Source organism: Sapajus apella, unplaced genomic scaffold, assembly GCF_009761245.1.
Source record: "Sapajus apella isolate SASKATOON/1434 unplaced genomic scaffold, GSC_monkey_1.0 scaffold54, whole genome shotgun sequence".
Taxonomy (NCBI): domain Eukaryota; kingdom Metazoa; phylum Chordata; class Mammalia; order Primates; family Cebidae; genus Sapajus; species Sapajus apella.
In genome coordinates, this window is record NW_022436994.1 from 10,722,544 (window position 1) to 10,783,491 (window position 60,948).

At 39.9% G+C, this 60,948-nt stretch overlaps 1 protein-coding gene and 4 long non-coding RNA genes across 5 annotated transcripts; 2 read left to right on the forward strand and 3 right to left on the reverse strand.

The window, feature by feature from the left end:
* The first annotated feature begins 5,351 nt into the window (after positions 1-5,351).
* On the forward strand, positions 5,352-6,124 carry LOC116527395. The gene is made up of 2 exons (XR_004258527.1): positions 5,352-5,745; positions 5,776-6,124. It is a non-coding gene; the product is annotated as an uncharacterized LOC116527395 (long non-coding RNA).
* Positions 6,125-11,716: 5,592 nt separating this feature from the next.
* Positions 11,717-57,366, reverse strand: STK17A (serine/threonine kinase 17a). The gene is made up of 7 exons (XM_032244413.1): positions 56,913-57,366; positions 43,765-43,977; positions 28,546-28,690; positions 17,307-17,433; positions 13,485-13,533; positions 13,218-13,397; positions 11,717-12,358 (listed from the first exon to the last, which is right to left on the reverse strand). Exons 1-7 carry the CDS (start codon positions 57,119-57,121, stop codon positions 12,037-12,039), a joined length of 1,245 nt encoding a protein of 414 aa, XP_032100304.1. The 5' UTR covers positions 57,122-57,366; the 3' UTR covers positions 11,717-12,036.
* On the reverse strand, positions 17,983-23,207 carry LOC116527394. The gene is made up of 2 exons (XR_004258526.1): positions 22,108-23,207; positions 17,983-21,862 (listed from the first exon to the last, which is right to left on the reverse strand). It is a non-coding gene; the product is annotated as an uncharacterized LOC116527394 (long non-coding RNA).
* Positions 44,752-45,693, forward strand: LOC116527397. The gene is made up of 2 exons (XR_004258529.1): positions 44,752-44,862; positions 44,909-45,693. It is a non-coding gene; the product is annotated as an uncharacterized LOC116527397 (long non-coding RNA).
* Positions 48,053-53,185, reverse strand: LOC116527396. Its single transcript, XR_004258528.1, has 3 exons — positions 53,175-53,185; positions 51,242-51,246; positions 48,053-48,953 (listed from the first exon to the last, which is right to left on the reverse strand). It is a non-coding gene; the product is annotated as an uncharacterized LOC116527396 (long non-coding RNA).
* Positions 57,367-60,948: the final 3,582 nt, after the last annotated feature.

The window sequence follows — 60,948 nt, forward strand, 5'->3', positions numbered from 1 at the left end:
CTGGCTAGCAGTCTGTTTCGTTGATCTTTTCAAAAAACCAGCTCCTGGATTCATTGATTTTTTTTTTTTTTTTTTTTTAGGGTTTTTTTTTTTTGTCTCTGCCTCCTTCAGTTCTGCTCTGATCTTTATTTCTTGTCTTCTGCTGGCTTTTGAATTTGTTTGCTCTTCTTTCTCTAGTTCTTTTAATTGTGATGTTAGGGTGTCGATATTAGATCTTTCCTGCTTTCTCTTGTGGGCATTTAGTGCTATAAATTTCCCTCTACACACTGCTTTAAATGTGTTCCAGAGATTCTGGAATGTTGTGTCTTTGTTATCATTGGTTTCAAAGAACATCTTTGTTTCTGCCTTAATTTCATTATTAACCCAGTAATATACACCCAATACAGGAGAGCCCAGATTTGTAAAGCAACTTCTGCTTTTTGTTTTTGTTTTTTTTGCTTTCCACTTGCTTGGTAAATATCCTTCCATCCCTTTATTTTGAGCCTATGTTTGTCTTTGCATGTGAGATGGGTCTCCTGAATACAGCACATTGGTGGGTCTTGGCTCTTTATCCAATTTGCCAGACTGTGTCTTTTAATTGGGGCATTTACCTCATTAACATTAAAGTTAATATTGTTCTGTGTCAATTTGATCCTGTCATTATGATGGTAGCTGGTTATTTTGGCCATTAACTGATGCAGCTTCTTCCTGCCGTTGATGGTCTCTACACTTTGGTATGTTTTTGCAGTGGCTGGTACCAGTTGTTTCTTTCCATGTTTAGTGCTTCCTTTAGGAGCTCTTGTAAGGCAGGCCTGGTGGTGACAAAATCTCTAAGCATTTGCTTGTCTGTAAAGGATTTTATTTCTCCTTTGCTTATGAAGCTTAGTTTGGCTGGATATGAAATTCTGGGTTGAAAATTCTTTAAGAATGTTGAATATTGGCCCCCACTCTCTTCTGACTTTTGTAGGGTTTCCACAGAGAGATTTGCTGTTAGTCTGATGGGCTTTCCTTTGTGGGTAACCCGACCTTTCTCTCTGGCTGCCCTTAACATTTTTTCCTTTATTTCAACCTTAGTGAATCTGATGATTATGTGTCTTGGGGTTGCTATTCTTAAGCAATATCTTTGTGGTAGTCTCTGAATTTCCTGAATTTGAATGTTGGCCTGCCTTGCTAGGTTGGGGAAGTTCTCCTGGATAGTATCCTGGATAATATCCTGAAGAGTGTTTTCCAACTTGGTTCCATTCTCCCCATCACTTTCAGGTACACTGATCAAAGGTAGATTTGTTCCTTTCACATAGTTCCATATTTCTTGGAGGCTTTGCTCGTTTCTTTTCACTCTTTTTTCTATCATCTTGTATTCTCCCTTTATTTCATTGAGTTGATCTTCAGTCTCTGATATCCTTTCCTTCACTTGATTGATTCAGCTGTTGATACCCGCATATGCTTCACGAAGTTCTCGTGCTATTTTTCAGCTCCATCAGGTCATTTATGTTCTTCCCTAAACTGGTTATTCTAATTAGCAGCTCCTTTTAATCTTTTTAGCTTCCTTGCGTTGGATAAGAATATGCTCCTGTAGCTTATAGGAGTTTGTTATTACCCACCTGCTGAAGTCTACTTCTGTCAATTCGTCAAACCCATTCCGTGTTCAGTTTTGCTCCTTTGCTGGCAAGGAGTTGTGATCCTTTGGAGAAGAGGTGTTCTGGTTGTTGGAATTTTCAGCCTTTTTTGCGCTGGTGTCTCCCCATCTTCATGGATTTATCTGCTTTTGGTCTTTGATATTAGTGATCTTTGGATGGGGTCTCTGAGTGGACCTCCTTTTTGTTGATGTTGATGCTATTCCTTTGTTTGTTAATTTTGCTTCTAACAGTCTGGCCCCTCTGCTGCAGGTGTGCTGGAGGTCCACTCCAGACCCTGTTTGCCTGGGAATCACCAGCGGAGGCTGCAGAACAGCAAAGATTGCTACCTGTTCCTTTGGAAGCTTCGTCCCAGAGGGGCACCTGCCAGATGCTAGCCAGAGCTCTCCTGTATGAGGTAACTGTTGGCCCCTACTGGGAGGTGTTTCCCAGTCAGGATATACAGGAGTCAGGGACCCACTGGAGGAGACAGTCTGTCCCTTATCAGAGCTTGAATGCTGTGCTGGGAGAGCTTACCTCTGCTGAAGCTATGCTCACAGTCACCCCTTCCCCCAGGTACTCTGTCCCAGGGAGATGAGGGTTTTATCAGTAAGCCCATGACTGGGGTTGCTGCCTTTTTTTCAGAGATGCCATGCTCACAGAGGAGGAATCTAGACAGGCAGTTTGGCCGCAGAGGCCTTGCTGAGCTGCAGTGGGCTCCACCCAGTTCAAACTTCCCTGCAGGTTTGTTTACACTGTGAGGGGAAAACCACCTACTCAAGCCTCAGCAGTGGTGGACGCCCCTCCCCCCACCAAGCTCAGTCTTCCCAGGTTGACCTCAGACTGCTGTGCTAGCAGCAGGAATTTCAAGCCAGTGGATCTTAGCTTGCTGGGTTCCGTGAGAGTGGGACCCACCAAGCCAGACCACTTATCCCCTTGGCTTCAGTCCCCCTTCCAGGGAAGTGAAGGGTTTTACCTCGCTGGCATTCCAGATACCACTGGGGTATGAAAAAAAAAAAAAACTCCTGCCACTAGCTCGGTGTCTGCCCAAATTGCTGCCCAGTTTTGTGACTGAAACTCAGGGCCTTGGTGGCGTGGGCACCAGAGGGCATCTCCTGGTCTGTTGGTTGCGAAGACTGGGAAAAGCACAGTATCTGCGCTGGAATGCAACGTTCTTCCTGGTACAGTCTCTCATGGCTTCCCTTGGCTAGGGGAGAAAAATCCCCTGACTCCAAATTTTCTCCTGCAGCTTCCTCATCTCTCACATTTAGATGCCATTGTGGGGTTATTAATTGGCCTAATTTCAGTACTGTTGTGTGTCAGGAAATAGGAAGGCCAGAAAAGTAGGGGAGAGAGAAGGGAATGGCCGATCAGTGGAGCAGTTGGAAGACACACATTTGTCAATTATGTTTACCCCAGGTGGTGAAGGGGCCAAGTGGTGGGGTGAAGGTTCAGGCTCACCACTGAGCCCCCTTTGAACATAGGCAGGGGGTGGGGTGGCTTCCCACTAGAACACATGGGCCCCACTGATACCATAGGAGTGGGGGGAGTTGTTTCTCCTGGATCAGGGTGAAAGTCTAGGCTCCCAATATAGCCTCCAGTGACACCATGGGAGTGGCCCTCATCACCATCTTGCAGGGATAGAAGTCCCACACTCCCTACTGGGCTAGCTTTGACATGGCTCCAGCAGGGGATGGGGAGGCCTCATTACAACAGGCAAAGGAAAAGGTCTAGGCTCCCCACTTGGCCTTTGCTGATGAGGCTGTGGGGTTTGGGCCATGGGTTTTCCATGGTGTTTGCATAGAGTAGGGCAGTTACTGTCTGAGAGCTCTCCATCTTTCTAGGTTGCCCTGTCCTGATCCTTTGGCTAGAGATACCAGGCTTTGCTTAGCTGTCGGCTCCTATTGGTGTTTCTGGGGTACCAATTTCTCCAGCGCTCAATCTGAGCTATATGAGGCAAAAGAAAACCCAGGTAAGTCAATGCTGTGTTATTCCTTGGGTACTGAAGTTCCTAGCCAGTCAGTCTTCTCATCTTTCATAGTTGTCTCATGTTTGTTTTATGTAAGTCCAGGCTGCACTTAGTGGGAGGAATAGGGATAAGTGTGTCTACTCCTTGTCTCTTCGACTTTGTTTTGAATAGTGAATTTTCTAAAAATGTCCTAGAAAGTCAAACTATGGCTTGGTGCAGTGGCTCATGCCTGTAATCCCAGCACTTGGGGAGGCTAAGGTGGGTGGATCGCTTGAGGCCAGGAGTTCGAGACCAGCCTAGGCAACATGGTGAAACCCTGTCTGAAAAAAACAAAGCCCAAAATATTGCTACTCATTAACAATGCACCTGGTTACCCAAGAACTCGGATGGAGATGTACAAGGAGATGAATATTTTCATGCCTGCTAACATAGTATCTATTCTGCAGCCCATGGATCAAGGTGTACTTTTGATTTTCAAGACTTATTATTTAAGAAATACATTTTATGATTCTCCTGATGGTTCTGGGCAAAGTCAGTTGAAAACCTTTTGGAAAGGATTCACCATTTTAGATGCCATTAAGAGCATTTGATTCATGGGAGGAGGTCAAAATATCAACATTAATAGGAGCTTGGAAGAATAAGAGGGTTTCAAGACTTAAGAGGAGGAAGGAACTGCAGATAGGGTGAAAATAGCAAGAGAATTAGAAGTGGAGGATCCTGGAGATGTGACTGAATTGCTGTAATCCCAGGATCAAACTTGTGTGGATCAACAGTTGCTTCTCATGGACGAACAAAGAGAATGATTTCTTGAGATGGAATCTACTCCTGGTGAAGATGCTGTGAACATTGTTGAAATGACAACAAAAGATTTAGAATATTCCATAAACTTACCATTGGCAGGGTTCGAGAGGATCGACTCCTAATTTTGAAAAGTTCTACTGTGGGTAAATGCTGTCAAACAGCATCATATGCTACAGAGGAATCTTTCATGAAAGAAGAGTTAATCCATGCAGCAAACTCCACTGTTGTCTTAAGAAATTGCCACATTTACACCAGGCTTCAGCAACCACCACCCTGATCAGTCAGCAGCCATCAACATTGAGGCAAGACTGTCCACCAGCAAAAAGATTATGACTCAAAGAATGGTTGTTAGAATTTCTTAGCAGTAAGGTATTTAAAAATTATCTTTTCCTACCCTCCTCTGACATGTAAAAGTATTTTTAAATTAATATGTGTACATTATTTTTTAGGCATAATACTATTGCTCACTTAAAAAAACTATAGTGTAAACCATTTTATATGCACTGAAAAAGCAAAAAATTCATGTGACTTGCTTTCTTGTGGTATTTGGTTTATTGCAGTGGTCTGGAACTGAACCCATAATATTTCTGAGGTATGCCTGTATTCAAAAAGCTGAGTGAAACCCCAATAAATCCGTGATAGGACAGACTTCTGAAAACTAAAGACAAAGAAAAAAGCGTGAAAGTGTCAAGAAAGAAATGACATCTTACCTATAGGGAAAAGTAACACAAATGACAGATTTCTCTTTGTAAACCATGGAGGCAAGAAGGAAGTGGGACCAATTATTTTAGAGTGCTAAAAGAACTGTCAGCTGGTGGCTGAGCACAGTGGTGCACGCCTGTAATCCTAGCACTTTGGGAGGCCAAGGTGAGTGGATCACTTCAATTCAGGAGTTTGAGACCAGCCTGGTTAACATGGCAAAATTCTGTCTCTACTAAAAATAAAAAAAATTAGCTAGGCATGGTGGCCTGTGCCTGTAATCTCAGCTACTTGGGAGGCTAAGGCATGAGAATTGCTTGAAAGCAGGAGGTGGAGGTTGCAGTGAGCCAAGATCCTGCCACCGCACTCCAGCCTGGGCAACAGAGTGAGACTGCCTCAAAACAAAACTGTCAACTCCAAATTCTGTATCTGGTGAAATGTTCCTTCAGGAATGAAGGGGTAAGACGTTCTTGGATGATGAAAAACTAACATAATATGTTGAATGGGTCTACCCTGTAGACCTTGAATAAACCTACCCTAATGGAAGGTCTTGAACCAGAAACGTTTAAAAAAAAAAAGTCTTGGAATGTCAGGAAGAATGACAGAAACAGCAAAAAATGGGTAAATACAATAGACTTTTTCCTTCTTGTGTTTTCTAAATTACTTGGTAGTGAAAGCAAAATTGTCTGATGTGGATCTCAATGTACATAGCAGATATATTTAAGACAATTATCAATAGAGTGGGGAGGGGATGGACAAGAGAGTTAAGTTTTCTACATTTCACTCAAATTGGTAAAATGCTGACATCAACAGATCTTTATATGGCAGTGAAGCAGTTCTGTATCTCAACTGTCTTGGTAGGGTTACAGGAAGATAAGATGGCATAAAATGATATATGCTGTGCAAAAATCAATTTCCTGTAGTTATGTAAGATGAATCTGTACTGTCTTTTCAATTCCCTGTAAGTCTATAACTAGTGCAGAATCAAAAGCTTTAAAAAGTGTAGGATGACAGTGTTGAATATGCTGCTTTAAAAGGGACACACAGTTATAGTGGCTTAGATTAAAAAGGGAGGACAAGGATGAGATGATAATCCTCTCCCCTGACCAATTCCAGTTGAGGATTAAACATCTCTCTTCCCAAATATTTTCATTTATCTTCTAGGTATACTTCTCTTACAATTTATTAGAAAGCTAGTTACTTAATAACAGAGATAACTAAAGAGATACTAATTTTCATGGAAACTCATCACAGTGTATTGAAACTGATACTTTTGTGCTACTAACATTTAGTAAAAATAGTTTTAGTAAATAAAATCTCCACTTATTTCAGTGAAAATGGCAAGGAGAAAATGTAATCAAGTCATAAGATTATCCTGCTATGTGAAATACGCTGCTCCCCAAAGGACTGTGGCAAGATTGATTTTAAATAGAAAATATCTCCGATTTTAAATATATTTAGATTATAATTGCCTGGGAATTGGCAAACTTTCTCATTTCCATAAAGGGCCAGATACTAAATACCTTAGGCTGTACAGGCTTTCAGATATCTCTGTCACAACTATTCACCCGTGCAGTGTAGCGTGAAGGCATCCACAAACAAAACAAACACATAGGTGTGGCTGTTCCAATAAAACCTCACCAAACAGGCAGCACAGGCCACACACAGTATGCTGCCCCCTGCACTAGCTCATCTCAGGTTACCTGTCCTCTAGTTAGTAAAAAAGAAATCCAAAATTAAATTACACAAAAGTCATTCTTAAAAATTACTGTGTTTTGGACATTAAAATGGGGCCAAAGGTAGAATCCACTGAGATCAAAGTTCTTGACAAGCAGTCAGGAAACCTGAATGATTCTGTCCTTTGTGCTGCCAGTAACTAGCTGTGAGCTCTTGGGCAAATCACATATTCTCTCAGCTTCCATTACAGCATCTCTAATTTGAAAAAGTAGAGGAGGGATTCCTTCCAATTTTGCTATTATAAATTTCAGTTCAGCAAGCTTACTCCCACTGTTACCAATAAAAGTTTCAAAAGACTCATTTAAATAATTTACAACATAGTTCTGGTTAGACATGATGAGCTAAAAATGAGAGTTGGAGTATTAAAAGCAAAAAAAAAAAAAAAAAAAAAAAAAGTATCCAAAAAACATGAAATACCCAGGGATAAAGTTAATGGATATACAGGATCTCTGCATTGAAATCTGTAAAACACTGCTGAGAAAAAATGAAGTAAATGGAAAAACATGTTTAATGGATTGGGTGACTTAATGTTGTTAAAGTATTAAGTCGATTTATAGATTCAGTGAATCCTAGTCAAAATGCACAAATCTTTTTCTGGGAGTAGTGTTAGAGATTGACAGACTTTATTTGGAAATGCAAAAGACCTAGAATAAACAAAGCTATTTGCAGAAAAAGAAATTAGAATGTCTGTTTTACCTGAGCTCAAGACTTACCAAGTTTTCACAAAAAGATAAACAGAATGGAACAGAAAACTAGATCCACAGATATATGGTCAAATTTTTTCACGCAAGGGCACCAAAACAATTTAATGGTGGAAGGAGAATCTTTGACAAGTGGTGCTGGAACCACTAAACATTCAGTAGAATGTTCAAAGGTACTTAATGCCTACCTACTTCATGGCATATAAAAATACTAATTCAAGGTGAATAACAAACTTGAATATTTGCTACAACTATTATACTCCTAAGAAAAATAAAACAGTATTTTCATTAGCTTGGGGTACGTAACGACTTCTTAAAGAGCACACAGAAAGCATTAACTGTAAAACAAAAACTGATAAAAGTGGATTTCACTAAAACTAAACCCTTCTCAACAGGTATATGGAAAAAACAAGCCATAGAGTGGGAAAAGATATTTGTGATACATCAATCTGACAATCCTTTATGTCCAGAATGCACAAAGGAATCTTACCCAATTAAAAGGAAAAAAACACATGAAAAGTACTCTCTATTAGTCATCAGGCAAATGCAAATTAAACCACCATGAGATACCACCACATACCCTGGAGCATGGTTAAAATGAAAAAGAGGGACAATACCAAATGTCAGCAGGGATGTAAAAAACAACCAGAGTACAATGTGCTGGCAGGAATGGAAAATAGCAGTGGTTTTAGAAAACCGTTGGGCAGTTTCTTAAAAAGTTAAATATACAGCTACCATAAGACCTAGCAGTTCTACCCCTAGCTTTTTAACCCAAGAGAAATGAAAACATGTCCACAAATATCCCTGCACAAGAATTTTTGTATTTAGAATAGCTCCAAAGTGAAACAGCTCAGGGGTACATGAACAGAAGGATAGCTACGTAAACTATCATGCATTCAAATAGCACAAAACAATAAAAAGGAACAAACCAGGCTGAGCATGCTGGCTCACACCTCACAGCACTTTGGGAGGTCAAAGTGGGTGTATCACTTGAGGTCAGGAGTTCAAGACCAGCCTGACTAACATGGCAAAACCCTGTCTCTAATTAGCCGGGTGTGATGGTGCATACCTTTAATACCAGCTACTTGGGAGGCTGAGGCAGGAGAATTGTTTGAACCCAGGAGGTGGAGGTTGCAGTGAGCCGAGATTGTGTCATTGCACTCCAGCCTGGGCAACAAGAGTGAAACTCCCATCTCAAAAAAAACCAAAAAAGGAACGAACTGCTGATACAAGCACCGACACAGATGAATCTTAAAGACATCATGCTGAGTTACATGAGGCAAATGGTGCATGCTGTATGATTCCAGCTGTATGAGTTTGGGGATAAGGAAAACGAATCTGCAACAGAACAGGAGTGTGGTTAAAGGAGTGGACGTTTGTCAAGCTTGATTAGACTGTATGCATTTAGATCTCTACATTTCATATGTAAATTATATCCCTCTTCTCTCCAAGACACAACAATAGTGATTAAAACTCTTGAGGTTAAGATTAAGGTGTTCAATCTAGCTTTTTAAATTCTGTAACAAATCAAATGTACAAGGTGGCCAATCTTGGACAATAAATACAATACATGGCTATTTTTCATTTTTATCAATTCAAATTGAGGTATGAGTTTAAAATGTATTTTTGATTAGTTTGCTGATGCTAGTCATCTTTCCCCATCTATGTTGGTTCCATGGATTGGTACTTATTTCTTCTAAACATGCGTAGGCCTCTATGGACTGAGCCACGTACCATCCCCATTACTGAGAACTATAATTCACAGTCTGACATTCTCTAAGTGATCTTTATAACCCTTTAATACATTTCTCTTCTAAACTGAGGTTAGCTGGAAAAGTTTGAGATTCAACAATGAGCATCTGCCCTTCATCTACACCACTACTAGAGAAAGGTATTAATTACCTCTTAGTTTTCATGTGAAAACAATAAAACATAAGATCAAATGTGATTTCCCAACTAAAACTACTTGTAAATTTTGCATATTTCATAAACACCTCATCACACCAAAATATTGAATTATAGTTAAAACTGGATTTCTAAACCATGAATAAAACCCAAAAGTACTATTTAGTCCTTCATAAATTTGATAGAAAAAAATGAATGTTAACAGCTTTAGATAAGTGTAGTGCTAGCTGGCAGTCATTAATAGATTGTTTGGCCTAATATTATGAAGGCTTTTCATGCTCTGTTTAACACATAAACCAAAAAATGCCAATTTACCTTTACAAGTATATTCTGAAGGGCTTTTTTAAAAAGCATCCTATGACTCTACTTAGGGCACAACAGCAGCTAAGGATATGCAGCAAACTTAAGTGGCCGCTAAAAACATTTTTCACAAATACAGCAATTAAATATTTTGAATATAAAATGGTTTTGAAAAAGCCCAAATGATTCTGATTTTAAAACCTGATGACAGATTCATCTCATCAAGTACAAACATGTCGTTCAACGGTGGGTATTTTTTCCTGGTCACCTCCTCCCTATTTTCTCGGAGAGATACTTATACAAATTATACTGTGTTTTACTTCTTCCAAGACTTACCTGAGGCTCAACACTGTGTCCATGGGTATTCATTAAAAACTCTTATCACTGTGGTACCATTTCTTCTGCTTTTTAGAGCTTGTTTAGAATGCTAGATTCCAAGAAACTGTATAAATAAAGCCAATTTAGTGAGAAAACAGTGAAACCTGGCTGTCTGAACTGCCTGAATTTCACCTAATGGTGGAATGAGCACTCCCAGGTGCTTTGACCGGTTTACACAGCAGGCCTGGGTGAGATTACTGACTTTGTAAATGTCTGACATTTACACATATTTGTGCATTTACTGCACATACTTTAAAATAGGGGTTAAGTGCTGTCATTTTCATGATTTTGACAGCTGAGAAACTATGCTAGGGAGAGAGCTTTGTATGACACCCTAATCAGACCATGAAGGGACAGGTCTGAGTTGTTCATAGTGCAGAGCAAGGCATGGCTACAGGTGACAGGCAAATATTTAATGCACTGAGCCTAATAAAAGATAAATAAGGACTCTCAGACTTGTGTGTGTGAAAGGATAGTTACGTTACGGTGTTTGGCATACACTTTTACATTTTTTAATAGGACTTTACTGGTCACTGTGGGGCCTAGATACAACTGAACTGTTCAATCCTAATCAAATGAAACTATTAGTACATTCTTATAAATCTTTTTGGGACAAAGTGCTTCCCTTACAAAATCCAGTGTAAATATTTTTTGGGCAAAGTAAATGTTTATAAATATTGGCATTTTATAACTTTCCTAGCATAGCTTGAGGACTGATAAGAAACTCAACAGAAACGGAGGCCCAATGGTTGGCATGAAGACTCTCTCTCTGCCCTAGGAGATTTTACTCACTTTGGGACAAAAAACAATATAGTAGCATCTTTTCACTGACCAAGGTAACCAGAGTGTTGATCAGATCACACTGATACCTACAGTGGCCAAAATTAAATGAGAAGCACGGTGCGTGTGTGCAAGGAAGTGGCAGGGGTACAGCATGTTAGAGCAGATGCATGTGAGTGTGCTGTGATGAAGGAAGCAGCCGAACAGCTGACAATTAAACCCAGAATAATTTCAGAGGTAAAAAATTACCACCTCTCTTACTAGTGTCATTGAAAAAAAAAATTAGGGTTTTCCACTGATAGGTTACACACATTGAGGCAAAAACACACAGAAGCCAAATCAAGTCAACATAAAGCAGTAAGAAAATATAAAAATAGCCGGGCGCGGTGGCTCAAGCCTGTAATCCCAGCACTTTGGGAGGCCGAGGCGGGTGGATCACGAGGTCAAGAGATCGAGACCATCCTGGTCAACATGGTGAAACCCCGTCTCTACTAAAAATACAAAACATTAGCTGGGCATGGTGGCATGTGCCTGTAATCCCAGCTACTCAGGAGGTTGAGGCAGGAGAATTGCCTGAACCCAGGAGGCGGAGGTTGCAATGAGCCGAGATCGCGCCATTGCACTCCAGCCTGGGTAACTAGCGAAACTCCGTCTCAAAAAAAAAAAAGAAAATATAAAAATAAGACATTATCAAACTTTAGTAAATGTTATTCTAGGTCTCGAAAATATAGATGTCTATAGATAAAGATTTGTTTTTGGGAAAACAAATCTAAAGTAAAAATATCAATTTTAGAAAAGATACTAACATATGCAGATATAGATAACACATAAATAATGCAAGAGATTTACAGAAATGTAGTTTTGGCACTTTTACTTGGATTTTTTGAAGAAAGTGAATACAAATATCATTGTACACAAATTCTCATTCTGAAGAAACAGGATGTAGAATTAAAAGGTGCAAACATCTCCCTTCTTAAAAATAACATTGAACGGATAACTGTACCTGTTAAATCTCCTGGTTGGCAACTTTTAAAATCTGGCTTCCACCTAACTCCACAAATTTGACAGTTATTTTTGTTTGTGTAAGTGATACTGGTTATCCACTTCCAGTATACCATTCGGCCTGAGGTCCATAAATAATATTTTCAGTGTAGAAATCTTGAAATACTACTGCTCAGTAGATAAATTCTCCTGGAATTTCTTGTAGTAAAGGTTCCTCAAATTTAAATCGTTTGGAAATGGCCTTTTGCTCCATGTTCTCTTTTTCAGACTGTCTGCATTGTCCTAGAGTATATGAAGTAACTACAATTAACTCTTCGGTTACAATGGATTCCTTGGTTTCTGCTTTGTCAGTATCTGAATTAATTTCAGGCACAGAATGACCTTGGAGGGCATTTGCTTCTTCTTCTGCCTTTTCCATCCTGAAAGAAACCTCCTGAATATTACCCTGTGTCAACCAGGGGTGCTTTAGACATTCTTCAGCAGTGGCTCGATCTCTGTAAAGATACACGTGTTAAGACATGTTAGAACTTCAATTAAAATTAGAGCATAAGGTACTGTATTTTGGGAAGTATGAAAAGCTGGCAAAAGTCTTACTGTGATTCCTGAATAAAACTATTAGTTTTGGAGTTTGGGTATAATTTTCCAAAATGTTGAAATATTTTAAGTTATCCCTGAAATGCTCTCTAGAGACACCAAGAGCAGATGAGAAGTATCTGCTAGAGTTTAGCTGTCAAAATTTCACTGTCAATTTCTACTCACCATGAATTATAAGTGCCATTTACTGCCATGACACATTTGTAATAATACAATTTTGCTAATTAATATTTAAATCCTGTTACATGGAGGTATAGTTCACTCTTTTTTTTTTTTTTTTTTTTTTTTAAGATGGAGTCTTGCTCTGTTGCCAGTATGGAGTACAGCGGCGCAATCTCAGTTCACTGCAACCTCCGCCTCCTGGGTTCAAGCGATTCTTCCGCCTTAGCCTCCCAATTAGCTGGGACCACAGACACGTGCCACCATGCCCAGCTAATTTTTGTATTTTTAGTAGAGACAGGGTTTCACCATGTTGGCCAGGATGGTCTCGATCTCTTGACCTCATGATCCGCCCACCTTGGCCTCCCAAAGTGCTGGGATTATAGGCCACTGCACCCAGCCATGGTTCACATTTTCTAAAAATATTTTCGTTTTTGCCCCCTTTTCTTTCAACAGATATATTAAGCCAAGGGTTTCATCTAGTTTTATGTCAACATTTTTGTGTTTCCATTTTGGTGTTTTAGATGTTGAACTATTTTTGGTTGGAGGAGATTCAATAAAAAACTGACAAGATCAGTATTAAATAAAACTAATACTTACTCAGGTTTCTTAACTAAAAGTGTCCTGATGAAGTCAACAGCAGACTCAGACAAAATATCAAATTCTTCCTCAGAATAACTTAAATTCATCTGTGAGATGTTTAAGAATGTTTCTTGTTTATTATTGCCTAAGAAAGGTGATATTCCTGTAAGCATGACATATGTTAACACTCCAATGCTCCTAAATTAGAAAGAAAATGTAAGAAAAATTAGTACCATACTCATTTCTTGAAACTAATTTGATCAATTTTTCATTAATAACACTTACCACATATCTGTTGCCATGCTTATAGGATCATAACTAAGAATTTCAGGAGCTAGTATCAGAAAAAGAAGATAACATTTAGCTTTGTGCAAAAAATTCCTAATTTGCTCTTAGAGATGAAGCATTATAAACTATAAAGCACATTTGGGCTAAAATGAAAGGTTACCATAAATTAATATGAATTAACACAGAACCTAACTAGATGTTTGTAATTAACTTGTTTACTTTTCACACTTCTGCCCTTGTTGAGTCCTAGTATTTTACAAATATTTAAATATTTTAAAAACACCAAATATAAACTGACAATTTCTGACACCTTCCTCTTTCACACCCTCTGTAATCATTGTCTCTATCAGATTATGGCTTTTAAAGCTTTCTCATTGCCACTGACATTTCTGCCTCCCCATTGGCCCACTCTTGTCCCTGGCACTTTCTCCTCTTACCTGGGCCTTTTCAACTACTTGTCCCACCCCTCTGATCTTTTCTTTATGTTGCAGTCAGAGTGAGCTTTTTAAAACATCTACCCATTAACAAAAAGTCAGTCAACAAAGTTAAAACAAAAATTGGGCATTCTGAGACTACAGGCATGGGGACAAAGTTAACTAAGTTGCATCTATAGAACTGAGAAAGACAATATGCTTTGAGGCTGGGTGCCCAGCACTTTGCAAGGCCAAGGCGGGAGGATCGCTTGAACCAGGAGTTCAAGACCAGCGTGGGCAACATAGTGAGACCTTGTCTCTATAAAAAGTAAACAAAACTCAGCTGAGTGGCATGGTGCATGCCTGTAGACCCAGCTACTGGGGAGGCTGAGGTGGGTGGACTGCTTGAGCCTGGGAGGTTGAGGCTGCAGTGAGCCAAGATAGTGCCACTGCACTCTAGCCTGGGTGACAGAGACCGTGTCTCAGAAAAAAAAGCTTTGATATAAAGTAAATTGCTGCCACACAAACACAATAGAAAGGCACTGTCAAATATGCAAGGATTCAGGAAAAATATAAAAATCTACTCATAATCCAGTTAACTAAAGATGATTCTTTTTCAAAACTATGCAAATAAGGAAGCTAAACTATTAAAAGGCAGTCAATAAGTACTGAATCCATGGGAAAACAGATGAAAGACTAAAACACTGTGGTAATTACAATGTAAAAAAAGGAATGAAAATGTTCTAGTTCTACAAAGAGACTAAATACTCAAAGTCATGTATCTACTGCTTTGTTTGTGACAAACCCCCATAGAATAAATGAGTGGGAGTAAGAGGTTTGGAAGGAAATGCTAGGTACGCTAATCTCCTAAATTTTTATTTCTAAAATGGTTGAGAAACAGAGGTTGTGAATGTTACTTATAAGTTTTAAAAGAAATGACTAGGAAATTAAAAATGAAATGCATAGCATCCAAATTACTGGGAAAGAAACAATAAAACAGAGACCACATAGCAAGACTGTGGGAGGAGAGGTACAGGAAATACCAATAGCTTCCTTTATTGAGTGGTTATCATGTGCTGAATACTGGTTTAAGGGCTATGTATAGCAAATCCAATGAAATTGTTACGAATTCCCTATGAGGTTGGTACTATTACTAGCCCCATGTTATGGACAGAGGAATCTGAGGTATAAAGAGATTTAAGGGCCAAGGTCACACAGAAGGCAAATACAGGGGTAGAACTCACACCAGTTTCTGTATATATAAAATGACTATGGGAGGCTTAAACTCACCTTTTAAAAGGTGAGTCAGGGAAAGAAAAAGAGGTGAGTCCCTTTGTTTTTCTGTATTATATACTTCTGAATTATTTTTAGTTTTTTTCTTTTTGCATTGTGTTTGTGCTTCCAATGTAATATTTTGAGACAGGGAAAGGTACTTGGTAGAAAATTTAAAATTTACTAAGGAACAGAAAGCTCTAAAACAAAACACTAGCCTGGTCAACACAGTGAGATCCGTCTTTACCAAAAAAACGAACAGAAAATGGGCCCACTGTGCTGGTGGGTGCCTGTGGTCCCAGCTACTCGGGAGGCTGAGGCAGGAGGATCTCAAGTTGGGAACTGTAGCAAGCTATGATGGAGACACTGCACTCCAGCCTGGGTGACAGAATGAGACTGTCTCAAACAACAAAGAAAGCATTTAAAACAAAATCCCACCTCATTCAGGGCAGTGATTACTATTTTGATTTTTCAGCTCACAGACCTTTATTCTGCAGTCCTGTGTATTTGAACTTACAGTGGTACCCATTAAATTTGGCTAAAGTACTTGGGTTGCTGCTTTCCCTAAAGAAACATTATTAAGTTACAAAAACTTAATGGTTATGATGCATGTTAGCATAATGAAAAGTATTCCGGCCCATTAAAATATATAAAACAATTTAAAGGTTGTTTCTATGCCTATGTCATCTTTTCTTACCTAATTAAGGATCTTTAAAAAAAAATCTCTGAATTATTTTTTAGACTATCATTGCCATACAGCTTTGTTTTCTTCAACCCTATTGGCCCTCCTGAATCTCTGTGTTTTGGAAAGCTCTTCTCTTGTAACATCCTCAGTCTTTCAAGGACTACTCACTCTTTTTACCCTCTTCTCTGAAAGGAGACCCGCTCTCCTCATTCCCCCTCTTCTAGCCTATTTGCCCACTTCACACTTCTACCCTCAGGCAGAGTCCCTCAGGCCCAGGCCACAGCCTTCTCCATTCCGGCCACAGCCGCCTTCCTCTTCTCCCAGGTCTGCTGTCAGCTTAGGTGACTTCCACAATGATGTCCATGACCCAGACAGCTATAGCTACCTTCACAGCTTCTTGATTTCCTGGTCTAAAGAACTGTCTTTCCAGCACTACATCCAAGGCCTCATAATTACAAAGCGCTATTTAGCCACTAAAATTTTGAATATTAATTTTATTTTAAAGACAGAATCTTGGTCGGTCACCCAGGCTGGAATGCAGTGGCATGATCTCGCCTCACCACAACCTCTGCCTCCCGGGTTCAAGCGATTCTCCTGCCTCTCAAGTAGCTGGGAATATAAATGCGCACCACCATGCCAGGCTAATTTTTGTATTTTTAGTAGAGATGGGGTTTTGCCATGTTGGCCAGGCTGGTTTCAAACTCCTGGCCTCAAATGATCTGCCTGCCTTGGCCTCCCAAAGTGCTGGGATTACAGGCATGAGCCACTGCGCCTCGCTTAAATATTAATATTCTAATCTCTGGTCACAACCTCTAAATTTCACAGCCTTATTCTACTACAGATACTTTTTAAAAACCTGTCATTCAAACTGTTAATCTTACAAACTCCTATTCTTCTTCCCGTCTGTCAAATAAAGTCACAGTTGACTTTTTTACCCAACCTAGACCCATGGCGTATCATCATTCAGCTGCTCTCTTGCTGCTATTTCCATGTTTAAGCTCCTTTTTCTTTCTGCCAGAAGCACTCAAGCATGGATCCAACCAAATGCCCTCTCTGCCCCACACTTATGTGGAACCCTAGACTTGGCAATTCCTTTATCAATGCTTGTTATCAACCACAGCATCTTTAAAGGTCTTACTTGTTAAATATCCTTCCACCCTCAGATCAGCTAATGTCCTACTTTGTTAAGAAAATCCTCTCCGATTTCTTTTAGAAGTAATCCCTTCAAATTCTCTTAGCCCTGTAGTGAAGAAAGAGTGAAAAGATCACCAGTTTGGTACCTTACTCTTGAAAGTTTTCCATGGTAAAATTTAACCCAAAGGAATAAATCTCAGATGGTAGAATTTCAATATAGCAGATAGCTGGCCCCACTATGAGTCATACCACATGGACAAGTCTAATGAAGGTGATGCCTGACCCCAGGGCAAAACTACTTTTATGAATACTTACCCACATACTCAGGGGTACCCATAATTTCTCGGAGCTCTTCACTGTTCTTCAATATTCTTGAAAGGCCAAAGTCAACGATCTTAATGTCACCCAATGGAGATTCATTTGTCAACAGAATATTCTGAGGCTAAAAAACAACACACCCTCACAGAAATCAACACAACTCTAAGTACACAAAACATGTAGTCCATAAAACATACATTTCACCTGTGAAACTGAGACTGAGGAATTTAACAGCAAACAGTCATTTGTTAAAGAAATATTTTTACAATATACTTCCTATGTAGAAGGCTACAGGCCTAGTACTCTCTTATATTTTTAATATTTTCCCCTGCCCTGGCTTTTCCTCAGCATACCTAACATGTTTCTGTCCCTACCTTATGCAATCCATTCCCCGTGACCCTGAGTCTCCTTCCAGGCAGCACACTCACTTCCTACTATTCCCTCAAAACTCAGCTTGTTGAAAGCATGGTCAAGTACAATTGGTATCATTTCTCATTCCAACTAAATCTCCTTTACCTCCTTGACTGAATCTGTCTTCATTAAGGTCACAATAACTTTAATAATTTAAAATTATTTAAAAATAACTTTAAAAACTGAAGACCCACCAAATCCTGTGTCTTTCAGGGACTATTTTGTATGCAATGATTTCTGTAGCACTGGGCACTGCCAAGCAGAAATTCCTCCCCGTTTTCTCCACCTTGGATCTCTTCTCTTGTTTCTACAGATCCCTTACTACTTCCTCTATGTTTTCCTTCTGTTGTCCTTTTAGATATTTGTGGTGTTCAGGATCTCTTGCTGCATGGCCCTCTTCCCCCACCACTCTGCATTCTATTTTTGAGCAATTTCATGTACTTCCAAAGCTTCAGCTGCCACTTAGATACTGATAACTTCTACCCTAAGTCCTCTCCAGAGTTGTGAGTGGGGACATGTGGGGTGAGGATGCATATAGTCATGGGAAAGAGCTCCCCAGAGCCACAGAATCAGTGAGGTTCATATCCCTAGAGTCATTTTTACCCAATGGAAAATAACCTAAGATACTTTCACTATAAAAAGACAAGCAAATATGGACTAGAATGTAAAGTTCATTAAATTTTTAAAACACGAAATGTGAAAAAAATGTTTGTGTTTGCATTATAAAGGGTCCTCACTTAGTTTCCTGCCATTAAGAATATTCCCAAAGGTAAGCTGAGAAACATTGGTAAACTACAAATACTTCACTACAACACCCAGTGTTTTATGATTGGGCCCCTGATTCCTTTTCAAGATTAATTTCCTGTCATGGCTTCAAAGGCAATCTGGGCTCCAAATCAAACAGTCTGTAATCGGTAAATAAGACAGCTACTCCCACGTCTCATGCCTTTGCATGTGTACTGTCTTTGCTCAGGACACCCTCTCTCTTCCTCTCCCTGACAAATTTATTCTCATCCCTCACTCCATACATGATGGGTCCCAATAAAGCACCAATTCTTTTGCAAAGCCTGCCCTGGCCTCCCCTGCTCCTTCCAGGGTAGGCTTGATGGCTGCCCCATCCCTACTTCACAGCATGGTATACATAGCATGCTTAATCCACTGTTAGCTGTTTACGTTTCTGTCTCCATCACATTGGTCCCCTAGGTATATAGAATGAATGTTCACATTTCCTTTCCTTCCATTCACATTCTGCACCTCCATCTGATGTTTGTCCTCTCCTTTTACGACAAATCACAAAATCCAGTGATATTTTTCAATGCTTTCTTCTGGACCACTCTCGTAGCAGTGTTTGACACACTTAGCTACTTCTTCCTTGTTTACATACTATTTTTCTCTTGGCTCCCATGACAAAACACTGTCCTGGCTTTCTTCCTATCTATCTCTGGCTGTGTCTTCCATCTCCTCTAATAGGCAGCCTTCTTTTACCTGGTCCACTGGATGCTGGGTTTCTCAAGGCTTGATCTTGAGACCTTTCCTCTTTTTACTGCACACTCTCACCTTGCATGATCTGTACCCAAGGCTTAAATATCACCTACAGCTTATGATTCACAATTTTTTTCTCTTTTGGATCTCTTCAACCAGCTGCTTATCTATTATCTCCCCTTTGATGTCTCAAAGGTACCTCAAATTCAACATGACCAAAGCCAGACTCCTATTTTCCTTCCTAAATCAGATTCTCACTATGCCAGTGACAGGTGTCTCAGTGAATGCTATGATCATACCTCTGAACAGGAGAGAACAATCCTCTTGGCCATTCCCTTCCTCCCTTCTCTTCCGTTTAGCTAACATGTCACCATAGTTGATTTTAAATACTAAATTCTAAGCATTTCTAGACTTTGCCTTTTTCTCTCATCTACAGAAAATTAAAGCTACCTTTCTTGCTCTATTGCAATGGCCTCTTCAGTGGTTTGCTGGGATCTATTTTGCCTATATTGCAGCTGGAAGGCTCTTTTGTATTATATAAATTGGATCTGTTGTCCCCTTTCCTAAACCCTTCCACAGCTTCCCACTGCTCTTAGATAACCTCCAAACTCCTTCGCGTGGCGTGCATGTCCTGAGGTCCAGCTTCTGCCTAGCTAGCTCTCCAGACTCATCACATGCCACGATCCCCTTGGCTCCATGAAACTGGGTCCTGTAGGACATTTTCCAGTTTCTCATACTTGCCATGCTCTCTCTCACAAGAATGAATCTGTATATGTATTCTCTCAGTCCAGAACACTTTTTTCTGTTCTTCTTTGCCTAGTCTCAACTCAGTAAGAAAACCTAAGATGGTAGTGAGGCAGATTACAATTCCCATCGATGAGAAGGGCTGCAATATGAAAAACGAAACTGAGTCATAGATGGTCCCTCTTTTTAAAAAGGGTCTTACCATCTACCCAACCGTCCATCCTACCCTTTTCTATTATAAAAATGCCTGTAGGTTTACCGGTCTGAATTCAGAGAATGGGAAGAATCTACACCTTCATGAGGACAGAGCCACAGTACTGATTACTCTTTTATCACTGTGATCAGTGCCTGCCACACATTAATATTTGTTGGGTGAATAAATATTTTATATAACTATAAAAAAATTAAGAGGGTGTCTATTTTGTGTCAGGACTAGTGTAGTATAAATATTAGCAATAAGAATGCCCTATTGTCAGAGTTTATAATCAAGAGAAAACAGATGGACCTGCCAGGCTCAACTCAATCTTCTATACATTGCACCATGACAGCAATATATACAAAGTGCTCAGGCAATAAATATATCAGAGTGATTAATTCTGCCTCGGAAAATTACAGAGGAGATATGCGAGCAGACCCTGAAGGGTAAAATGATTTCCTAATTTACTCAACAAATATTTACTGACTGCCTAATGAGCTAGGCCCTGGGGAAATAAGAGAAAAACAAGACATGAGTCCTGTCTTTTGGAGCCTTACATTTTAATGGAGACAAATAAGTACACCTCAAGTCGCTTTAAGCACTAGGGGGAACTTAAAGCAGAGTGACGGGCGAGAGTGGTTGCTTGGCGTGTGTGTATGGACATGATATGTTTAGGGGAGTCAGAGAAGGCCTCTCTAAGAAGGCACCCTGAAGGAGGAAAGGACGATGGTAAAAAAGAGCCAGTCATGGCTCAGTGTCCTAGAGGGTTTGGGGTAAGCAGGAGGCATTCCATGCAGAGGGAGGAGCAAGTAGAGGCCCTACTGCCATGGAGCATTTGCAGGAAATCCTGTGTGGCTGGAGGACAGCACAAGCCAAAAGGGGTAGGAATGGTGGGAGACATGAAGTTGGAAAGGAAATGGCTGGGATATCACAGGGCTCCGTAGGCTATCGTGGAGTAAATGGCAGAACGCAGGCCACATTTTCTTTGTTAATGAGCTTCTAGTTGATTCTTCAGGAACAAAACACCTATGTAGCATCATGACTATGAGTCCTCAGACTTTTCAATGCAATTTTAGTTTTAGTAAGTTAATAAAAGACTATAGTACAACAAAGGGGCTGGGTGCAGTGGCTCATGTCTGTAGTCCCAGCAATTTGGGAGGCCGAGGTGAGTGGATTGTTTGAGCTCAGGAGTTCGAGACCAGCCTGGACAACGCGATGAAAACCTGTCTCTACCAAAACCACAAAAAATTAGCCACACATGGTGGTACACACCTATAGTCCCAGCTCCTTGGGAGGCCAAACGAGGAGGATCACCTGAGCCTGGGAGGCAGAGGTTGTAGTGAGCTGAGAGAGTGCTACTGCACTCCAATCTGGGTAACAGAGTGAGACCCCGTCTCAAGAAAAAACCAAACCAAACCAAACCAAAAACAAACAAAAAAAAACTGTAGTACAACAAAATGTCAGTTATTCAGGCAAACTCAATAGGAGAGGTTTGGTTCAGTGACACATATTTGTAATTGAATGTTTTGCCCTTTCTAGTACACACAAAATGCCAAGTGAAATACTGCTGGGGAAATCTTCATCAAATCTTGAGATTTTCTTGTGATTAGTAAACATGTACATTCTATGAATGTTCTTAAGTACCATTTGTTCCTTTAAAATAGTTTAAATGTTTTTCCCTTTTATGTGTTTACACTTTACATTCCCTGAGAAATGCTTTCTTTACAGCTAGTGCTCGACTTACGACCACAATTGGTTCCGACAGACCGGTCGTAACACGATTTGGTCGTAAGTTGAGTAGGCTATATGCAGGCGGAGATGGTACTGCTGCCAGAAGCTGGTCTGCGCTGTCGTACGCCCAGCTGGGCAATGTTTGCGCTGCCAGACGCAGAGCAGTCGTGGCTAGCGATTGTGGTTGTAAAGTCGAATGGTCGTAAGTTGCATAGGTCGTAAGTTGATCAATACCTGTAGTTACTATGCAAAAACTAATTGGTTTGGTGGTAATGCTGTAAATCCTAAATTAGTGTGATCAAATTATAATAATTTTATCGTATGAGAAATCTAGGCCCAGTTACAAGCATCTATGATACACTAATGTGAGAGACTTTCTGAAAATGAAGTTAAACAATTGAGAGAGAGGTTGCTAGAAACAACACATTTCTTTCTCATAAAATCAGTTATTTCATGGGATTTCACAGTTAATATTTATTATGTGGCTTTTTCCAACTATGCCCTATTTTGACCACAGGGCTATTTTTAAAAATAGATCTTGCTTCTTTAAATAAAATATAAGTACAATTACAGGACTATAATCTGTCAGTTCTTGGATGGTGAAATAGATCTACTTCCAATAAGCTGAAATATTATATTTTGAAAACTAAGCTAAGTACCTCAGCATTTACCTCAGCAATTACAAAACTTCCTTTCCAGGGACTCCAGTTCATGATAAAAAAGTTGTGGCACACAAAACCTAGTTTTATTTAAAATGCATGAATACCAGGCAGTAAGGGAGAGAAAGAAGCAAGGTCAATCAATAGAGAGGTGATGATAGTGGAATAAGCAGAGAACCTGCAGATGGTCCTTAAATAGATGGAGGCTGTAGGGAAGTCTTTTATTTATCTTGGTATCTTCATCTTTGTACATAATCCATTTAACATTTACTGAATAATCACCACTGGAGAAGATTTAGTGGCTAAGATCATTGTAAAATTGAGGTTAACCTGCTCAATAAGGCTTAAGGTATGGACAGGGTTTTAAGAGACATTTTATCAGACAATTAAAGTTCCAGTATATTAACTATTAAAACCCAGGTTAGAGTAGAGGAATAGATTAATATTCCTGTCTAAATTAATTTGGGGGACAGTTTGGAAATGCTTTTGTTAATCCTGCTTTCAAGTAATATACTGATGCTTAAATTTAATACTCATATGGAAAGTCCCAGCTTCTGGCCACTTTTTTTGAAATTAATGTTTTAATAAAAAATTTTTCAGACAGGGTCTCACTCTGTTCCCCAGGCTGAAATGCAGGGGTGCAATCATAGCTCACTGCACCCTCGAACTCCTGAGCTCAAGCAATCCTCCTGCCTCAGCTTCCTCTGTAGCCGGGACTACAGGAGTATGCCACCATGCCCAGCTAATTTATGTATTTTTAGTAGAAACCATTTTGGCCAGGATGGTCTCGATCTCTTGACCTTGTGATCTGCCCACTTCGGCCTCCCAAAGTGTTGGGATTACAGGCGTGAGCGACTGTACTGGCCGATTTTTAAATTTTTTGCAGAGATGAGGTCTCACTATGTTGCCTAGCCTAAAAAACTTCTGGGCTCAAGTGGTGCTTCTATCTCACCCTCCCGAAGTGCTGGGGTTGCAGTTGTGAGCCACCACACCTGGCCTTTTTCTAGTTTACTTTTAACCATGAGCATAACTGGGTGGAAAAGTTAGTGATAGAATCTTAGTATAGTTGTTCCTTGGTTATCTGGAGGGGATTGGTTCAGGGACTCCTTGCAGATACAAAATCTGCAATGGTCTAGTCCCTGATATGAAATGGTGTAGTATTTGCATATAACCTGCACACACCCTCTTGTATACTTTAAATCATCTCTAAGTTACTCAGAATAGCTATTATAATGCCACACATCACCTCATTTTTGTGGATTTAATGGAGTACTTGATAGGGGTCCAATTCAAGTTTAGCATTTTGGAACTTTGTGGAATTTTTTTTTCCCTTGAATATTTGCGACCTGTGGTTGGTTGAATCCATGGATGCAGAGGGCTGACTGTACTGACACTGCTAAAATACTGAATCAGTACAACAGCATTTGAAGAAAAAAGAGCATTGGATTTTAAGACCAGATTTCTTTGTGCTATTTTTGGTCAGTCCTCCCTCCTTCTGACTGGAGTAAAACCAGGCCACTCTGCTGAATGACTAATTCACCAAATTATTGAGATTGTTTTGGTACTTTTAGTTGGTTTTGTTCTGACTTTGCTAGAGTTGTTGTTTCTCAGATTTGCAATTCCTGCAACATTTTATATATTAAATGAATGGGCTTTCTCTTAATCATGGTTTGTCTTTTCTATTTTTGTGGATTTATGGACTCATACTTTTATGGACTCCTACATCTGCATCTGCTACCTCCTCCCCCACCCCAAGAATTTTCCCAGTTCAATTTAAGATATTTGGCTGAGAGTCTTCAATGAATCAGTCTTTTGACAAACTGATCATTCAGGCTCTGCACTGAAGCCAAACAGTGTATTTCCCATAGCGTCAATTATATCCTTAATAGAAGTAACTATAATAGTTATTTTACCTTCCAACTAACTTCTGTCACTGGGACAGGAATTTCCCATTTTAACCAGCATGGAGACTAAATAGCCTAATAATTCAAATTACCATATATATTGGGATTATCAATTTTCAGAGAATGAAAACATAATATATTGAGCTTTGAAGCAATGTGGGAAAATAATTTTTAAAAAAATAGTCTAGTTTTTCAAGCTCTTCTAGAGACCAAGAGCCAACATTATAAGCACACACTGTTGAAGGCAGAGGATAGCAGACTCGCTTCGTCCAGACTCACAGAGGCAACCGGAAATGACCTTTTGGTAGAAATCACTCCTACCTGCATGGCTGCCACACCAACCCCACCTCTATCCTCTCCCTCCAATAGTTCACTCAGAGATATGTCTAACTACACATGGATGGGCATGAGGGCAGAAGTAAGGCTGAGAACCCTTTGGACCACTTTGTCTTCTAGTTCCTCTGGGTTGAAGAAAGGTGGAAAGTCCAGTTTCCAACATCAAAGCCCCATCATCATCATCATCAAGGCCTCCTCTACTAAATCTGGGAAGAATTCTACACCAAGTGTATTAGAGAGAAAGGAATGTGATTGATACTGAATGTACTGGGGAGAAAGGGATGTAATTTCCTTGTGCAAATACACACTTAAACTTGGTATTCAAGAACTTAATAGTCACCTCTGATGCTCTCAAGTAACATCAAAGATCCATGACACATGGAGTTGACAACCTGTTTGACGTGCTACTTAATTAGTTCTTGAATAGTCACAGGTTGAACTCTCATAAGCTGAAAGCTCATTTCCTGTAGGTGCAATGCTATTTAAATTGGGGTTCTGTTCCTGGAAGTCCATCATAAGACTAGTAAAACGTAATTAAAAAATAAAACAGATATATGGTTTTGCAAAGTTAAGAGTGTAAAACCAAACATGAAAGAAGCTATAGCATAAACATTTCTTTTGGGAATTATTCTGCATGGCTAATACTGAGGCTTCTTAAAGTATCAGCCCAGTGAAAGTCTGGACTGCAGAGGTGATCTCTTTCTTGTAAATGTTCCCAAGCGAAGCAGGGAGGAAATTTCTTGCAGCAAGGATCTTTGAACTTCTTATGCATATGACAGACTGAAGGAGAAAAGCAAAGCCCCATCCAAGCTATGAAAGGTTTTAACTAGGTAACCTTCAGCATTAGCATCAGATCACCTCGGCATTAACATCCCTGGGACTACATGTGGGTGCGCACATGTCCACACGCTTTCAAAAAATGCCACTGTGTACCATGTGGCTACTGGGTCTTGAGTGTCCATTTTAGCCATGATATTAAGGTATTAAAAATTAATACCTTTGAGAAAAGAAAAATGTGTATAAAATGAATTTACATTGGCATATTTCAAAAGAGAACAAGAAAGCTTCCACAATGTTTTCTTCTCCCTGTATTTTTCTGTAGGAAACTCAAATTTTTTAGTAGGAAACTAGTATTTAAAAAGAAACTACCCTTCCACCTAAATTCAAATGGGACATTAACAAGTTTGCTTTAGAAGTCAACCTCCAGATTACACACACTGTTCACCATTCTTTTTTTTGAGACAGAGTCTCGTTCTGTCACCCAGACTGCAGTGCAGTGGCACAATCTCGGCTGACTGCAACTGTCACCTCCCAGGTTCAAGTGATTCTCCTGCCTCAGCCTTCTGAGTAGCTGGATTACAGGCGCCTGTTAATTTTTGTATTTTTAGTAGAGATGAGGTTTCACCATATTGACCAGGCTGGTCTCAAACTCCTGAACAAGTGATCCGCCCTCCTTGGCCTCCCAAAGTGCTGGGATTACAGGCATGAGTCACCGTGCCAAGCCTATACACTCTTTCTGAGAGTGTGCCATCATGCAATAAAAGTTCAGCATTTATACAGTATTAAATATATACATATATGAATTTATATGGTATGACTAAATAAACAAAGGCATTATGAAATGTGCCATATAGCAATTTTTTTTTTTCTGTTGCCCAGGCTGGAGTGCAATGGTGTTATCTCGGCTCACTGCAACCTCCACCTCCCGGGTTCAAGCAATTCTCCCACCTCAGCCTCTGGAGTAGTTGGGACTACAGGCGTGCACCACTATGCCGGCTAATTTTTTGTCTTTTTAGTAAAGATGGGATTTCGCCATGTTGGGCAGGCTGGTCTTGAACTCCTGACCTCAAGTGATCTGCCTGCATTGGCCTCCCAAAGTGCTGGGATTACAGGCATCAGCCACCACACCTGGCCATATAGCAGTTCTTAAAGTGGCCCCTGGCCTGAAGTGTCAGCATCACCTGGCCCTATCCTGAATCAGAAACTTTAGGGTCATGGCCTAGCAATTTGTTTTAACAAGCCCTTCCAGGTGATTCTGACTCATTCTGAGTCAGAGAACCACTGCCATAAAGCATTTACTTTCTGCTAGAGGGGATACTACAGCAGAGGTCAAGGTAGATCAGCTGATGATTGTGTGAGATGACACTGCAGTTCAGGATGGGAAAATTTTGGTGGAGGGAGGGGGATCCAGAGGCTTTGGGCTTCTCAGGTTACCTTCCTTCCTAACCCTATTTCCTTTTAGGCCATTTTTGTAACTGGAATAAACGATAGGAACTAGGGTTGCTGTGGCATGTTCTCTGTTTGAGGACTGTTTCATTTTCCCACAGTTGCACCTGGACTTGATATGAAAGTAACCATTAGAAAATTAACAGATCTTAAACTTGCCTACCAAGACACCTGCATCCCTTCCCCACTCAGTCCACATAAAGGTTGGGATGGCAGAAAGGGTTATACCTCTCCTCCCAGAGTTGGTGCCTATGACACTGATGACACTGGTGTGGCAAGTCAAAGTCCTACACCCACCAGCACACTTATTAATTAATTAGTTCCAGATTGGTCTACGCTGGTGTAATCAGAGTGAATCTCAGAATTTTAGAAAGAGTTGTGAGTAGAGACTGACTTTCCTGCTGAGTCTCTGGGTAGCTGTGAGGCTGAACAGCAGCATCTACTTTATTACCATCTTATTGTCATTCAAAGAAGGCAGAGCTGAATGCTGGAGGAAAACTAGAAACAGTTTTTTTTTTTGTTGCTGTTGTTTTGTTTTTTTGAGATGGTGTCTCACTCTATTGCCCAGGCTGGAGTGCAATGGCGTGATCTTTGGCTCACTGTAACCTCTGCCTCCTGGATTCAAGCGATTCTCCTGCCTCGGCCTCCTAAGTAGCTGGGATTACAGGTGTGTGCCACCACACCTGGCTAACTTTTGTATATTTAATAAACACTGGGTGGGTTTTACCATGTTGGGCAGGCTGGTCTTGAACTCCTGAAGTGCCTCCCAAAGTGCTAGGATTACAGGCGTAAGCCACTGCGCTGGGCCCTAGTAACAGTTTTTGAACCCTGAATATTGTCATAACTGAAGCTAGAATTATCCCTGGACTTGTTTGCCACTAAAATTTCCTTGTTTTGCTTATCCTGGTTTCAGCTGGCATCTTGATCACTTGAAAGGAACATAACGGATACACTGTTCTTTTTCTTTCCTTCCTCTTCTCTGCCTTTGACAATTTTAAATTAGAAATCTACCTGCCTCTAATCCCTTTCTCTCATTTACTGCTGCCTATTTTCCAAAACACTGCTTCTCGAATATTCCTGGCTCAAAAATCATCTATGTCTTCATGACATGTGAAACCCCTAGAATCCAGCCTTTCCCCAGCTTTTAATATCTCCTAATCAATCTCTCAATTCCAGTGAAATGATTCCATTTATTTTTATCCCAAATGCATCACAAATATTCCTAGCTCTTGAGGTAATTTTCTCTGACTCTTCTCAACTTCTCTAAATCCTTTTTAAAATTTCTAGCTCAAGTTGTGTCTTATCATATTCTGAGTTCCTTTTTCTGGCATTGTATTATTATCTTTCCTCCCATGTACACACGTGTACATTATCTCCCTGATAAAACTAACTGCCTAGAGGATAGGAATAAAGACTCAATTCTAATATCCTTGTTACCTAATAATACACAAACGTGATACATGTTTGAATAAATCGCTGTTAAATATTTTATGTCTTGAGTGTCATTCTTTAGCAATCTCAAAGTTGTAAAGTAATTTGAATCTTACCTTCAAATCAAGATGAACTACATCATGAGTGTGTAAAAAGTGAACACCTTCTAGAATCTGTCGCATAAGTCTTTGAACATCTTTTTCTTTAAAGGCTTCTTCTCTGTCTGCAACACACTGGTCAAAGATTTCACCCCCAGCAGCACTAGAGAACGGTAAAATTAAAGTAATATATAACTCATAAGAAATGGCAAACACACTAAAACTACAGAGTAAATTAATTACAGTCTGGCAGTAACTGTATACTTTTTAAAAATTTTATTTTTATTTTAAAAAATAGAGATGAGACCTCACTGTGTTGGCCAGGCTGTTCTCAAACTCCTGTGACCTAGCAGTTCTCCCACCTTGGCCTCCCAAGGTGTTGGGATTACAGGTTTAAGCCACTGTACCCAGCCTGTATGATTGTTAACATGGATTTGACAACCTGAATCAAAACGCAGTATAAGCTGAGCCAACTCAGTTCCAAGCAGCTCGAGATGCACCACAACATAATGTACGGTTTACTAAACCCTCTGTGCATATAGGCCACAATTTGCTGGCAATAGAACTGTGTTCCTCAATTGAAATGAAGAATTGCATTTTGGCTGAAACAGTATCTTAATCTCAGTTTATTGTCATAGTCCTTCAGCCCAGGACTATCAATTTACATAAATACAAGGATTTCTTTACCTAAATTTTAAGAGCATTAGTCGCTTTACACTATAAAGTTACCCATTCTTGCTTTTTTTTTTTTGAGATGGAGTCTTACTCTGTTGCCAGGCTGGAGTGCAATGGCCCAATCTCAGCTCACTGCAACCTCTGCATCCTGGGTTTAAGCAATTCCGCTGCCTCAGCCTTCTGAGTAACCAGGATTACAGGCATGTGCTACCACACCTGGCTATTTTTTTTTTGTATTTTAGTAGAGATGGGGTTTTACCATGTTGGCCAGGATAATCTCGATCTCCTGACCTCATGATCCACCCTACCTTGGCCTCCCAAAGTGCTGGGATTACAGGCATGAGCCACTGTGTCCGGCCCCATTCTTGCTTTAACAAATGGTTCCCTCTTGGTTTTCTCAACAATTTAAGTAGTTTACATAAGCACAAAACATACTGCTAACTACAGTTTTATGAAAATGTTCAAGGACGTATTTCAAATACAGACTATTGTAAGAAAATAAAGGCCAGGGCATGGTGGCTCATGCCTGTAATCCCAGCACTTTGGGAGGCCAAGGCAGGTGGATCACGTGTGGTTGGGAGTTGGAGACCAGCCTGACCAACATGGAGAAACCCCATCTCTATTAAAAATATAAAATTATAGGCCTTCATGGAGAAGTAAAAAAAATTAAGAAAAAAACCCACAAAAAAACAAAAATATAAAATTAGCTGGGCGTGGTGGTATATGCCTGTAATCCCAGCTACTGGGGAGGCTGAGGCAGGAGAATCACTTGAACTTGGGAGACAGAGGTTGTGGTGAGCCAAGATCATGCCATTGCACTCCAGCCTGGGCAACAAGAGGAAAACTATGTCTCAAAAAAAGAAAAAAAAAGAAAATTGAAAAGCTAGATTGAGTGACCATTAAGAGGACATTCCTCTCAAAAAAAAAAAAAAAAAAAAAAGACTACATTCCTCTCAGTACAACATAATCATATAACCCTGTTTAACTGGATTTTACCCATTAACTAATTACCATATTAACCCATTAACTAATTACCATAGAAATTAGAGAAGCCCTCCAATAGCTTTGCTTTGTTTATCTTTAACTACAGCAAGATTACTTTTTAACCAAAAAATTTTACTGGGAAATTAATTTAAAAACTGTTGACAAAGTTTTATCAAAAACTACTTTACAAAAAACATTTAGAATTTAAAAATTTCAACTTTCTAGTGGTCCTTGGAAAGTTATGAGATGATTATCTTTTGACCAACATTATTCAGAGCCATATAACTGATGTTTAGAAGCTAACAGTAACAGTTTCCCTAGCTGCCCGCACCTTAGCTGTATCATAGCTCCCAGCCTCAGGCACCAAACACTTTTTTCTATCTAAACTAGCATTTCCATTTCTGTCCGGCTTTGAGGCCCAGTTTGGATCTTTACTTTCTCACTATTGAAATCCAACAAAGCATCAAATATGTTAGGCCTTATGCTCTGTCCTAGAGATAGAAAGATAATTGCAAATAAGTATGTCTGGTCCTTCAAGCACTAGTGGGGAAGACAAAAATAAAATATATTTAAATAACAAATACATATGCATTGATATATGCATGAAATTACATATTAAATGACTTGATAACTTGGCAACTGAGCAATTAATTGGAAAGGAAGTAGAAAAAAATCTTAGAAATATGACATTTACTCTGAGCCTTGAAGGATTACTAGGAGTTCACTAGATGAAACGGTAACAGCGCATCCCAGGCAGGGGGAGCACATGTATGAGGGCACATTGTGTGAAAAACACATGGCACACTCATTAAAGGGCAAGTGCCTACTTCCCCATCCAACCAAATGGTATGGCACTTGCCTTCTGGCTATTAACAACTAGAAAATTAAAGCATGTGAACCAACTGCTTCAGGCATTAGCACAACAGGTGTAAGACCATGAGCTGTGAGAAGTAAGCCCTCCAATCTTCCCACTTGGTAACAATTTATGGACAGTGTTACACGGTAGGGGAGGAACCCAAGTAGCGGCAGAATGTAGCAGCCTTGCTAAGCTGAGAAGACAGACTGGGAGTTTGGCAAGGCTAAGACAGCTGGAATTGGCAAGTGAATAACAGAGAAGAGGGGGCTGCACAGAGAGATCTACTCAACAGTAACTCGGAAATTATAAGGCTGAGAAATTCCCAGTGTTCATACAGAACAAGGTAAGACATCTGAATTTTGTCAAGCTGGAGTAGAAAAACCACTCTAAACACTGGGGCAACGAAGAGATCCCTTTGGGAGGGCCATCCTTTGTATCAAGGCTAACCTAGTTCTAGGTCTGTCCTAACCAAGATGATCTACAAGTAATTTAAATGACTGCCAAAACAAACGCCATCATTCTTTAATGGAATAAAATCTCAATCCTGCAACATTCCAAATATATGTCATTTTACCAAAAATTTCTAGATAACTGAAAATGCCACAAATTACAATGCATAACCAACAGGAAAAATAATAAAAGCAGACCCAGAAATGACAGAGATGATGGAATTGGCAGATAAGGACCTTAAAACAGGCATTATAAGGGATGCTCAATGATTTAAACTAAAACATGAACATAATCATGTAAGAGATGGAGGTTATGAAAAGAACCAAAAGGAACTTTCACAGGTGAAAAGTACAGTACCTGAAATGAAAAACCCATTGGATAGTCTAAAGCAGATCAGACACTGCAGAAGAATCAGTGAATTTTAAGACACAGCAAAATAAGCTGTCTATGTGAAGCACAGAGAGAGAGAGGGAGGGAAAAAAGACTGAACAAAACAAATAGGACCCCAGGGACCTACAGGATAGCATCAAGCCATTTAATACACTGTATTAGAAACATAATGGCTGAAAATCTCCAAATCTGATAAAAACTATAAAGAAAAAGATTTAAGGAGCTCAATGAACTCCAAGCAGGATAAATACAAATAAAACCAAGGCACCACACTCAAACTGCTAAAAGCCAGTGAGAAAGAGAAAAATCTTTTAAAAAGCACATTTATAGGTGAACCAAGGTAAGAATGATCACAGACTTCTTGTTGTAAATAATGTAGGGAAGACGACAATGGACTGACAAAAAAGAAGTGTGCTGAGAATGTAGGGTGAAGTAGAAAAGGACTAGCAGCAGGAGACAAGGTAGAATAGAAGACAGAGAGAAGAGCACAGGATGAGGGCAAAACAACCCAAAAAATTCAGAGTAAGGCAATTGATGGGCTAATATATACCACTAAATGCCTCCTCCTCCAGGAAGCACTCCTTAACCTGCCAGGAAAAGTAAAGGAGCACAGCATATGGATAAAAGCAGAAGCTTTGGAATCACACACTCCTGGACTAAATTCTGGCTCTGCTATTTGTAATATAGCACAACCTGAGGGTTTTTTTTTTTTTTTTGGGACGGAGTTTCGCTCTTGTTACCCAGGCTGGAGTGCAATGGCGCGATCTCGGCTCACCGCAATCTCCACCTCCTGGGTTCAGGCAATTCTCCTGCCTCAGCCTCCTGAGTAGCTGGGATTACAGGCACGCACCACCATGCCCAGCTAATTTTTTGTATTTTTAGTAGAGACGGGGTTTCACCATGTTGACCAGGATGGTTTCGATCTCTTGACCTCGTGATCCACCCGCCTCGGCCTCCCAAAGTGCTGGGATTACAGGCCTGAGCCACCGCGCCTGGCCATCGAGTTTTTTCTTATATAAAATTGTGTTCTAAAATTTATAAACAGTGTATATAAAGCATATAAATAATATATATAAAGCTGGAAGACTTAGCATAGTGCCTGGCACACAGTAAATGTTTAATACATTTTGACTATTATACTCTAGTTCACACAACTAATAAGAATTCCTAGTAAATCATCAACATTGCTGCAGTCATTTATAGGCTGAATATCCCTTCTCTTTAAATGTTTGTAACCAGAAGTGTTTGGGATTTCACATTTTTAAATATTAGCATATACATAATGAGCTATATTGGGGGAGGGGACCCAAGTATAACACACAATTTATTTATTTTTCATATGCAACTTACATATGTAGCCTGAAGGTAATTTTATCCAGTATTTTAAATAATTTTGTGCATGAAATAAGTTTGTGTACACTGAACCATCAGAAAACAAAGGTGTCACTATCTCAGCCACCATGTGGGATCACAGCAAGTTTACACTTACACACACCTGCTTCATTAGCACAGCCCCAACATCGTTATTCTGTCCTTAGCATCCTTAATTCCTGTAGATGTGATCTCATCAGCTCTGGTCAACATCTTTCTGGGACAATACATGAGGTCAGATGTGGAATTTTCTACTGTGGCATCACTTAGTGTTCAAAGTTTCATACTTTGGGACATTTCAGATATCCAGGTTAAGAATGCTCAACCTCCATATCTATTTCCTTTGCTAGACTTTTAGCACTTGGAGATAAGGGGCTATGATTTTTTTTTACTTTTTATATTGTCAGCACCTATTAGTATCTAGTGCACATGGCAGGTGCTTCAAGAATGACTAACTGATGCAGTGATCATAACCTGCCTGTTTCCATAACAACAATCTATTGATGTGGCTACAAATTTTGATATCTTAGTAACCAGAGTATATCTCTAAGACTTCCTCTTCAAACTAAAAGTAGAACATAAAAATTTTTGGCCAAATCATACTGATTTTTGTTCTTAAAAAACCTGATCATCAAAGAAACAGAAGCCACCAAAAGTTTCTAAGCAAGGGAATAATATCACCAAATCTATGTTTTTGTTACCTATGTAATGGCAGCAGGAGGGATTTCCCAGAACTGAAGCCAGGGTGATCTGATGAGAAGCTACTGGAGAGGTTTAAGTGGAAGACTTGGTAATTCATTATACCGTACATGAGGGTTAAAGAGGATGAAGGAATTAAGGATAACTTCAAGGTTTCGAGCTTGAGCAATGAAACAGATGGGGATGATAAACAAAAGAAAAACAGGCCTTTAAAGGGCAGTGCAGGAATACTGATACTGAGCTGCAGTTGGACACAGGTATATGCAACAAGCAGCTGGAGCTTAAGAAAGGAGCTGAGTTTAGAAACAAAGATTTGGAAATAATCAGCATGTAAATGACAGCTGAAGCCACGAAAATAGATTGTTATCATCCAGGGTAAATATATCAAACATAAATGTATGATACCAGCAACACTGATAGAACTGTGGGAAACGCTTAAATTTACATAGCAGAGAGAGAGATCCAAGATGGCCGACTAGCAGCAGCTCTGGATTGCAGCTCCCAGTGAAGGTGCAGGGAGCGAGTGGACGCCAGAATTCCAGACGAATTTTTGTTGCCGACGGACCAGGAGATTCCCAGCAGAGGAGCCCCACAGGTCACCAGCGAGACTCTTTTGGCCGGCGCCACCGTTTTGCCGGCGCCCCAGCGCCACAGTTCTCAGTGCGGAGTATGCGGGACTGGGTGCCCTTTTAGTTGGCGTTTGGAGCTCTGGAAAGGTAGAGTTGCCCATTCAGCTGGTTGAAAGGGGGACTGAAGCCAGGAGCCAGACCATGAGATTCCCAGGCAGAAAAGCACCACGAATTTCAGCACCGCTGTTTCAGCCGGAGCGGTCGCCGCATGGGAAATTGCATAGATCCTGGCGCCTTTTCGGTGGGCGACTGGGGCACCTGGGCAAGAATCAACCATTCGATCAGGAAAAGAAAAAACGGGGGCTCTGAGGCAGGGAGCCGGGTGATCAGGCTCGGCTGGTCCCACCCCCACAAAAAAAACAGCAATTGGAAACGCTGAGGGCTGAGTTTCACAGCAAGCACAGCTGAATCCTGGAAGGTCCAGCTCTGTGGGGGAGGGGCGTCCGCCAAAGGAAAATAAAGAAACAGAAATAACATCACTACCAACAAGCTGGATGTCCACTCAGAGACCCAATCTGAAAGTCAGCAATTACAAAGATGACAGGTGGATAAATCCACAAAGATAGGAAGAAACCAGCGCAAAAAGGCTGAAAATATCCGAAACCAGAATGCCTCTCCTCCTTCAGGGGATCACAGCTCCTCATCAGCAAGGGAACAAGGCCTGATGGAGAATGAATGTGATGAATTGTCAGAATCAGGCTTCAGAAGGTGGATAGTAAGAAACTTCTGTGAGCTAATATGTTCTAACCCAAGGCAAAGAAACTGAGAATCTTGAAAAAAGTTTGATGAAATGCTAATGAGAATAGACAATTTAGAGAGGAATATAAGTGAATTAATGGACCTGAAAAACACAATAAGAGAACTTTGGGAAGTATGCACAAGTTTTAACAGTCGAATTGATCGAGCAGAAGAAAGGACATCAAAGGTTAAAGACCAACTCAATGAAATAAAACGAGAAGACAAGATCAGAGAAAAAAGGGTAAAAAGGAATGAGCAAAGTCTCCAACAAATACAGGACTATGTGAAAAGACCTAATCTATGTTTGATAGGTGTACCTGAATGTGACGAAGAGAATCAATCCAAGTTGGAAAATATTCTTCAGGATATTATTCAGGAAAACTTTCCCAACCTACGAAGGCAGGACAATATTCAACTCCAGGTAATACAGAGAACACCACAAAGATATTCCTCAAGAGCAGCAACCCCGAGGCACATAATTGCCAGATTCACCAGAGTTGAAATGAAGGAGAAAATGCTAAGGGCAGTCAGAGAGAAAGGTCAGGTTACCCACAAAGGGAAGCCTATCAGACTCACAGCAGATCTCTCAGCAGAAGCCCTACAAGCCAGACGAGAGTGGGGGGCCAATATTCAACATCCTTAAAGAAAAGGACTTTCAATCCAGAATTTCATATCCAGCCAAACTAAGCTTCATAAGTAGAGGAAAATAAAATCTTTTTTGAACAAGCAAGTACTCAGAGATTTCATCACCACCAGGCCTGCTTTACAAGAGCTTCTGAAAGAAGCACTACACATAGAAAAGAACAACCAGTATCAGCCATTCCAAAAATATACCAAAAGGTAAAAAGCATCAATATAATGAAGAATCTACATCAACTAATGGGCAAAACAGCCAGCTAGCATCAAATGGCAGTATTAAACTCATATATATTATTATTAATCCTAAATTTAAATCGACTAAATGCCCCAATCAAAAGACACAGATAGGCAAATTGGATAAAAAGCCAAGACCCATTGGTACACTGCATCCAGACCCGTCTCACATTCAAGGATACACAAAGACTCAAAACAAAGGGATGGAGGAAGATTTACCAACCAAATGGAGAGGAAAAATAAATAAATAAATATATAAAAAGCAGGAGTTGCAATTCTCGCCTCTAATAAAATAGACTTTAAAGCAACAAAGGTCAAAAGAGTCAAAGAAGGACATTACATAATGGTAAAAGGATCAATGCAACAAGAAGAGCTAAGGATCCTAAACATATATGTACCCAATACAGGAGCACCCAGATACATAAGGCAAGTTCTTAATGACTTATAAAGAGACTTAGACTCCCACACAATAATAGTGGGAGACTTTAACATCACATTGTCAATATTAGACAGATCAACAAAACAGAAAATTAACAAGGATATCCAGGACTTGAACTCAGACCTAGAACGAGTAAACTTAATAAACATTTATAGAACTCTCCACCCCAAATCCACAAAACATACATTCTTTTTTTTTTTTTTTTTATTTGAGAAAGAGGTTTACTCATGTTACCCAGGCTGGAGTGCAATGGCGCGATCTCGGCTCACCGCAACCTCCGCCTCCTGGGTTCAGGCAATTCTCCTGCCTCAGCCTCCTGAGTAGCTGGGATTACAGGCACGCACCACCATGCCCAGCTAATTTTTTTAATTTTTAGTAGAGACGGGGTTTCACCATGTTGACCAGGATGGTCTCGATCTCTTGACCTCGTGATCCACCCGCGTCGGCCTCCCAAAGTGCTGGGATTACAGGCTTGAGCCACCGTGCCCGGCCCAAACATACATTCTTATCAGTACCACATCACACCTACTCTAAAAGTGACTACATAATTGGAAGTAAATCACTCCTCAGTAATTGCATAGCATTTCACAGGTTTAAATGAAATATTGGTTGGCTGCTTGTTTGTTATTTTCCTCCCTTATTCCTTCCTGTCTCCATTGTTAAGCACAATTACTGGCATAAAAGAGGTTTTCAATTCCCATTTTAGACTGCATTCTAGCCTGGGCAATAAAACAAGACTCCTGTTCTCTCTCCCTGTTTCTCTTCCTTTTTCTTTCTCTCTTTCATTCTTTTTTTCTCTTTTTTTTTTCTCTTCCTTTTTTTCTCCCCCCCAAAAAAAAAATTTATATAGTAGAAAAGGATAAAAGGCTCTGAGAGGAGAAGGAGATTTTTAAAAATAGGCTGAAAGTGAAAGTCAAGAAGAACATAATTTCAAGAAAGAAGGGATAATGTCAAGTGTTTAAAAAGAGTAAGAACTAGAATGAATACTAAAATAAGGAGGCTGATTTTGGCACACAGGACTGGTGACCTCATGAAAGTATTAGAAGAGCAGATATCATTAGATTAAAAAGTGAATGGAGTATTGGCTCATGAACAGATGAATGGATCAATGAAGTAGAACAAAACTGATTGGAAGGTGAGGAATGCTATAAATTCAGGCTATTCTATTAAAAAGTATAGCAGTAAAGAGAAAGGTAAGACAAAAGAGTCAAAGCCGAGGAAGGAATTTTAGCACAGAAGAGACTGAAATATTAGAAGACAAAGGGAAAAGAACCACCACAGGAGGAAGGACTAAAACTCTAGAAGAGGTTACATAACTTCCTCCTAGAAGAGGAAGGATGAGAATTAAAGAACTTAGATAAGGGTTTTAGCCTTGGAAATGATTAGCTGAAACTCTTCCATCGAACAGCAGGGAAGAGCATGAAAACAAAGACTGATATTAGAGGAAGAGGGGAGGGATGCTTGAGGAGTGTGATGCTTGAAGAGGGAGGGATGGCTTTGATTTCTCCATATGGGGGAGAAAAGACTAGGTATCTCATGAAAGGTGGGAAGCAGGTGACACAGTAAGTGTGGTAAAGATACTGATTAGCTCAGGGAGTGGGGGTGTTAAAAGGACATAATAAGAGATTAGGTACAGGTTTACCAAGCTATACCATGAGCCCAGCTGAGGATGAATCTCTTACATTTGTACTAAGTAGATGAGAAACGATCCAAGTCCTTCCAAGAATGGTGACAGCACAGGAGGGACACACAGCAGGCATTCTGGGTTTCAAATGGGCAAATGAGTTGCAGAAGATGACCAAGAGGAAGACGGAAATAACGTGATGTGCTGGTAAGAGAGGAGTTCAATTAACTACCAAAGAGGAGATGGAAAGAAAAAGGACGAAAAAAGTCAGGAGCTGGCCAAAAGACTGGAAGAACTGAGAAGGGTCTGAGGATGAAAGGCTGAAGAGCAGATTTTGCAAGAATGAGAAGGAGATTTTGGAAAGAGAATAATATTTCAGATGTTTTTTTCTGGATCAATTTCCAATTCTACCTTGATCCTTTCTGAAATAAACAGGAAAAAAACAAAAACCTTGGTAAGCAGCAGGCTTCTATATGAGATTCCTAAATTTATTTTTTAAAAAAGCTTTTAACCATTCTGCCATTTTTGGATATTTCTACTATCATAAATTTAAAATAGATTGTGATGGACAATTTTGTGCTTCTCGTGTTCTTATTTATTTAGAAGGGATTCCTACAAACAAAATTATTGAATTAAAATATATGAACACAATGTTTTTGAATTACACTATCAAGAGTAACATGCTTAATATTTTAGCCATCCAGACTTCACCCTCTATACACTTTTAAATAAAAACAACATAATGCCATACACATTATTTTGTAACATGCTTTTTTAAACTTAATATTTTAAATCTTTGAGATATTTACAGTTACCTTAGCTTTTTAATGACTGCCCAGTAATCTACTTTGTGATATTATCACTTATTAAGGAAACCATTTTCTAACAAACATTTTGATTATTTCTACCTTTTTGCTACATAGAGAATACCATAAGGAACATTTTGGTAACACAGCTTTGCAAAACTGCCTAATATTTCCTTGTGAAAAAATTAATAAAAGTAAAATTAAGCCATGTGTGGTGGTTCATGCTTATAATCCCAGCATTTTGGGAGGCTGAGGCAGGAGGATTGCTTGAAGCCAGGAGTTTGAGACAAGCCTGGTAAACGTAGTGAAACCCCATTATGTACCATAAAAAATTTTTTTAAGTAAAATTGCTGAGTTAAAAAGTATTTTTTAAGGCTTTTGATACATACTTCAGACTGTCCTCCAGAAAAGTTATACTAAAATGACTCAATCAATGAATATCACTTTTGTTTAAAAGCATTGCCAATATGATGGGGGAAATTCAGAACTTATTTTAAAATTTACATTATAAAAAATATTTTTCATGTGTATATAGGCAATTTACATTCATGCGTGTCTGTAAAAATTTCTCTTCATATTTGTTCATTTTTTTTAAATCAGAGCTGATCATAATCCTGAAACACACAATCTCAGATGCCATGATCCAGAATGTCAAAATTCCAAAACATTAAAATCCTGAAAGATAAAAAAAAATCCCTAAAGTCTAAAATCCCCAAATCACAATCTTGAACAATTAAAATCTTGAATGTTGAAATCCTGAAAGCTGAATTCTGGGGCAGGGATTTCCAGTGTGTTTTCAGTTGATGCAGACTAGGTGCATCATGGTAGGTGCATCACATTAGGTGGAACTATTACTGTCTTTATTTGGAAATTAAGTACAGTTTAAAGGAGATGCATTATGGGTGCCAAACTGACAAGGGGTGGATTTATGGTCTTACTTTCAGTTGTTGACTTGACTGGATTAAGGAATACATAGAAATTTAGTAAATTATTATTTTGGGAGTGTCCGTGAGGGTGTTTCCAGAGATTAGTGTGCGAGTCCAAATGGACTAGGTAGGAAAGATCTGCCTTCTGTGTTGGCAGGCACCATCTGATCAGAGAGAAGAAATACAGAAGGCAAGCCGGTCTCTGAGAGCTTGGAACTATTTTTCTCTTGCTGCCGTGGACATCAGAACTTCAGCCTTTAAATGCCAGGACTTATACCAGACCACCCCTACTCCATACACTCCCATTCCCTGGGGTTCTGAGGCTTTTGGCCTTGCATTGAAAGTTAAACATTGGTTTCCCTGGTTCTGAGGCCTTTGCACTTGGACTGAGCCATGTTACCAGTATCTCAAGGTATCCAGCTCACAGGCCTGTTGTGGAACTTCTCAGTCACCATTAGCACAGGAGCCAGTTTTCCTAATAAATCCCTTCTCATATATATACACATGTCTTATTAGTTCTGTCTCTCTGGAGAAGCCTGACTAATAAATAATAAATATTTGGTACTGGGGAAGCCCCATATCATTCCTTCTCACTATATTCCTTAGAATACGATGGAAGAGATCTGTGAAATTGTTCCTTCCAAAAAGGCTGTGATTAAGTTAAGCATACAAGGCTACCTAGTGGTTTAAAAGCTAATTATTATTGGTGCTTTGAAAGCAGAAAATAATTGCAATGCTTAGCAATAACCAGGCTTTCAAGTGAACAACACACACTTATAAAATTTGTAGATCACAATCACTCTCCAAATACAAGTGCAGCAGGTGTTTCAAAGGTTATAGAAGTGAAAACGCAGGTGAAAAATGTAAAAAATCTCCCCTGACAAATTATTCAATCCTGTACAACTTCTGCCCCTTCACATATAGCACCAATTCACTATGCTATGCATTTCATCTTCACATTATTTTCATTACTGGAGGTATGAATTGGACGAAAACTTGGAGAGTTCTAATTCATTTTATGAATATTTTGCAAATTTGACTCCAAGAAAATACATTATCACAATGTTGACTGTGTGTACGTGAAAACATTGAGGATGGGCTTGGTGGCTGATGCCTGTAATCTCAACACTTTGGGATCACCTGAAGTGGGTGGATCACCTGAGGTCAGGAGCTCAAGACCAGCCTGGCCAACATGGTGAAATCCCATCTCTACTAAAAATACAAAAAAATTAGCTGGGTGTGGTGGTGCGTGCCTGTAATCCCAGCTACTCAGGAGGCTGAGGCAGGAGAATTGCTTGAACTAGGAGGTGAAGGCTGCAGTGAGCCGAGATCACAGCACTGCTCTCCAGCCTGGGTAACAGAGGGAGACTCCCTCTCAAAAACAACAAAACAACAACAACAAAAACATTGAAACTTTCTTAATAAATGAAGAGGTGTCCTTTTTGTACATCTGCATTTGTGAAACAAAATTTCTTGAGATCTTTCCTCTTTGGGAAACTGCATATGTGGTGATGACTCATTGAGGTCTTTGATCAATCTTGTCAAGACATTTCAAATGACCATATTTATCAATCTAGGTGTACAGAATTACCAACTATGGGGGTATAGGTTTATATATTTCACTTTTTGACCTATTTCTTTTATGAATATGGCTTATCTGCTCATAACTGTTACTGTTATTTGTGTGATGTTAGTATATCTGAGTGTTATGCTTGTAAAAACACATGTTATTACTGCCTGTTTTAGCATGTAAAGTGGCCTATGAAATGTCATGCATTACAATTTTATTTTTAATTGACATATAATTGGACAATTTATAGTATAGTTATTTTTGTGTTTCCTAAATAAATCCCCGTACAAAATGTAAATAAATTTCTTTTTGGTTTTTGAGACAGCATCTCACTCTGTCACCCAGGCTGAAGTGCAGTGATGCTATCTTGGCTCACTGCAGCCTTGATGTCCTGGGGTCAGGTGATCCTTCCACCTCAGCCTCCCAAGTAGCTGGGATTACAGGCATGCACTACCATGCTCAGCTAATTTTTGTATTTTTTGTAGAGATAGGGTTTTGCTATGTGGCCCAAGGTGGTCTCCAACTCCTGGACTCAAGCAATCCTCCCGCTTCAGCTTCCCAAAGTGCTGGGATTTGGCCAGCCTCAGTGGCTTACACCTGTAATCCCAGCATTTTGGGAGGCTGAGGCAGTTGGATCATCTGAAGTCAGGAGTTTGAAACCAGCCTAACCAACATAGTGAAATCCTGTCTGTAATAAAAAATACAAAAAATTAGCCAGGCATGGAGGTGGATGCCTGTAATCCCAGATACTCAGGAGGCTGAGGCAAGAGTCACTTGAACCCAGGAGGTGGAGGAGTGAGCTGAGATTGTGCCATTGCACTCCAGCCTGGGCAACAAGAGCAACACTCTATCTCAAAATAATAACAACAACAACAACAACAACAAAGTGTTGGGACCACAGGCATGAGCCACTGCACCTGGCCAAATAAATGTCTTTTAGAGAATTTTTTAGAATTATTTTTTCCATAATTATATTTTCAGGATTTTGATCTTTTGGGATTGCGATTTTTGAGATTTTAGACCCTTGGGATTTTGATCTTTTGAGATTTCAACACTTGGGATTGCGCCTTTTGGGATTATGGTTCAAACCCTTTTTAAACTGGGAGGTTCATATGTTTGTGTACATTTGCAAGATCTGGTTATATATTCAAGCAACTTTAATCGCTTTGGCTAGACAAACACTAGAGATATTTTTCCCAGTTTGTCTTTTCATTTTGTTTGGATTTATTGATGTACCAAGACTTTTTCTTCTTTTTAATTATTTTTTAAAAGATAAAGGGTTTTGGTATGTTGCTCAGGCTGGTCTCAAACTCCTGTGCTCAAGTAATCCTTCCTGTCTTGGCCTCCCGAAGTGCTGGGATTATAGGTGGGAATATTAAAGCTTTTAATGTATTCAGATTTATCAATCTTCTCCTTTGGTAGGAAAAGCAGAGCGGAAACCACGGTTTCTTTTTTTTTGAGACAGAGTTTTGCTCTTGTTGCCTGGGCTGGAGTGCAATGGCATGACCTTGGCTCAGGGCAACCTCTGCCTCCCAGATTCAAGTGATGCTTCTGCCTCAGCTTCCAGAAGAGCTGAGATTACAGGTGTATGCCACCATGCCTGGCTAATTTTTTATATTTTTAGTAGAGACAGGTTTTCACCATGTTGGCAAGGCTGGTCTCGAACTCCTGACCTCAGGTGATCCACCCACCTCGGCCTCCCAAAGTGCTAAGATTACAGGCGTGAGCAACTATGTCTGGCCTGAAACCAGGACTTCTTAAGGAGAAACAACAGTCCTTCGTTTTTCAAAGCTGTTTTCTGTACTGTATCTATCTATTTAAATTGAAAACATAGTAAGAATCAAGACTACTGTTTCTAAAAGAAAGGAGATTAACTCAGACTATAAAAACATGTAAGGATTATAAAATGCCTTTTATTTTAATATTAGTTTGGTATTACTTTGTTAAGAATGTTTCTAATAAAATCATAAGATAACTTTATGTCCTATTGAGAATTTCATTAAAGAATGAAAATATAAAAGCTAATATACATGCATCCTTGCAAATTTGGAACATGTAAAATTAATAAGAGGAACACTTGAAGATGATCTAGAAAATTCTGAGATTTCCAGAGAACCAGGCCTGGCAATATTATCACAGATGAGTGGCATCCCGTAAAGGAAGTGTAGACGAACAAACAAACTTAATCTAAGAAAGACAATACTTACTATTCCAGAACTAAGATCATTTCTGACGGAGTCTCATAAACTTCATGTAAATTAATGACCCAAGGATTGTCCTGTGCTAGTTCAAGTACAGCAATCTCATGAATTATTTCCATCCGACAATCTTGGCCTTTTCTTCTTTTTCTCATGAACTTTGCAGCAAATTCTTTCCCCGAATCTTTCTTTATACATTTTCTCACCACTGCAAATTTCCCCCTAGAATTAAAAACATTCACTGTTAAAGTTGACAACTTTCCAGAGATGGCAGATTTAAATTTCCAAATATCCATTGGTGGGTATTTAAATTTAGCTCATATACAATCACAAAAGTAGAAATATCACTTAGAAATTTATATAGGCGACATCTCTAGATTTGTAGATTTATCAAATAAAACAAAATGTGTAAATTTGCAAAATTCACTTTCTAAATAAAAACAAATATTAAAGTCCATATTTTTTGCAGTTACACATAACTTAATTTTTTGCACATTTATACATAAAATGACTTAAGTCTTTAAAAAAGCCATTTGAGCCCAGACACAGTGGGTCACCTTTGTAATCTTAGCACTTTGGGAGGCTGAGGCGGGTGGATCATGTTAGGTCAGTAGTTCTGGACCAACCTGGCCAACATGGTGAAACCCCGTCTCTACTAAAAATACAAAAATTAGCCAGGTGTGGTAGTGCGTGCCTGTAATCTCAGCCACTCAGGAGGCTGAGGCATGGGAATCACTTAAACCTGGGAGGTGGAGGTTGCAGTGAGCTGAGATCATGCCACTGCACTTCTGCCTGGGGGACAGAGAGAGACTGTCTCCAAGAAAAAAAAAAAAAAAAGAACAAAAGCCATTTGATCTTTTAACAGAAACTGGTCACCAGAATCCCTAATATGATGAATTTCACTGCTGCTAATTGACTCTAAAGAGCACTATCACTTTCTAAATGTAAGGATCTCACTCATCTATCATTTTAACTACAGCATCAGCTAGAAATGTTGCATTTTCCCATAAAGACAGATACAGCAAAGCGTTATCTTGATACATCACTATTTGTCATAAAACTAATAAGCAGGTAAACTGGGGACTCAATATGGCATACTGATTAAAGGTATGAGCTCTGGAAGTAGACCTATGTGGAGGCATACTGATTAAAGGTATGAGCTCTGGAAGTAGACCTATGTGGACTTGAACCCTGCAAAAGGCACCTGATAATAACCTTAGGTGGTTTATTTAACCTCTTTTAGTTTCATTTTTCTTTTTCCTTTCTTTCTTCTTTTTTTTTTTTTTTAAGAGACTGGGTCTATGTTGCTCAGGCTAGTATTGAACTCCTTGCCTCAGGTGATCCTGCCACCTCAGCCTCCTGAGTAGTTATGAGTAAAGGCATGAGCCTCCATGCCCTAAGTCTCATTTTTCTAATCAGTATAATAGAGATACAAATGGCATCTACTTCCCAAGGTTGTGAGAATTAAAGCATATAATAGATTTCAATTGCTTAGCATGGTACTTGCCACATAGTAAGTGCTCAATAAAATATTACTAGTCACAGAAACATCCTTCAGGTCTGATAGCCATCACCCATAAATATCCACTGAATCCTTAGGTTGAAAGGCAACTTAGAAATCATATAGTATTTTACCTAATGCCAAATCCCAATGTCTTATTTCAAACTGTGAGGTAATCTTTTCTACTACGGGGTACATATTTTAATAAGGTTATCATTACAAGCCTAAACCTGACTTCAGCTGAAGGGATAAGTTAGGGTCCTCTGCTGAGCAGTACAGACTAGACCTCACTCTCTTTTCCATATGGTAGCCTATCAGATAGTGAACACAGCAAACACCATTTGTTAGCTGCCACTCTCTCTTCCCTTTCCCAGTATGCAGTCAATCCTCATCCCCGTAGGTTTTTTTTTTTTTTTTTTTTCTTCAAGAGATGGGGTCTCACTCTGTTGCCCACGCTGGAGTGCAGTGGCACCATCATGGCTCACTGCAGCCTTGGACTTCTGGGCTCAAGTAATCCTCCCACCTTAGCCTCCTGTGTTGCTGGGATCACAGGCACATGTCACCACGCCCAGCTCCCCATAAGGTTTTTCTGACCCCTTACTATGGCTCATCAGAAAATGTGCCAACCAAATCTGAAGCAACTATTCCAGGTATAATTGATCAAAGCATTGCATCATTATTACTTTTGTTGCTTTTGGAACAATACAACTTAAGATTGCTTGTTAAAAATACTTGACATGTTTTTCATATTTAACATTGGTTTGATAAACTACCAAGATTTTTTCTCCCTTGAATTTTTGTCAAATCAGTATCCTTATACTATATTTTTAAAATATTTCTAAAAAATTTGGAATAATCAACAGCATGAACAGACAACCTACAGAATGGGGAAAAAATATTTGCAAAGTATGCCTCCAACAAAGGGTGATATCTAGAATCTACAAGGAACTCAAAGTGGGCAAAGGACATGGACAGACATTTTTTCAAAAGATGACACACAAACAGCAAACATATGAAAAAAAATTTCAACATCACTAATCATCAGAGAAATGCAAATTAAAACCAAAATGAGGTACTGTCTTATACCAGTTCGAATGGCTATTGGTAAAAAGTCAAAAAAACAACAAATGTTGGTGAACACACAGAGAAAAAGGAACACTTATACACTGTTGGTAGAAATGTAAATTTGTTTAGCCACCATGGAAAGCAGTTTGGAGATTTCTCACAGAACTACTGTTTAACTCAACTATCCCATTACTGGGTATCTGCACAAAGGAAAAATTATTATATGAAAAAGACACCTGTACCCATATGTTTATTATTGCAGCTCTATTCGCAACAGCAAAGATATGGAATCAACCTAAGTGTCCATCAATGGATGACTGACCTAGAAATATGGTGTGTATATATATCATGGACTACTACACAGCCATAAAAATAAAAGAATGTCTTCTGCAGTAACAAGGATGGAACTGGATGCCATCCTAAGTGAGATGACTTAAGCAGGGAGTAAAAAACTGCCTGTTTTTACTTTTAAGTGGGAACTAAATGGATACACAGGCGTACAGTGGAAAAACAGACCAAAAGGTAAAAGAGTGGCAAGGGGGTGAGGAATGAAATACTATCTATTGGGTACAATGTACACTATTTAGGTGATGGGTACACTAAAAGCCCAGACTTCACCATGACGCAACATATCCATGTGACACAAATGCACTGGTATTCCTAAATCTATTTTTTTTTAAAAAAGCTTTCTAAAAAATTAAATGCAAGGCTTTAATTACCCTGTTAAATTCTCTTTTGTTGTTTTTGAGACACAGTCTCACTCTATCACCCAGGCTGGAGTGCAGTGGCGTGATCTCGGCTCACTGCAACCTCTGCCTGCTGGGTTCAAACAATTCTCACTTCCCTTTCCCAGTATGCAGTCAATCCTCATCCCCATAGGTTTTTTTTTTTTTTTCTTTAAGAGATGGAGTCTCACTCTGTTGCCCAGGCTGGAGTGCAGTGGCACAATCATGGCTCAATGCAGCCTTGGACTTCGGGGCTCAAGTAATCCTCCCACCTTAGACTCCTGTGTAGCTGGAATTACAAGCACATGCCACCATGCCTGGCTAGTTTAAAAAAAAAATTTTTTTTAAGTAAAGACGGGGTTTCGTCATGTTGGCCAGACTGGTCTCAAACACCTGGCCTCAAGTGATCTGTCCACCCCGGCCTCCCAAAGTGCTGGGATTATAGGCGTGAGCCACCACGCCTAGCCTGCCCCGTTAAATTCTAACTTCTAGGCTTTGATCTGGCATTCTAGACCTTGCTGACCTAATTTTGAGTAGTAATTCTTCCTTGCCAGCTACTGTTAACTGCAAATATGATTTTCATGTCTTCCATGTTTTTACTATCATTAGTAATACAAATGTGGGATGACAAATCCTTAGGCATAGCCCTATGGCTGTTCAATTTGGTAACAACCTACCTAACAGCACCCTTATTCAGATCAAAGTTCTTTTATTCACAGAAATATGAAAGACTTCTACAGATATGGGAGAGAGTAACTATAAATGAATTCCTCAAAGACTAATACCTTTAATTTTATCCCACAAAATCATTAGGCCAACATCCTCATCAAGCTTTAAAAGGTTCCCAATGATCTCTGGAAAGAAAACAATTATTAATAATTTGATGTTTTCATGCCTACATGTCTGGAAGTTTCAAGAGAAGAGAAAGTTTAATTTGTGAAAAATTCGTCTGAAATGAAGCCTCAACATATAATTGGCAGCAAGCATGTTTCTGGTAAATTACAAATGACTCACTAGAATGGCCCTCAAACACCTATCACACATACAGAAATGTTTATTGCTGCCACACCTGACATTCAAAGCAATAAAGTACTATGCAGTAAGTAAAAAACTACGTATTACGTAGCCTGAAAGTATATTTTTAAAGACCACATAGGAAGACAGCTAATTCAGCAAACAGAATTGGAACTCAAAATTACATCAGTAGTCTAAAATGCTAGATCAAAACGTAGAAGTTAGAATTTAACAGGGCAAATTAAACATGGACTCACACACATTGCTGACCTGTGAACTCTGAGACCCTGTTACAGAACAGCCGTTGCTAAATTCTGGGGCCTCTTCCCTATACTGATCATCTGCTGCTCACACTCCTCGCCCATTCCTTTAGGACCCAGAATGTAGTTCTCACGGCTCTCCTTTCATACCAATGACTACTCTGACACCCCTTTTTTTTTTCTGGAAACATTCCTCACAGTTCTAGGTTTATTCTTTTCTTTCCACCATATTATGTACTATACTGGGGGGTCAGCAAACTTTTCTGTAAAGGGAAAGCAAGATAGTAAATATTTTTGGCTTTGCGGATAAGAGGGTCTCTACAGCAACGACTCAAGTCCACTGTTGTAGAATGAAAGCAGCCATACAAGAAAGGTAAATGAATGGGTATGTTTGGCTTCCAATGAAACTTTATGGATGCTGAAATGTGAATTTCTTAAGATTTTCATGTTATTAAATATTACTTATTCTCATTTTTTCAACTATTAAAAAATGTAAAACATAAAAACAGCTTGCGAGACTTACAAAAATAGGTGGCTGGCTGTAGTTTGCTAACCCCTGCTATATCCCATGCTGAATAAAACTCTTCCATCATTTTAATACCACATACCACTGAAACTGACATGACAGCATGCCTTCATCTCTAAATGACTGGTGCAATGGGAGGAGGACTCTTCAAACCACTCAAGGAGTGAGTCAGAGGAGATAATAACAGATTTCTGGGAATTGTTCTATACAGCTACACTGTATAAAGAAACATGAAATTCAGCATTCAAGCTGTGAAGTCCCAGTGTATAGGCTCAGAATTATATTGAGAGTTCCCTAAATTCCATACCCCAAAAGGGCTCCAACATGCATATATTACCAGGACTTTATGGTAAAATTTGTGACAGTACCTCAACCTTTAACTTTAGGTTACTGAATCCTCTACAAAACATTTTAAAAATGATGTTTCTCAGCCGGGCGCAGTGCCTCACACCTGTAATCCCAGCACTTTGGGAGGCTGAGACGGGTGGATCACAAGGTCAGGAGTTCAAGACCAGTCTGACTAACATGGTGAAAACCCATCTCTACTAAAAATACAAAAATTAGCTGGGCGTGGTGGTGCACGCCTGTAATCCCAGCTACTCAGGAGGCTGAGGCAGGAGAATTGCCTGAACCTGGGAGACGGAGGTTGCAGTGAGTCAGGACTGTGCCACTGCACTCCAGCCTGGGTGACAGGGTGGGTGAGACTTCCTCTCCAGAAAAAAAAAAAAAAAATGATGTTTTTCTGACACTAGGGGCCACAGTTACATGCAGCTGACTTGGGGCTGATGAGGTCCAAAGGGCATAAGATGTTTGTGGCATATCTACTTTTTTTTTGTTGTTGACTCAAAAGCCAAACTTCTTCCTGGAATACACAGTTGCCATACTTTTCAGGGTTTTTTCATTTCAAAAACATCTGTATTTCACTAATACGTACAAAACTGAGAACTTAGGTTTTCATTAAATATTTTGGGATGAATATCAGAAACGAACACATTTCAGAACTACTGACTGAAAACATATTCCAGAGAGGTGGGAAAGGCAAGACACACAAACAATAACAAGAGGAGGTGACATTTCAGTGAGACCCACCAGTCCAAGCTCTCTAAGAACTCTGCATTAACAGTGCCTAAAAACAGTGCTTAGGAAGACAGGGTGAATATCTTTAGGTAGGTATGTTTGCTAAGGAGTTTGGGCTTCATCAGGCTTTACACTGGAACCTATTAGAATTCTGAAAATAATTGTTCAAAAAAGATAATTCTGGCTGGGCACAGCAGCTCATGCCTGTAATACCAGCACTTTGGGAGACTGAGGTAGGCGGATTGCTTAAGCCCGAGAGATCGAGACCAGCCTGGGCAACATGGTGAAACCCTGTCTCTACAAAAACTACAAAAATTAGATGGACATGGTTGTGCACACCAGTAGTCTGGGCACTTGGGAGGCTGGGATGGGAGGATCACTTGAGCCTGGGACATCTAGGCTGCTGAGATCATGTAAGTGCGCTCCAGCCTGGGCAACAGGATGAGACCCTAAAAAATCAAAGAGATCATTCTAATAGTGTTGTGAAGAGTGGATTGCCAAGTGATAACTAGGAACAGAGAGGCCAATAAAATAATTTAAAGCAGTAGGCCTGAACTCCAGTGGCAGCAGTAGAGACTGGGAAAAAAGAATACATTTAAAAACCAATCAAAGTCAACATTTATTGGCACTCACTGAAAGATTTGAGTTGCCGGCAGAGATGAGAGGAGGGAAAGGTGAAAGTTCAGGATGACTTTTAGATTTTTAATCTAGGTACTGTGTAAATGTGGTACCAGTTATAGTGCCACTGAGATAAAGATGATGAAAAGAGTAAGAGATTTCTTGGGAAAGATCATATGCTAGGTTTTGGACAGAAGTTTGAGCTGCATTTCTTGGTAAAGAGAATCCTATTTATTGAAGGGATTCCAAACATAAATTCAAGTGTTGGATTATAGGCAAAGGTGAAGAGATAATACAATATGTAAGGTTTAGGTAAACATCAGAAAACGTAGATGTTAATTTGAGCAGTTCACGGGGGAAGTAAAATAATGTCCAAGGATCTGTTTTATTCTAGACTAAAGTGCTTTGTTTATACCTTTATAATATTTATGTCAATCTTACATATTAAAACTTGTATTATGTCTCCCAGCTGAACTGTTTCAGAGACCTCACTTATTATTCATCTTTTTATCTCCATAGTGCGCTGCACATGGCAAGTATGCAAATATAATCAGCACATCTAGTATATATACTGCTCTTATTATTTTGTTAAATAAGTTTTATGGCAACTTAACCTCATAACATTTAATATACTGGACTCCTTGCCATTTTCTCTTTACTGAATTTTTCTACAGCTGTGACTTAATGTTTTACTGACAACAGCAACTACTATTGAAATTCCATCCATTCTTTACAGCCCAACTGAAATGTTATTTCCCACCATAAGACCTTCCAGTGGTATATCATCTTGCCTATAAAGGGGACGGTGGTCGATCTGCTACATTTTGGAATAGCTTCCAGAGCCTAGGGTAGTGTCTTTAAGTACTTAATATGTAATTTTTTGTTTTTGAGACTGAGTTTTGCTCTTGTTGCCCAGGCTGGAGTGCAATGACGTGATCTCGGCTCACTGCAACCTGTGCCTCCCGAGTTCAAGCTATTCTCCTGCCTCAGCCTCCTAAGTAGCTGGGATTACAGATGTCTACCACCACGCCTGGCTAATTTTTCTGTATTTATAGTAGAAATGGGGTGTCTCCATGTTGGTCACGCAGAAGACACGGGTTTCTCCATATTGGTCAGGCTGGTCTTGAACTCTTGACCTCAGGTGATCCACCCACCTTGGCCTCTCAAAATGCTGGGATTACAGGTGTGAGCCACCGTGCCCAGCCCGTCCCACTTTTTTTTTTTTTTTTTTGAGACAGAGTCCCGCTCTGTCACCCTGGCTGGAGTACAGTGATACTATCTGTACTCACTGCAACCTCCACCTCCCAATCAAGCAATTCTCCTGCCTCAGCCTCCTGAGTAGCTGGTACTACAGGTACATGCCTGGCTAATTTTTGTATTTTTGGTAGAAATGAGGTTTCATCATGTTGTCCAGGCTGCTTTCAAGTGATCCACCCACCTCGGCCTCCCAAAGTGCAGGGATTACAGGCATGAGCCACCATGCCCAGCCAGAGATAATGTCTTAAAGATAAAGAAGTTCCATTCAATAAAAACCTAGAATAGATTTTGTCTTCCTTATCGTTGAAATGATCAAGGAAAAGACCCTAGGTGTAAAAATTAGTGAGTCCATTCAAATAAGACATTAGCATGCGTGATAAGAAAAGGCAAGGCTTTACAAGTCAAACTTGGTTTTAAATTCTGGCTTATAACTGTGTAATCTTGAGCAATTTATTAATCCTTTGGATCCTGGGATTCCTCATCTGTAAAATGAGATCAATGGCACTTTATCTTACAGGGCAGTGAAGACTATACAGAATTACATCTTTACAGTGTAGCATTCGGAAAATGATCAATAATCAGTAGCTATTTTTACTACTAACATTAGTTTCAGATCTATCATATAACCAATGATAATTTTTACAAAAAAAACATAGGCATTCTGGGAGGTGAGCTATTTAGTCTACATGATGTCTAAATTCTCTCAAGAAATCTAGTTCTTATTTACCTGAAGAGGTGAATCAAATGACTATAGCTACTTAGCTTTCTTATGCATTTGGTTCAACAATCAGATTGTATAAAATTGTGTCATCTATAGTTTTATCAAGAGACTGAAATTCAAATCCTTGAATTCACGTATCTTAAATTAAGATTTTAACATTTTAAGCATGAACTTTTCAAAATTAAACAGCTGACTGACTTAAAGTACCTGCCTGAGAGCAGATGCCATACTTTCCAAGTAACTTTATCACTGAATCACAAATATGGCCAATTTTCTTTTATCCATTCAAAGTATCAGATTACCCAAAACTGTTTGCAAATTAAATTCTTCAAACTAATGACTAGCTGTCTAGAAATTTTATATAACATCTGTGTTAAGACAAGGCAATTTCTGCATGGATGTTACTTGATAAAAAGCTCGTTATTTTTTTGTTGTTTTTATTTTTATTTACTTTTTAAAGGTCGTTACTTCTTAAAAAATAATTTAGGACACACACTTCAGTTGTTGTCAGATACAAAAACTGATGCTATTACCTACAGCCATCAATCTAGGTAAGGGCATACAGTTCCCAAAATACCCACCCAGAGTCTCCTTTTAGTTTGAATATTCTTGTATTCTCTGATAAAAACCCTTTTTTGTCCCTGTTATCCCTGACTGCTCTGAGGAGAATGTGATAGGACATCCTTAATTTACTTTAAGGCCCAAGTGGGGACTTAACTATAGTTGACACTGAAGCTTGATCGTGTTTGTTCCAATGTGGAACCCATTCACATATCCTCTCATAAAAATGTCAGGAAATTGCTTTAGTCATAAGATATAGACTACAGATTATTCTTTGAAAAACATGTGTGGTGTAATGGGAATGATTTCAAAGTCAGGAGTCCTAGCTCTGCTATCTTTCACAAGACTTAATCTGTGTCTTTGTTTTCTCATCTGAAAAATGGGGCTTTCCAAACAGGCCTGTGGTGAGAATCAATGAGATAACGCATGTGAAGGCACTTGTAAAACTGTAAAGCCTGCACATTTACAAAGTACCTGCTTTAGATGGGAACTTGTATTTGTAACTTTTTTCCTTAGGAAAATCCAACTATTAGCATGTACTAATATTTTTAAAGTGCTTTTTTGGCTTAAAGTATTTTTTTCTTAAGAAAAAATGTATGAGTATATTAAAAACATTAAAGTTGAGAACTAGATAACAAAAACAAATGTAAGGCAAATCATTTGATATGAAATTGGTGTATCTTTAAGTTCCTAGAAAAATCTTTGCTCCTATATTATCAATACTCAAGGAAAATCAACATGAAAAAAATTCTCAGAACCCAAGGTCATTTCTCTTGTGTGCCTCTATAATGAAATCATTAACGTAGTTTACACTGGCATACAGCCAGACTCAAGGTAACAAGCCTCAGGAATAACCAGTCAAGCTTCAAGCAATAAAATAATGTTTTACATCATATATTTACCCGTATTTACGTTGCTATGGACTCTGCTGGAAACATGAAAGAATGTGACATTTCGTAAAATGATCAACATCACATCCTGTTATTACTCTGAAATCAATGTTGACCATTTAAAAAATTCTCTTAACAGTCATCTCATTGAAAGTTTTAGCTCTGTAATAACATAGCAGCACCTGAAAGAGATCGATTTGATTGAACATAACTCTTCACACCCCTTCTGCATTTTGCTAAATGAAAGGCCAAAGAATAAAAATAAAAAATCTGTTTTTCTTCCTACATCATTAAAATATAACACGGGTATTTTGCAAGTTCTTTATCAGCATGAGATTAATTAGAGTTATATCAGAAATGCAACCAGAGTTAAGAGTTGGAAAAGTAAGTTTTCTATCTTATCAGAGGAAACATCAAGAAACACACTTAACTATGTTAAAACCATAAAATACAGGCAAAATTTATAAACCTTAAACAAGGACTGCTTATAGCACAGACAGAACTTTTACTTTCAGAGATGTCTAGACAGTTCCTGTGACTTTGTTACATTGTGCAGGTTTTCTTTTTTGGTTACATTTAAAATAACATTTATTGAATTACACCATGAATTACATTTATTGAGCGCTTCCCCTAAGCTAAACACAGCCTTAAGGCTATGTTTTACTTAACTCTCTCACCAACCCTATGAGGCAATAAATGGTTAGGCAATGCACTCAAGTCCACATAACTAGTAAGAGCCAAGATTCAATCTCACATTATCTGACTCCAAAGCCATTGTTCTTAAGCATTGCATTAAACTCCTTTATAAAAGGGTGCCACAAGGAAAAGAATAGATTTAATTCTGTTTTTCAGTTCCAGGCTTTTATATCAAGTATTTATCTAATAACTGCATTGTTATGCTGCTTTAGGACCTATTCCTTTTGTAAAGAAATTTACATAAGAAAAGGTATGTAGAAGATATCACAACCTTAAAACAAACAAAACAACACCTGATCGGGAAGCTAATTTTATAATGGAGTTTAAAACAAAAGTTGAAAGAAACATTCCTGAAGGAATTGGTACCGTAACACCTGGTGGGGTGCAAATCGGTTTCCCAGACTATAAAACCTCCAAGACAGAGCTTCCCACCTGAAGACATTTCGCTTTGTAAAATACTTGCACCAGTTTTCCTTGTGGAATGAAGCCAGACAACCAAATAATGGAAAAACGTAGTTTTCCTTTTTTTTTTTTTGAGACGATTCTCGCTTTGTGGTCCAGGCTGAAATGCAATGGCACTATCTCCGCCCACTGCAACCTCCTCCTCCTGGGTTCATGTGATTCTCTTACCTCAGCCTCCCAAGTAGCTGGGATTACAGGCATCCACCACCACCCCCACCTAATTTTTGTATTTTCAGTAGAGACGGGGGGTTTCACCACGTTGGCCAGGCTGGTCTCGAACTCCTGACCTCAGGTAATCTACTGGCTTTGGCCTCCCAAAGTGCTGGGATTACAGGTGCGAGCCCTGGTGCCCCCTCAGTTTTCCTTTTTTCAAGTAGTACGGGTTACTTCAGAATGTTTGGAATGTCTACAAATCAGAATATCCAGCTAAGCCACAGCTCCCTTCACCTTTTCACCCTAGCAGTGAAGTAATCTTGTTCCTGAAAGGTGTTTTCTTTTTTGTTAACGTTTAGGAATAAGTAAGACTTTGTCAAGGTAGCATTCCACATCTCCACCCGCCAAAAAAACTATTTCCATAAGTTACCTTAGTATGTGTAAGGTTGGGTGTTTTTAACATTATAAGTCATCTCACATTGTTTGCCTTTCCAAGACCCCAGCTGAAGGCTGTTTCGACTGTCAGGCCCTTTCCCATTACAACATGGTGCTATTTTGCAACCATGACAAATGTTGGCAATAATGCCAACATTTACTGAACGCCATGTGGCAAGCCCAGTGGTATGCACTTGACAGGCATGGCATCTTCAGGACATCTCTGAGGTAGACACCGTCATCATTATCCGGATTTTACGGATGAGGAAAGTAAGGCTGGGGAGTCTAAGTAACCCCTCCAAAGGCAAACACAGGAAGCAGGGCATGAATATGAACTCAATCTACCCCAGGGCCAGAGTTTTAACAACTTCCCCAAACTGTCCTCAAGGAAGAGTCCCCAAACCCCACAGAAATCACTATCACCCCCTTCAGCATACAAAATGTAAAGCATCCGAACAGCCTGCACCTGCAACTTTGGAGACCAAGTTGTAAGCTTCCCCTGCCCCCACAAAAAAGGGTGGGGTGGGGTGGGGTGGGAGAAGGCAAGAATCAGCTCCCAGAAAAGTAAAAAGAGCGAGACAAGGACCAAGCGCCTACGAAAGACACCAATCTAAATTCGAGGCTAAAGGACCTAAATATTTAAAAACTAAAACGGCACAAAACCAAACCAACCATGAAAACGAAAATGAAGTCAGCAGAAGACCGACACAAGGTAACAGAGCCCCGGTGCAAAGGAAGTTGTCACAACGGATGCTGTGTTTTATTAAAACCACACAGGGAGACCAAGAAAGTCGTCAGAGTTGAAGGCCCAAAGCAAAGCCGGCTCCACAGACCTCTGGTTTTCAGACCCGCCGCTCGCGGGGAGCGGCAGACGCGGCCAGCACCTTCTCTCGTTAAACTGCCGTTCGAAACGCCGCAGAGAACGAAAGGGCTGAGAGAAGAAGGTGTCCGCGCCCCCGGGACGGCCATCCAGTTACCATCACTCGCTCCCGGGGCGCGGCGCGTGGAGGGGGCGCTGGTGCAGCTCAGGCTGCCCTACTCGCCGCCAGCACCCAAGTTTGTGCCAAGTCACCACGCGCGTTATCGGCAGCAGCAACGCCACCTCGGCCTCCCCGCCGGGCCCCGGCACTTATCCGCGCCCGCGTCCTGCCCAGCGCGTCCGGGAAGGTTCCGCGCCGGGCCCCGCCCGTCCTCACCTGCCCAGCTCCCGGCCCGGGCACAGGCTGTAGACGTCCTGGAAGGGCTCGGTGCGCACCGCGGCGCGGATCTCCGTCAGCAGCCCGCGGGCCTGGGTCGGCGGCGGCGGCGGCCGGCGAGGCCCACTCGGACCCCGGCCGGCCCGGCCCGAGCCTGAGGTGGCGCCCGGGGAGGAGCCGCCGCTGTCCGGCTTCTCTAGAGGAATCATGGTGTTCGGGCGTGCTTCCTTCCTGGCCACCAGTTCGCTCCGAACAGCCCGAGGGGCACGGACCCGCCTGCGGCTTCTAGAGCCTGCCCGAGAAGCCCCCAAACACCCGCTCTCCCCGGGGCGGCGCTCGGACTGCGGCGGGCCGACTACCGGCAGCCCGGCCCCGCCCCTTGCCCCACGCCCAGCCCCCTCCTCGTAACCGCCGCGCCTGACCTGCGCCTCGCTTCGGCCCTGGCCGGCCCCGCCCCACGCCTGGCCACGCCCCGGTCCAGCCTCACTTCGTGGCCGCCCCGCCCCCTCGCTGAGCTCCCGTAGGCTCCTCACGTGCGCCCTCTGCAGCTCATGAGAAGAAAGTGCTGCCTGCGGAACGGCCCGGAGGCTGGAGGTGACGCACAGCACCACCCTTTGGCCAGGACTGCCTTCTGCGTTAGCAGAGTTGCGCACCTGTTGAGCATCTGAGAGTCCCAAAAGCTGCCCTTCGGTTAATAAAAGCTATTTGAGCTGTAAGCGGGACTTCACGTGGTGGGGAGGGGTGATGAGACCCTAATCTCCTTACACTGGGAGAGGGGTCTGAAGGAAGGAGTTGTATAAATATTATTAACCCTGCACACCAGCCCTATGAAATAGGCACTATTATGTTGTCTGTAGTTGTTTCTATATTTACTTTCGAGGTCCTCTTATCCAGTTTTACGACTTTAATTACCATCTGCATGCTCATGACTACAGAATTTGTTTCTCTAGCGTCCAACTATTCCCTGAACTTCAGACTAGTGTATTCGACTATGCACTGGGCATCTCCACCTAGATGTCAAATTAGCATCTCAGACTTAACATACACAAAAGTAAGTTCCTGATTGGCCTTCATGAATGCATTCCTACCCAGCTTTCCCCGTCTCAGTTTTCTTCATCTTCTTCCTTCTAGTTATTCAGGCCAAAAATCTTGGGATGAGCATTGACTACTCTTCAAACTAGATGTGGCATTTGATCACCTCTGTTTCCACCTTACCACCAAGGCCTGAGCCACCATTATCTCTTATCTGGATTATTGTGATAGATTACTAACTGGACCACCTGCTTCCATCCTTCTTCCTCCCTAATGCCGCATAGTTTATTTTCAAGGCAACGAGAGCGATGTTTTAAAAATCAAAACCAAATCATGTCACTGCTCTGCTCAAACTGTCTCAATAGAGTTTTGCTTCCGGCACTGATATACTAGTTTATTTGTGATCAACAGTCTCACTAAGAAAAATTAGAGAAGTTGGCAAAAGTTAAGAAATTCCTCTCCCAGCAAGGAGTTGGATGACTGAAATCCTGGAAAGATAGGCAGCTCTGAAAGCCACCACTTTTCCCATGAAGTATTTGATGATTTTAAAGCAATGGCTGAAAGAGTGAGGAAGTAAGCAGAGCTTTCAGCCATCTCATGGGGTTGGGAAGACAAAAAACTGGACTTTAGGACCTATTTAGGATGAGGAGCTGGTAAGCAACTAGGCTTTCAGCTGGGACTCTGAAGGGCCATACCCTAGGGGCATGGATCAAAGGGAAGGAGACCCTCGGGCTGAAGACCAGCTTCAAAGGCAACGGTAAATACTCTGTCTGGGGAAAAAGAGCATCATGCAAAGCCACACATTATCCATATAATATTTTACACACCATGTCTGAAACATAATTTAAACAAAGGACACAGAATTGTCTTAAAAATGAAGGAAAAAAGAAAACAGAAATAAACAGAAGGTCCAGATACTAAAGTTTAAACACAGATTCTAAAATAATTCTGTTTACTATCTTCAAGAAATTCAATGACAAGATGAAGAGTTTTCAGCAGAGAACTGGAAACTCCAAAGAAGAATACAATGGAATTTTGGAATTGGAGGAAAAAAAACACTAACTAAAACTACCACAGAATTATGGGTTTAATAACAGATGAGATACAACTTAGCAAGAATTAGTAAACCTGATGAGCAAAACAAAATATGCAAAATGAAATACAAGAGATAAAAGAGCTTTATATAAAAGATACAAGGTTTTAGAAAGGAGACTATAACACATGCGACATAATAAAACATTCTATCACGTGTGTAATTGGAATATCAGGAAGAGAAGTAAGAGAAAAAAGGAAAAGAAGCAATATTTGAAAAGATAGTGGCTGGAAATTTTTTTAAACTAATAAACAACAACTCTCAGAGTCAAGAAACATGAACATAGAGCAGGATTTCAAGCAAAGAATATCATATGTAGGCAGGCTGTAAACTACCGAGAAACAAAGACAAAAAGAAAATGTTTAAAATCAGCAAAAAAACCCCAGATATATAATCTGCAAATGAGCAACAATAAAATCAAGAGCTTATTCTCAAAGAACCAATGGAAGCCTAAACACCTTGAAATGTCTTCAAAGCACTAGGAGAAATTACCTGTCAACCTGTATTATATACCCAGTAAAAATACTCTTCAAAATGGAAAATAAAATACCAACAATTTTATAACCAAGAAACACTATCAGCTCATCTACCGTAAAGGAAATTCCAAAAGGAGTTTTTCAGGCAGATGGATAATAATACCAAAAGGAATGAAGAGCAATCAAAGGGTTAATACATGGATAGATGTAAATAAACACAAATTGTATAAAACAATGAAAACAAGGCCATGTGAGGTTTAAATATATGTAGAATTAAAATATACACAATAATAGCACAAAAAGTGAGATGTGAAAATGTTAAAATGATTGGAGAGTTCATCATGAAAAATATCCAAATGAGTGTAGCTAGAATGTTTTTTGGAAAAGAAAGTTGTAAGGAGAGAATTGTCCTAACATATTAAAATATAGTATGAAATAAGATAACTCAGCATAACAGTTTTGAAATAGAGTTGTAATATTTAAGAAACCACAATAAGCTCCAAAACTTCTAAATCATTAAATGTTAAAAAAAAAAGAAAGAAAAAAAGACTACCAAATCTAGAAAGAAATAACATATAACAATTAGCTGACTCTTTTTTTTTTTTTTTTTTGAGACAGTGAGCCCAGGTGCCATCTCGGCTCACTGCAACCTCTACCTCCTGGATTGAAGGGATTCTCCTGCCTCAATTTCCTGAATAGCTGGGATTACAGGCATGTGCCACCATGCTTGGCTAATTTTGGTATTTTTAGTAGACACAGGGTTTTTGTCGTGTTGGTCAGGCTGGTCTTGAACTCCTGGCCTCAAGTGCTCCAGCCTCCTTGGCCTCCCAAAGTGCTGGAATTACAGGTGTTAGCCATTGCGCCCGCCCTTGACAATTAGCTGATTTCTGAAGGAAGAAGTAACTTCTAAGAAATAAAGCAGTGGAAAAAAAACTTCAAGAAAAATATTTGACTACCTAATAATTTTAAAAGTGTCGCATATCAAAAACTGTTATATGCAAAATTAGAAGGCAAAAAAACTGGGAATATATTTGCAAAAAGGATTATAGACAAAAATTATACCCTAAATGAAGAACACATAAGAGGTGTGTCAACTGTGTTAGAAAGAGGTCAAAGAAAATAAAATATTTTTTTATAATGAAATGTTCAAATTTAATTTGTATTTCCTTCAGAAATATAAATGGGGTTTCATTTCTCCCAGTAAAATTGGCAAAGATTTTTAGGGTAATTCAATTCCCGTTGTTTGTGATAAGGGAGACAAAGATTGGAAAGACAAAATCGCAAGTGCTTTCTGTTTCCTTGTGTTGTTCTGATCTGTATTTTTCCATAGAAAGCACTATACCTGATTCTATCAGAGATTCTTACCTGGCTCACCGGTTTTATTTTATTTTTTGAAATGGAGTCTTGCTCTGTCATCCAGGCTGGAGCTCGATGT

Coding starts and splice junctions, on each gene's coding strand:
- STK17A (XM_032244413.1), bottom strand. CDS start 57,121: ATGATTCCTCTAGAGAAGCCGGACAGCGGCGGCTCCTCCCCGGGCGCC. Junction 13,398..13,484: donor AGCATGGCAACAGATATGTG/GTAAGTGTTATT, acceptor TTTCTAATTTAG/GAGCATTGGAGTGTTAACAT. Junction 12,359..13,217: donor CTTTTAGTTAAGAAACCTGA/GTAAGTATTAGT, acceptor GTATCTTTACAG/AGATCGAGCCACTGCTGAAG.